Genomic DNA, 72,089 nt, shown 5'->3' on the forward strand with positions numbered 1-72,089 from the left:
TCAAGGTTGGTTGATTCACTCGAATGAAGAGTGAAGAACAAGAAGAGTAATCAATCAGAAAGATTGATTCTTGTTCATTAAGATTTGGTTCATAATTTTCCACAGGTTTCGTGAAAATCCACATTGAGAATTTGGTGTAATTCCAACATCTGGTATGTAAAGCACTGGTTGTGTGATTCTTAGGAAGCATATCACAATGAATCATCCAAACGGGAATTTTCTGTTGAGTCTCCCAATTCTGAAGAATAAGAATTAGAAGAATTGATGCAAGCAGATAAATGTTATTTTTTGCTATCAAGATCTTTGGGATCTTGGGAAGGAGGGAGTGACGCCGCTTGCATAAAACACGACGAATAAAGAAAAAGCTGCACACAAAGAATTGAAGAAAAAAAATTATAAAGCTCTCTTTATGATTCATCAATGCGTTGATCCAGATAATTTTGAAAATCTGAGTGATGTTGAATCGGAGAAAGAATCATGAGAAATTTTGGAGAAATCATTTGGAGGTGTTGAGAAGGTAAAAGATGTGAGGTTACAAACTCACAAAAGAGCGAATGAATTGCTTCAAATGGAAGAAAGTGAAAGCATAACTTAATTTTTCACTAGGGTTACAAAACTAGTGAATCAAATCAAGGTATTTGAAGAAGTTTTGACATCAAGATTAGTTGTTGTAAAGATCTTGAGGTCATTGTATCCAAAGTTTGACCACGTGGTAGTAGCCATAGAAGAGTCGAAAGATTTGTCAACATTGACAAAGGAGGAGCTTTAAGGGATGTTTGAATCTTAAGAATAAATGATGAGTGAAAGAGCTCCAAGCAAGTCGAAAAGTGATGTGGCTTTGCAGGCGCAAACAGCAAGAGAAAAGAAAGACAAAGGAAAATAGTTTGACAAGAAAGGTAGAAGAGGCTACAATAATTTGACTGGTAAAGGAGACTAGCAGGAAGGAGAATATGTCGAATCAGAGAAGACCCTCATACCAAAGTAACCAAAGTGGTGTTGTTGTTGGTAGAGGAATAGTAGGTGGCCGAAAACCTAACAAAAGTCACATTCAATATTTCAATTGTCAGAAGTATGGTCACTACTCCAATGATTGTCCTGAAAAATAAAAGAATCAAGATAATGATGCAAAGTTGGCAAAGCATTAAGAAGAAGAGATGGTGTTGATGGTCACAACAAGAGATGAAGAAAGATTCAAAGATTAATGGTACTTAGACTCAGGATGCTCACCACACATGACTGGTAGAAAACATTGGTTTGTAAAGTATAAAAGCCTAGATGAAGAACATGGTGAAATTTGCTCAGCATAAGGCTGTTGGTCGAAAAGAACTACAAAGTGTCGATCAAAGACAAGATTATGAGAGTTATCGACACAGGTCGAAGGTTAATCTTGAAGGCTCCCATGTCTTATAATATAACCTTAAAGATTCAACTTAATTTGATGGAGCATAAGTGCCTTGCAACTACAACTAGCAGGGATGAATGGATATGGAAGTACAGACTTGGCCATCTCAATTTCAAAGACATCATAGATCTGAAAAGAATAAATATGGTTTCAGGGTTACCAGAAATCGATATTCCAAATGAAGTGTGTGAAGAATGTGTGCAGGCAAAGCAGCACAGGAACAACTTTAGCAAGGATGCATGAAGCAAGTCGAAGGCAATTCTTGAAAGCATATACTATGATGTATGTGGTCATATCCAGGTGGATTAGATTGGAGGTAACAAATATTTTGTCGCATTCATAGTTGATCTTAGTCGAAAATTATGAACTTATCTAATCAAGAACAAAAGTGAAGTGATCGAGGTATTTTCCAAGTTTAAATCTATGGCCGAAATCAAAGTGGTCGAAAGCTCAAGATTTTGAGGACTGATGATGGTGAAGAATATGAGTCAAAATGTAAGAAATAAAGGATTGTGCATGAGGTGGTTCCACCCTACACTTCATAGAAGAATGGAACTGCAGAAAGGAAGAACAAAATCATCATGAATATGGTGAGAAATATGTTGAAAGGCAAGCATCTATCTAAAGAATTATGAGGAGAAGTTATGTCGACTGCAACATACATATTGAATAGGTGTCTGATGAAAAGGATAAAAGGAATCACGCCATAAGAATGTTGTTATTGTAAGAACAAAATTAGTTCTACAATAGAATTCCAGGATTTTGATGATAACAAAGGATGAAACCAAAAATGGCACCTAACGAAATTTTTCTAAGTGTGCAGGACTCTGAACAGCAATAAAAGACTCTGATCATTTTATCAGATACAAGCACTGATCAGATACAAAGTACTAGAAGATCAGACGCATCTGAGGAAGAAGCGCACCCAAGAAGTTCTGACTCTGAGCAAAGCAAGACAATAAAAAGAACCAGAAGCTCTAACATCTACTGGTCTTAGTTCTGATGATTTTAGAAGACTAGTACTCTGAGAAGCTCTGATGAATTCAGACATGATCTTCTTCTGAAGAATGACTCCGATACAACAAGACTCTGATGAAGATTCAACAAATCCAGAAAGAGTAACGGAAAGAATCTCTCAATATGGAAAGAAAGTATTTTAAGAAAGAATTTATTCAGGGAGACAAAATGGTTATGGCAAGAAACACAGAAGTAATGACATTGAATACTCATCAAAGACCAATATTCTGTCATCACTCCAACGGTCCTTCTCACTATTATATAAAGGACAACCTACCTCATTGAGAGACACAACAACAACACACAGAAAAAGTCATTCATATTCTCTCTCAACTTTCACGAGCTGTTGCTCATACGTGAAAACTCTTGCTCAAATACTTTGCTGTAATACTTGCTTACTCTTAGAAGCACTTTCTATTACAATTTTATTTTGCTAAAATCGCTTTTGTTCCTCAAGTGACTCTGCGTAGTCTGTATACTTGAGAGGACTAAGAGATCATTCTCTTAGACGTTTGGTTGTGTAATCTTTCAAGATTAATGGATTAAGTCCTTTTTGAAGGCGAAATCACCTTGGCCGGGTGGACTGGAGTAACTTTCTTTTCTAAGCGAACCAGTATAAAATTCGGTGTGTTCTTATTTTTTGAAAAAGCTTTTATTTTCTAAAACACTTCAAACCCCCCTTTCTTGTTTTTCTCACCTTCAGTTGGTATCAGAGCCAGATCTGCAAGTTTCTCAACTAGCTTTGACTTTTCAGGGTCAAGCTTATCATCAAATCTGACATGAATTGATTCTTCCACAATTTTGGTTTCTGTATTGTATACTCTGTAGCCTTTAGAGCGTTCTGAGTATCCTAACATATACCTTTTTGTGCTTTTGAATCAAACTTGTTTACTTTGTTCTTTTCTTTTGCTTGTCGTTCTTCTGATTTGCTTGTTGCTCTGATCTAATTTGCTTGTTGATTTCTGCACTCTTGTTTGTCTGTGTTTTTGGCATCTGTACCTGCTATGTGCATATATATATCGTTTTGATCATTCTTTTTCACTAAGTCTTTTTTATTCTGACGAAAAGGGGGAGAACTAAAAACAGCTCTGATGAAAACATATCTAACTCCTGACAGAACTCTGCAAACATTGTTTCTAATTTTTGACTTAGAAATTTGCAGGAAACAACATATCATGGAAGGTCCGGTAAGAACTTTTGAACTCCCAGACTTATCTCAGGGGGAGCTCACTTCCATCTGATCTAAAACTCTTATCTAAAAAATGTTTCATCTATGAATTAAATTTGTTTTGTCATCATCAAAAAGGGGGAGATTGTAAGAACAAAATTAGTTCTATAATAGAATTCCAGGATTTTGATGATAACAAAGGATGAAACCAAAAATGGCACCCTAACGAAATTTTTCTAAGTGTGCAGGACTCTGAACAACAACAAAAGACTCTGATCATTTTATCAGATACAAACACTGATCAGATACAAACACTAATCAGATACAAAGTACTAGAAGATCAGACGTATCTGAGGAAGAAGCGCGCCCAAGAAGTTCTGACTATGAGCAAAGTAAGACAGTAAAAATAACCAGAAGCTCTAACATCTACTTGTCTTAGTTCTGATGATTTTAGAAGACTAGTACTCTGAGAAGCTCTGATGAATTCAGACATGATCTCCTTCTGAAGAATGACTCCGATACAACAAGACTCTGATGAAGATTCAACAAATCCAGAAAGAGTAACGGAAAAAATCTCTCAATATGGAAAGAAAGTATTTTAAGAAAGAAGTTATTCAGGGAGACAAAATGGTTATGGCAAGAAACACAGAAGTAATGACATTGAATGCTCATCAAAGACCAATAGTCTGTCATCACTCCAACGGTCCTTCTCACTACTATATAAAGGACAACCTACCTCATTGAGAGACACAACAACAACGCACAGAAAAAGTCATTCATATTCTCTCTCAACTTTCACGAGTTGTTGCTCATACGTGAAAACTCTTGCTCAAATACTTTGCTGTAATACTTGCTTACTCTTATAAGCACTTTCTATTACAATTTTATTTTGCTAAAATTGCTTTTGTTCCTCAAGTGACTCTGCGTAGTCTGTATACTTGAGAGGACTAAGAGATCATTCTCTTAGACGTTTGGTTGTGTAATCTTTCAAGATTAGTGGATTAAGTCCTTTTTGAAGGTGAAATCACCTTGGCCGGGTGGACTGGAGTAGCTTTGTTTTCTAAGTGAACCAGTATAAAATTCTGTGTGTTCTTATTTTTTGAAAAAGCTTTTATTTTCTAAAACAATTCAAACCCCCCTTTCTTGTTTTTCTCACCTTCAGTTATGGTGTCAAGCCTTGCTTGAGTCATTTGAAGGTATTTGGATCTATAACACATAGACATGTGCATGATCAGTTGAAAAGAAAACTTGATGACAAGTTGATTCAAATGATTCTAATATAATATCATTCGACTAGAGGATACAAGTTATTCGACCCAGTGAACAAGAAAGTAGTGATCAGCAGGGACGTGATCATAGACGAGCTTAAGGAATGGGATTGTACTGAAAATGTAAAGAAGGATTCAGTGAGAATCTTATGTGAAGAACCAACAAATGAAGTCAAAAGAGAAATTTGACAAAAAGAAGTTAGAGGTCAAGCAAGCACAAGCAGACCTCAAAGAACAAGTCAATGCAACTGATGCATTGAAGAATTTGAAGTGGATGAAAGTAATGAATAAGGAACTAAACTCCATCGAAGTCAACAACACTTAGTCACTTGTCGAATTGCCTCAAGGAAAGAAGAAAATTGATGTGAAGTAGATATAAAAGGTGAAGTTGAATCCCAAAGGACAAGTAACTCGACACAAGGTAAGACTTGTGGATAAAGGGTTTCTTCATAAAGAAGGAATCGACTTTCATAAAGTTTTTGCACATGTTTTTAGGATCGAAACAATCAGGTTGGTTGTTGGTCTAACAAATATGAAAATCTGGCATATGTGTCAGATGGATGTGAAATATGCATTCCTGAATGGCCCCTTAGATGAAGACATTTATGTCGCACAACCAGTTAGGTTTGTGAAACATGGCAAACAAAGCAAGGTATACAAGCTGCAGAAAGCCCTATATGGACTTAAGTAAGCTCCAAAAGCTTGGAATAAGAAGATAGATAGATTTCTAAGGGAGAAGGAACTTTTAAAGTGCACAATTGAGAATAGAGTATATATAAGAAGAAGCAATAGTAAATTGCTTATACTATGTCTATATGTCGAAGACTTGTTTATAACAGGTAGCTGCAAGAAAGAGATCAAAGACTTCAAAGGCGATCTTAGCAATGAGTTCAAAATGTATGATATGGGAAACATTTCACACTTTCTTGGCATCAAATTCTATAAGAGCAGTATAGGCTTGATGATGCATAAAAAAGATATGCAAGCGAGATACTCAAGAGATTTGTGATGGAATACTAAAATTCGACTTCAACACCTGCTAAACCAAGACTGCAACTGTCGAAAGACACAAATGAAGATGATGTCGGCCTAAAACAATACATAATACTTATTGTGTCATTAAAATAACTTTGTTACACAAGGCCTGATCTTGAATACAATATAGGTATGATGAGTAGTTATATGCAGAAGCCAAAGGTATCACATCTAGCAACGATGAAAAGGATACTGAGGTATCTGAAAGGAACTATCGACTATGGAATTTTGTTTCCTGCAGCCGATGAAGGAAAAGAATACAAACTAGTGGGTTACACTAACTCAAGTTGGTGTAGTAATGTGGAAGACAGAAAATCCACAACTGGATATGTCTTTATGCTAGGTCGTGCACCAGTTGCTTGAAGTTCAAGAAAAAACCAATAATAACATTGTTGTCTTGTGAAGCAGAGTACATAGTTGCTTCTCTTTGTGCATGTCAAGAAATGTGGATGGTGAATTTGGTCAATGAAATTACAGGGAAGAATAATGGAGAAATTACCATGAAGATCGACAACATGTCTGCTATCAATCTGGCGAAAAATATGATAGCACATGGAATAAGAAAGCACATCGAAATAAGGTTTCATTATCTTCGAGGGCAAGTATCAGAAGCGAAACTGAACTTGGAACACTGCAGAACTGAGAATCATATTGCAAACATCATGACGAAAAGAGTGCAGGTCGAAGTGTTTAAGAAATTAAGACCTATGATGAATGCAAATAGCTTAGATATAATGAATTAAGGGGTGTGTTGAGATTGTGATTCCTTGTGTCGAAGCATGTTGCTCGACAGAAATAAGGAGATGTCAAAATTTCGAAAGAAGTATGTCTTTTATAGAAACTTTAGACTTAGATTTATTTGTTATTGTTTAGCTGGGTTAGTTAGGTTAGTTGGAAATTGCTTGGGTGTGCAAGCAATCTTAGCCTATAAATAGGGAGGTACCCTGTCATTGTTTATAAAACAGTTGTGTGAAGAAAAGTTGAATATAATTTCCAGTGCCAAAAGTAGAGAAGTTTCTCTGCAGAAATACTTCTTCTTCTTCCTTTTCTTTAAAGCCCTAATTTTGCTTTCTTACCTAATTCATCTTTTCTTCTTCAATAATCATTGTGTAGTAGAATAACCTTGCAACCAAGGTTGGTTGATTCACTCAAGTTAAGAGTGAAGAACAAGAAGAGTAATCAATCAGAAAGATTGATTCTCGTTCATCAAGATTTTATTCAAAATTCTCCATAGGTTTGACAAAATTCCACATCAGGAATTTGAAGTATTTCCAACAACTTGTGGTCCCTCCTCAACATGGACTTCTTACACCTTAGATCTCTTCACTTGAGGAAAAAAGAAAATATGTAACATGTCAAATATATTAAGGATCATAACCTACATATTGCGTAATGGTCAGTTAGAATTCTCATTATTCTAGAATGAGTCATCTTAACATCCATTCAAATTAAACTCATATCAATTAATTATTAATTTTTTTTAAAAAGTTACATGTTTTAGTTATTTTTATTAAGTTTTCTACAATAAAAATGTATACTTTTTTATTCACACAAATTAGATAAATTCATTCAAATTTAATTTTTATTATGTGTTTGTTTTCACACTAAGGTCTGTCCAAGTTTTTTTAATTATCAAATAGCTTCATAAATTAATATGACTTACATTTTTCAGTAGTTCCATGTAAGTTTAAGACGCTCCCCTATTTAATTTATTAAATTATCTTATTATTGTAATTGAATTGGTTAAACAATATGGTGCCGAAGTAATCTCTGTTGCATATATTCGATTTAGTTGAACTTAAATAAAATGTAATATAAAATAATTCATGTGAGTTGTTGTCAGCATAAAGGAAGGCACAAACTGGCCGAATAAATACATATTTGTGATGATAAATGTGTGGTCATTATAATGTTACTCCTCATGCTGGTAATAAGACGCACAAATTTGTTGGGTGCAAGTGTGAGTGGCTAAAGCCCCTCATTGGCTATGAATGGGTGGAATATTGGATTTATAAGAGAGATGACTAATTTACCCAACACCTTAAGGTTTGGATTGAGATGTGGCGTCTCACTCTATTGTGGTCCTGGAGAATTAGTCCTATTAGTGCTTTTGACTCTCCCGGACTCCCCAACAGTGGCATCAGAGTCATGGTTCGGCTTTGTGGGGAGTGGGAGCTGGATCCGATATTGGATTTTGTTATAAGATATGGGGACTCACACTTGTGGGGAGAATGTTGGGTGCAAGTCTGAGTAGTTAAAGTCTCATATTGCATATGAATGGATGGAACGTTAGATTTATAAGAGAGATGATCCATTTACCTAACACCTAAAGATTTTTGTTAAGATGTGTTATTTCACTCTCATTAGTCTCATTGGTGTTCCCGGCTCTCTCGGACTATCTAACGAAATTGACTATCATTTGACATGACTTATCACCCATGTTTGTTCATTGTATTGAGAGTATCATTTGTTGTTAATTCTTACAATCCAAATATCGAGTATTAGTGGTAATTTTGATATCTTGTTTGAGTATTTTAATTTACAAATAAATATGAATGTCTATATAATAATTTTAGATCTTGAAAGTTCTCAACATATCGGGGGCGGAGAGATGTTGAATTTGAAAAATTCTTCAATGCACAATGACAGAGGTCTTAAAGTTTGAATGCGTGGAGTTGATTTTAGTTGACTTGTTAATTGCAAAGTGTTATGGTTGATTTGATTTAAAAATTAAATTAGATGTCATATGTACATAATTATTTTTAAAATTGAGAAAATGTTAATCATAACCAATTAGTAAAAAAAAGATTAATATTTTTTTCTCAATTAAACCCTAATTGTCATTATCTTAACCCTAATTATATCTAAATATTAGTCCTAATATTAATCATAAAAATTATCCTAGTAAAAAGCCTAATTATAATAAAATATGTTTTTTTAAATTTTTATTGATTATAATAAAATAAACCTTAATTAATAAAAATTTGTTATTTTTTAATTAACTTAACTAATCCAATCACTAATATTGACCCCTAATAAAAATTAACACAATAATAATTTTATTAAGAAAACAAAAATAAAGATCTTAAATAAAACAATTAAATAAATAAAAATACAGGGGGTGTATATATACCTATACTAGCAATAGGCTGCTCACTAGGGGGTGATAATAGTAAAGGGATCCATACCCATTTGCTGCTAGAGCACAATGCATATGAGTGGTTCACAAAAGGAGAGAGTCAACGATTGACTCTCTCTGAACCTCTTGATCAAGATCAAACATATCTGATGGAATGAGATCGGGGCGTTTGATGTTGATTACTGGTCAAAGTACACCAGAGGGATGACTACGATGTGAAGTCAACCTTGGCCTAGGGTGAACGTGTGCATATGGAACGAAGTTAGAGTTAACCAGTCGCGTGGCCATCAGGGGGCCACATGTTGGTGACGTAAGCGCTGAGGGGGGGGGGGGGTATAAGACCCCGATCCCTTCAGAAATGGATCATTTTTTATCCTTGTTTCTCTCTCTCTTCTATCTTCTCTCTCTCTCTCTCTCTCTCTCTCTCTCTCTATATATATATATATATATATATATATATATATATATATATATATATATATATATATATATATATATATATATATATATATATATATATATATATATATATATATATATATATATATATATATATATATATTCTCTTTACCTCTAACTCTGGCCACCCTACAACCACCATGAAAAACCCAGCTCCGGTTGAACTTCAACCGGAGTTCATCCTATTTCCAGGAACCTTCATCCAACCTTCAACTTTTGGGTTTCCTAGATGAAACTTAAGCCCAAACCTTAGGAACCCTAACCCCTTCATGTTACCCAGATAAACTCTAGGATTCATCAAATGAACCCTAACCCTAATGGTGAAGAACCGTAACCCTGAAGAAGATGAATATTCATCTTTTTCCTTTTGCCAAACCCAAACTTAACCCATATTATACCAAAAATTACCCAGTTTTAAGTCAAACACACATCAAATCGTAAATCCCAATCCCCTAAACCTTAATCAACCATCAAACAAACAAATCAAACAAAAAACATCATAAACCCTAAATCTTTTTATTTCGAACCCTAATCCTATTCAGCAACACAAACCAAATATTAGGGTCAAACATCAAGCATAAACATTAATCAATTGTCAAGACAAAGTTTAAAGGTACAAACCCTTAGAGACGAGAATTTCTCTGGTAAAGGTAACAACCTCGATTTAAACTCTTTTCATTTTGCAATCCCTATGGTTCACTCTTCTTCTTCTGACCCTTTTTCTTTTTTCTCTTTTGTGTAAGGTACTAATGGTATGGTGGATGAGGCTGAGCTCAGAGGAATTAGGGTTTCAATGTGAAACCCTAATTACTTATTGGACAGAGCTTTAAGTGAAGCTTTCATGGTTTTGCAAAAGCAATTAACACTTAGGTTTTTTCCCTTCATAATCTTGTTTTAGGCTTAGCTATTTATAGAATTAGGATTAGGTTTAGGTAATTAATCTGATTTGTTGTAATAGGAAATGTTCAATTTGATTGATTATTAGATATTTTAGGGGTTTCAATTTGTAAATGTAATAGTTTGGTGTAATGTACTAGGTCCGAATTCCTTTGCAAAATTGTTCTTTGATGTATCTGTTATTTAAAAATGGAAAGATTTGATTTGAGTTTCAAATTGATTGCTTTGATCCGAATTCAGATGCTCTGTAGTGTGTTTAGGGTTTCTGAGGCGAATTGGGGAATTGGGAATGGACACAGGTCATGAGCTTGACCCGGTTCGGTGGTGGACTTTGGGTCTTACCTGACCCAGTTGGGTTATGGACTTGGGTTGGGTTCGGTAAATACTTTGACCAGCCTTAAACAAATAATATTATCACCATTTTGACGATTTTTTTTAAATAACAAGTTTTTAAATAAAAAATCAAAAATAACCAATAATTCAAAAAAATACCAAAATAACCAGTTTTACAAGAGGGTGCGCCAGATGAATTGGCGCACCCCCAAACCATGAAGAGGAGGCACCAATAGCATTGACACTCCTCATGAGGAGGCGCCAATGCTATTGGCACATGCATTGACCCTCATGAGGAGGCGCCAATGCTCCTGGAACCTAAGTGCAATTTGCAGTGTGGGCGTCAATCCCTCTGGCGCCTGCATGTCCTGTCATGTGGGCGCCAATCCCTCTAGCGCCTGCATGTCATGTACATTTGATGTTCATTCTCCATAAATACCACGCCTTGGATCCAATATATTTCACTTGAAATCATCTCCTAATACCATAATTTCTCTAATTCCACCACCATCACCTTCAAGTTTCTCTGTTTTAACAATGTCTGCATACATTCAGAAACAAAATGCTGATGTAATATTTTCCTCCGTTGCGGCTCCGGTACAGATTCGACTTTGGAACACAGATACGTTTGGACATCTTAATCGGATGTTGTACAGTTGGTTAGAGGGAGAAATTGGAGAGGGTGAAAGGATTAGAAGAATACAATGGCTTGTGTCCACGTTCAACCAAAACGGAGATGTGCGTGAATTGGTGGATATTAAGACCGACCAAGACGCCCGTAGGATGATGCATTACATGTTCAAAATTGTTTTAATTGTTGTAATCTCTTAGTTCTTGTATTGTATTTTATTTGTTATAATTATTTGTGTTACTGTTTATGTAATGGTACTTTCGTCAGAGACGTCTAATATGAAATAAATTTAGTTTTTCATATATTGCAATAAAGGTACATATCAATTTATCTGGTTGTGCTCGTTCCAACACCAGGACAATTATTACAATTGTGACCTGGCCGCCGGCATGAACTACATAGTGTAACCATTTTGTTCGACGTATCCATTTCGGTTCGAAACCGGGTGCTGTTTGGGCGTCCTTTTTTCTTCCTTCGCATAACTTCGTTGTGCGAGACGATGTCCCCTTGATATTCTGGCCAATAATCCTCTTTTGCCACCACAGAAAAACTAATTTTGTAAACATTTAAAAGGCTGGCGACTTTGAAAACTTCAGATAGCAAGTAGGATGGATCTCTTCGAATCTTTGAGCATGCCACAATTACAGGGGAGCAGGGGATACGAAAGGCTTTGAACTTTCCGTAGTCGCACCAACCTCTATCTAGTTCGACTCTATATTGTCCCATCAGCATGCCCTCATTGTGATCCATGGACTCGGCAACACTATACCAACCTTTAGTGCGGTCAAAGACCGTAACCACGTGTGTGTTTGCTTTGGCAGCTTCATGTCTAATGAATTTCATTGAAGCATCTCTGAACAACTGTCCATATTGCAACACTGAACTCCATTTTGAGCGTCTGGTTTCAAATAACGCCCCTAGCCTAAAATATGTTGCCTGCACCAAAGCGGTTATAGGTAGGTTACAAATGCCTTTGAAGACAGAGTTCATAGATTCCACAAGATTTATTGTCATGTGGCCCCAACGCTGACCGTTGTCGTATGCCCTAGTCCACTTCTCCAATGGAATACTATCGATCCACCATACTGCATCTTCATTTGACAATCTTATTTCCTCTTGGTAATGTTTGAAAGAAGGTTCTGATAATGTGTAACCTGCATTGACAACCTTCTTCCGCAACGTCTTATCTTTGATTTCCCGCATGAAATTCTGAGCAATATGTCTAATACAGAACACATGCGTCGATGGAGGATTTTTCCAGCCGTTATCAATGTTATTATACGCATTGATGATTGAAGGGTGTCTGTCGGAGATCAAACATAAGTTAGGCTGAGGTGCAACATGCAATCAGAGATTTCTTAGGAAAAAACTCCATCCCTCAGCAGTCTCCCCTTCAACTAGGGCAAATGCGATTGGAAAAATGTTGTTGTTCCCATGTTGTGCCACTACCATTAGTAACGTTCCTTTGTATTTCCTATACAACCATGTAAAATCAATTTGTATAATTGGTTTACAGAAAGAAAAACCTATGATGCATGGTTGATACGCCCAGAAGAGACGGTGAAATATTCCATTTCCAACAGCACACGTACCGTCTGGTGTATACGCGGGCAATGTTTCCAACTTGACAATAGTTTCGGGAGCATATTATTTTAGCGCCAACAGGTATTTTGGAAGTTGTTTGTAAGACTCCTCCCAATTGCCAAACACTTTTTCAACAACCTTTGTCCTAGCTATCCATGCCTTCCTATATGATGGAGTGTACTCGTACTCTGCCCTAATATGCGAGATTATTGTACTCACCTTTAATGACGGATTGTCGCCAATGACAGATGATATTCCATCGGCATATTAGCTGAGAGCTTAATTTACGATGATCCTGCATTGGGTTTGTCAGCATGCATGTGTGATCTGGACCCATTGATCCAATCTCCTAAGACTCGCTCCTCTTCCGGTACGAAGCTGACAACCTAAACATGCATTGCTCATTCGGACAATAAACTTTATACCTTAATGCGTCAGTTCTGTCAACTCTGAAATCAGTTGATAGTTGCATGTGGAATTTCTTAATGGCTTTTACACATTCCTCTTTTGTGTGAAATATGTCTCCTTGTTTCAAAGATCCTTGCATTTGCACATAAGGATTGTACCATACATCTGATGAAGGTTCATCGGAACCCAAATTCAACCTTGTCATGTGTTGGGGTGGACAGTATACATGACTTGCTGGTATTGTCTCCTCTTCCTTATCAACGTTCACCATTGAATCAATCATGATCTCAACTTTTTCTTCTTCGCCATCTGGAACATTCACCTCAGCTTGTTTGTCATCAGTCTCACAAAACACTTGTGACTGATCAATGAACTGAGACACCTGTTGTTGATGTGGTAATATATACAACTCTATATCGTTGTAACCGGATTGTGTGGAAGACATTTTATTCAAATATTAAAAATCTAAGTTTCTTTACTGGAATTGAATGCATTGCTAAGTTGTTCATCTGCACAGCATAAATAGCGTAAACATTAAATGCATTGATCACTTGGTTTGTCTGTACAGACTTGACCATGCATGCAGTGAAAAGAATCCACATGTAGTGACAAGAATGACAAGAACACACATGCGCACAAGGAATCTCTGAAGCAAGGAATCTCTGAGCCCTAATATTCCTAGCAGGCGCCATAAAGCAACTTGGGCGCCACGAGGAAGGGCGCCCCTTCACTTCAAATACACTAAGGGGCCATTAGGAAGGGCGCCCCTTCCCATTCCATACACTTAGGCGCCAAGAGGAAAGGCGTCTCTTCCTTGCATGTGAAGAATCACATGCAGGCGCCAAGAGGAAGGGCGCCTCTTTCTTGCATGTGATGCTTCACATGCATGCGCCTAGGACAAAGACAAAGGTTAAGGGTAGTCTGCATTTTGTCATTAAATTGTCTACTTTTGCCATTACATGCAACCAATACCATTCTTCTTAGGTTTCAAACCTACTAACTCATTCATCTATAAATAGCCTTTCATATTAACAATATCAAATCATCTCCAACATGACTCATCTATAATCTTTCTTTGCCATACTATTTCTCTACCACACTCAAGCTCTGCAACATCAAATCATGTCTTTGTTAACTATGAGTGATAAAAACAGAGGAACACTCGAGAATATCTCGGCTTTTGTATGTTATCTCTCTCTTTTTACTTATTCCGTTTTTAAGTCGTATACCTTTGTTATCTATGTTTTTCTTACTTCTTATAGAATTGTCTTTGTTAATTATGTATTTCTTCTTCTTATTGCATTTCTTACTTTTTTGTTATTAGGATCCAAAGCGTTTTAGATGTCGTGTATATGAATATGTACCTCACGATCCTTTAATAGAACCATATATTAGAGGATGTGGATTTGAAAATCCACTCAACATTATTTCGTACTCGGTGGACTACAAGTTCATTCTTGCATTGTTGGAACGGTGGAGACCCGAGACCCACATATTTCACCTTCCGATTGGTGAGTGTACCGTCACACTTGAGGACGTGTACATGTTGTTGAGTCTCCGTATAGATGGAAAGGCCGTGAATGGTAGAGTTAACCAAGATAACTCTATCTGCAATGAATTATTGTGTGCCCCTTTGTTAGACGACGAAACTGAGGGAGAGACATCTGGTTAAACAAGGAGGCAAGGTATAAATTTAAAATACCTTAAACAATATTATGCCAGTATAGTATTGTCCGAAGATTCAACCGAGTACGAGAAAATAATTAAAGCTCGGTGTTATATTATGATTTTATTTGGTAATTTTTTGTTTCCAGAAAGTACAGTTAATTATGTAAATATAATGTATTTACCTTTGTTACGCAACATTAATAAGGTAAACACATATAGTTGGGGTTCAACTGTGTTGACCCATCTATATAGTGCAATGTGTAAAACTGCAAAAAAGAATACCTGTACTTTTTTTTTCATGTGCGTATTTGCTACAAGCTTGGGGTTGGTCAAGAATGTCGTCGCTCGCCCCGATAAACGAGCGCTCATTCGTGTTCCCGTTTGCAACCAAGTAAGTTTAACACTTTACCATTTAGTTAATTATATTTTATACTATAATTAACAGTAAATAATATTTTTCACTTTTTATTTATCTAAGGTGGTCAGTAAGGGGGATGAACTATAACAGGTGTCTGAAACACGCTATTGTAGTCTATCGCAATCTATTGGACCACATTGGACATGACGATGTAATACTCCTACACAACTATATTTTAATATAAAAATACTTATCAAATTATTTTTCATCTAATCGCTTCGTCTTGTTTTACAGTTTATCTGGAGGCCATATATGGGTCTTGATCATGATGTGAACCACGACGATGCTGCAGTTTGGACAGCGAAGACACCGATTATCCGATTCACTACGGTGGAAATGCATCAGAGTGACCCGGTCAAACTACAGTTCGACATGCTATAACAGATTCCAGAATCTCCCACGTGTTTGGGGAATTGACATCAAAAAAGGGTTGATGCACAATGGGATTATTCTGACTGGAGAGACTTTGCAAAAGAGATGTGTCGTCAATGGAGGTATCGACGACAACACATCTTAAGAGAACCAGTCATCCATGGTGCAAGACCGACTCAACAATATATGGCATGGTTTAGGTCGGTAACAACTCAACAATTTGTATCTGAGTCGCTGTATTTGATGGATCCACGCCAACTTGCTTCGTCATCGTACGCCCCACAATAATTCCCCGCCCAACACCAATGTGAGCCCACCCAAACCCAACAACTAACCACACAACATCAACCTACCACATACACACAACAACCAAACACCCAACCTCGCAACCCGTTCATGCCATCCACCCAACAACCAACCATCCAACGTCGCAATCCATTCATACCACCCACCCAAACACAATACCAAAAATCAAACCCCGCAACCACAACCGTCTATAGCCCAAATGATTCATATGAGTCACTTCATCGTAGCCCCCCACCATTGACCACCCAAACATCCTATCAACATAACACCCAACCATTGTTTAACTATAGTACGCCCCAGGAACCATTGCTTCGTTTCCAAAACGACTCAATGACCCAATTTGAGCAACTATACCGTCCCTAATCCACCCAACCCCAACGACCTAACTACGATGACATGGGCACCGAACTCCATTACGGAAGCGCCGTTGGCCAGAGCCCCTCCGGATATTGGGAACAAATGATGACACATCTGTCAAATACCGCTGGAACTTCCGTCGGACCTACCCACCAGTCATCGCTCGATCAGGTCAGCATACAAAGACCTCAAACACCTCAAGAAAATCGTGGGAGACCTCGGAGACAAACTAACGCATCTGGATGTGGAACAGGGGGACGTTATAGTCGGGCCGATCATTAGTTTATTGTCAGTCCAATGTAACTAATTATTACAACATCAATAAATTTTGTTTTCATTACTATTTTTTATTTATTAAATATACAAAATTAAAATTTTAAAAAAATACAAGGGGTGTATGTGGCAGATGAATTGGCGCATACACAATCATCATCCATTACACTTAGGCGCCAAGAGCATTGGCGCCTCCTCATGAGGGCCAATGCATGCGCCAATAACATTGGCGTCTCCTCATGAGGATCCCAATGCATGCGTCAATGCTATTGGCGCCCCCTCTTCATGCTTTGGGGGTGCGCCAACTCATCTGGCGCACCCTCTTGTAAAACTGGTTATTTTGTTTTTTTTTTTGAATTATTGGTTATTTTCGATTTTTTTTTGAAACAACTGGTTATTTTAAAAAAAATCCCACTTTGACTAATTAAAATAATAATAAACTTAATAATATAAACCAATTAACTCAATAATCTAATTTAACTATAAATTAATCAAAAATCTAATTAATTTATTTAATAACATAAATTAATCATTATTTCATTAATTTAATTATAAATTAATAAAAATTCAATTAATTTTATTAATAATATAAATTAATCAATATCTAATTAATTTAATAATATTACTCTACTATTAGTGAAGACCGCTTAAACAATAATCTCTTAATAAAAAACTAATTCTTACTAATTAAAATTTTTAATGGTTAATAACTATGCTCCTACAGAAAAAAAACAAATTGTTATGTTAAATCAAACCCTAGACTATCCTAAAACAACAACTAATCAAGATGGGATCAAAGACTTAAAAAGTCAAAATGATATTTCTTTGACTTTGGGGTTGACCAAATGACTTATATGGGCTCTGGATATGTCAGTGACCTAGATCCGAAGTTAGGAGAAAAAGATGGTCAAAATTCGGGGTACGATAGTGGAATACGCACGTTTTCGAGGTGGCGGTTGATGGAAATGTCATGATGACTATGACGTCAGCTCACTAGCTGAATATTGTCAAAAAGGTAAAAAAAAAACCTTATATCCTAGTACGTTGGAAAAAGCCTTTTTGGGGGGCCATTGGTCAATTGTGATTTTTGACAAAAGAAAATGCCCAACAAACAGGTCAAAGTTAAAGACATATCGACTTTTTGATAACTTGTGCATAGTTTTGGGTCCCAGACGAGTAGAAATTTGGACTTAGCGTTTGTTAGAATGTTATGGAAACATTTCAACAATAGAGTTCTCGATAGCAACAAATGCGTTGAGGAAGTGGTTATTTGGGCGCGCAAATATCACGTTCAAATATGATAACTGCTGCTTTAGTTACATTCTGAAGGACACATGGATGAAAGTCAAAATGAAAGGCATGCAGGCTTCTACGTGGCAAAAGCTAAAGACCTGAACATTGAGAGCAATTATGTCTTACTGGTATATAAAGGGATTTCATTTGTAGAATTAGGGGGTGTTCATTTTACTACAGAACCTCACTTGCACTCGAAGTATCAACGTTAAGTGAAAAGAGTCTTCATTGAGAGGACGCATAAACCATGAAACACCAATCTTTACTTTAATAGAAAAGTCTTTCAATTTAATTTACTTTTTTAGTCCAATTACTTTCATTTATACATCATTCAGTATTTTCTTTTCGCTTTTGCCTTACTGCGGCAATTTTCTTTATTTCTGTCGAAATTATATGTTCACATTGTCACTATAGCTATTTCAACTGGGTCAAAGCATCATCATTTCTTAAAAGAAAATCACAAGTTAAGAATGTTAACACAATGTCCTAAGATTCATTAGTCGATCCTACCTGTAACTTTTAATTAAGAGAATATCATTTGTTTATGAAATTTCAGCGTAAACAAAAGTATAGTTCCTAAAGTGTATGGAAAAGAGTAAGCTTGGGGCTGCTCTTGGAAGTGAGCAAATTTTTAAGTTTGGGGTTGGGGTACTAGAGAAAATTGGCCAAAATTTTAAAAATTATGAGGAAATAAGAAGTGGAAAAAGACACTTCTTAAAGAACAAAGAGGTATGATGATAGAAGTAGAATCATGCACCTAACTCCAAGGTTTAAACCTATTTTCCTAAAAATATCCTCCCCAAACATAAGCCAAGTTACAACCTGAAAAGACCTCTAATGTGTGTGTTGTGATTTCTGTGATGAACTATATTAGAACATGATCAAGCTAAGCATAATTGATTTTGCATGTTGGTTGAGAGATAACCATATCCATTGAGTGAGCAGAGAGACAAGTTGAGTACTCATCAATGTTTGAGAATGTTTTTTGAATTTTCTAGATAGAAGTTGGAAGCTAGAATGATTGTCAGGTAAAATAAAAATGTAATTTGGTAATGTTCGATCGTTATTGTGCGATTTGTTTTCTGTTGAAATCTGCAGTTGCAGGCGAGTTACTTGAGGACAAACAACTATTCAAGTTTGCGGTTGTGATGACAGTCTGTATTGCATGAATTTAGTCGAATAATCGAATTAAAATAAGTGAAAGATGAGCTAAAATGAACAAGAAAGAGCAAAGAATAAGGAAAAAATAACTAAGTGTGAAGAAATTGGACTTAGTGAAAAAATGGGTGAAAGGGGAGCAAAAGAGTGCACTTTCGGGAAAAATCACGTGCATTATCGTGCACATGATAGTGCCATAAAAGGTGCATCGCACGCACAACACAAATCATCACGCGTTCGATAGTTCCTTTTGCTGGGCTTTTTTATGATGCATTAGATCCATTCTGAGCTCTTTTTAAGGGGAAATTATGCACTTTGATAAGGGTTATGAATTTTGGAGAGCAAGGCACGATTTTTACAGAATTAAAGGTGGTTTTTAGGGCATTAGAAGCCATTAGAGACCATTACTTCAAGGGAATTCATATGCTATTTTCATCTATCGATTTTGGTATTGCAATTTGAATTATGAGTAGCTAAGATCCTCTAGGTTAAGTTGTGTTATGATGAACTTATTTCAATATTATTGGATAATAAGTTGATTTGACTTTTTATGAACCTTTTGATTTAAAATCCCATTCAATTTCTTATTGTTCTTAATGTTTTTTTTATGTGAAATACTCTTTTAAATTTATTTTGGGCACATAGGAAATACTGACTATTAATCTACGTGTTGGACCTAGAGCAATTATTGTTCTTACGCTGGCAGAATAGGAATATGAGACCCAGAGTAGTGGCATAGGGAATTAATATTACATGCATCGTCTAATCCTGCTTACGCTGGTGGACTAGGGATAGGAAGATCTGAGTAGTGATTAGTGATTTATTTCACGAGAGATCGGTTATAGTGGTTTTGTTAATTCTCCGTAGGGTTATAGTGATGAGATCATTCATACAAGGCATCAAACATCAACAATAGAGAAATAGAGGATTCTAAACATAACCTGACCGCTTTCGCAATTTTGTTTACTCTCTCCTCTAATATAGGGACCCGCCTATAATTGAGGGACTCATCTTTAATTGAATGAGTCGCTTCTAAGTGAAGGACTCACCCTTAACTGAGGGATTTGCTCCTAACTACGGGAGTCGTCTAAAAGTAATGAAGGGTTTAAAACTACATGGAGAAGGAGATTGATCACTTCTCTCTTTACAAGTCCTTCTGCATGAGGAACTATATAGGGTTATATTTGTAAAAAAAAAACCCACAATAAGGCGATACATGATCAGTCCTCACCAGGCGCCCACCCCGAAATATGTCACCTAGGCACGATCCCAACTCAGTAGAAGGGTCACCCTTATGGGAAACATGGATGATGACATGTATGTAATCAAAAACTACATGAGGAAGTGGTCAATGTCACAATTCCTTAAGAAGTAGGCAGTCAAGGCTCCTTAGTCAAGGTGGAGCAGTTACTACTTCTCATGATTCCCTAAATTCAGACCCATATGCCTATATAAATATCTCAACCTTAGGGTTGAGGGGGATCAATATGATATTCACCAAGAAATATCCCTAAATACAGAGATTCTCAACCTCGTGAGTTTGCTCTAACCTTACAGAAAACACCTCAAAAACAGAGCTTTGACCCGCGCGAGCTTGTCTTTGCAACCACAAATGCTAAAGTCTCTGGTAACCCCTACTAGCCTATCGATGCCATGTATCTGTACTTTTTTTTAACAAATACAGTCCCTGAACCGCATTTCCTCTTGGTTGCAAGACCCAATCAAGGGATGAATAATAAGAAAGAGAAAAAAGAACGACACCAATTGAAAAAAAGTAAAAGTAAAAATACAAAAGGTGGGTTTTGAGACACGGTCCATAAACCACATTTTCTCTGGTTTTGAAGTACCGATAGGGGAATATATGATATTATAAAATAAATAAATAAAATTAAAACGTTGTGCGTCTAGACATTATACCCGAATATAAGTCGGTTTAGGTGAAAAATTTATCATAAAATATAGTATTTGTAATAGTGAATTGATTAGTGATCAAATTAAATAATAAGGCTAATTAGATTTTTAATTAGATAATTGATTTTATATTTAATTAATTGATATAAGTTCAATATGATTGAATGTCAGGATGATTCATTTCTAAATAATGAGAATCTTAATTAATCGTCCATCTATATATAAGTTATGGTTCTCAATATACTAAGAAGGTTTAAGGCATAAAAAATTCACGTTGAGAATTATTGTCATTAGTGCCTAAATACATTACCTTGTAAATCCTGACATTTTTATAATTTTAATAAATTATTATTTCGTAAATCTGAATTTATATGCATGCTTATATATGTTTATTTTATTTTTATATTTAGATTAATTATTTAATTAATTTCAAAAGACGTTGTTTTTACCATGTGATTCATAACTTTTGCAAGTTGCAATCCAATTATCTTTTCTATTCTCATAATGGTTCCTTTATGAACACATTAGAAATAACTTGTATGATTCCTTTATGGACACATTGGAAATAACTTATTTTCAAGTTCCCTCTCTCATAAGTCATTCCTTCCTCAAACGTATTCTCTAAAAAATGGCCTCATAATCACAAATAAATCCATCTATATATTCAGCTTAATTCAAATTAGAAAGGAGAACCAAATCATTCATTTGAGATATTGATATATAATGGTTAAGATAACAATAGTTGGAAGGGCAAGCGATGGATTACCTCTAGCACAAGGACTAAGATATGTGAATGAAGAAAATTCCTATCTTTCATTTTACAAGCAACAAGCTGAGTTTATACTCCAAGAAATTTCAAAAGGAGCATTGTCACATTCCATGATGACCATTCTCATTGACCATTACTGCTTCAAGTATCCTTATTATTATTTTTTCTATTTTCTTTTTCTTTTAATTTCTTTAATCCCTTATTGCCAAAGTTGTTGCCATGCTTGCCAAAAAAAAGTTTATAATTCATATTCTTTAATTAAATGCCCTTTATCACAATATAGTTTGTTTAGTTTATTATGATAATGCTCTTTTATTATTAAGTTTCTTGGTAGAAAATGGAGTTGTTTACATTGTTGTGTGTGAGTTCGCATACCCAAGAAAACTAGCATTTCATTACTTACAAGACATACAAAAAGAGTTTGACAAGTTTGATAAAACCCTAATAGGAAAAATCACAAAACCATACAGCTTTGTCAAATTAGGTAATTCCCTTGAAACCATTAATAAGCTACACTAATTAGGAAATATTTCTTTGCCAAAAAAAAATCATAGTTTCATTTTCAGATGGTATAATTGCAAGGTTTAGTAGACAATACATTGATACAAGAACTCAGGCTAACTTATCAAAACTTAATCTCAAAAGGAAACAAGATTTAGAAATTGTTACAGAAGAAGTGTCTAACATTTTAGAAAGGAGGAGAAATTCAGGTAAGTTTTTTCACCCTCCTAAAAACTGATTATTTGCACTAACAAGTTTACATGAAAAAGAATATGTAAAACAAGTTCAGCAATTTTTTTAGTGCATGTACGGTAATATCTTTTATTTGCAGAAACAATAAGAAGGTTACGAGTTAGACCTGAACCTGCATCCTCAATATGGTGTTCTCCAAGACTTGAGGTAATGTGTTATACTTTTAATTATTAAACAATGATAAAAAAAATGCTAAACTTTGGTACTTTTAATTCAATTAACTAATTATGCATTATTGTTTTGGAGCATAGGTGATTGCTATGAAATGGACACCAATTATGATCTTGGTGATTACTTCTATCGCTCTAATATGGGCTAGTTTAGTCCTCACAAACGACTTTGTTATTTGAGGAATATCAGAGAAAGAGAAAGACAAAAGTTGTTGGATCCTATTAATTAAATTAGGAATAACAGAGAAAGAGAGAGACAAAAAAAAATGTTGGATCCTAGTATCAAAGTAAATTGTTTCAAAATTTTCAGATTTGTTATGGAGCTTTTATTGTCTAGCTTGAAAGTGATAGGTTTCATTGAAATGAAATAAGCATAACTTTAAAATTGATTCGTTTGGTTCTATTGGCTACTAATAAGAAAGAAAAAATATATATATATATATATATATATATATATATATATATATATATATATATATATATATATATATATAATCTTGAACAAAATAAATCAGATAGATGTAAGAAGAAAATAAATATTTTTAAAATAAATCAAATAGAATTTGGGATCGAATAACATACGATACAAATATGATTTGCTTCCAAAATATCACATAGAACTCGCAATCAAACGGAAAATTTCAAAAATAACACATTAGTGTGGATAACAAAGTCTAGATTTGTTAACAACTTATATGATATCTTACTTAATAATTTACCGATAAAAATAAGACAATTCATATGAAATAACAATAATCGTTCCCCTTTTGACAAACTTTATGATACTTTACCTAATATGGACCAGATGAACAAATTTCCATCAGTTTATCATTATGTTTCCACCTTACAAAATGACATAATTAAACTACTTATAGAGCAAGAAAATATATTTTTCTAGGATATGTTGTTGGTTTAAAAGGATTTGTTCTACTTAACTTACACTCCTAAGAAATTTTCATTTCTAAAAATGTAACTCATCGTGAACATATATTACCTTATCAATATCAAAATCCATAAAATCATCACATCTTGTATGAAGACATTCCTACACCGCCTATTTAAAATCATGAACATATTTAAAATCAAGTTTAAGGCATTGACATCACATGTGCAACATTATATATGTGATTCCTTGCATGACACGCAAAATCAATTTTTCTATAGTACTCCTTATCATATCTAATTTTCTCTCTTATTCAAATTTATCTTCCTAACATTCTCGTTTTAGTTTATCTCTTACCACACACACTTTAAATCTATATTGTAACTAGAAAATTTGATTGTTGGATTCACTTTATGCAGTTTAAGTTTATTTCACTTGTTAATAGTGGCACTTGAAAACTTATTGATCTTTTATTCAATGTAAAGACAACAGGATGTATGTGAGTATATAAAATTAAACATGGAGAAAATGAAGCCTGTTGTAATGCTTACAATGGTTAGACTTGTAATTGCTTTTCCATGTATTCATAAATGATATTTGCATCGATTATATGTAAACAATGCATTTTTTATGGTGAATTGCAAGAAATTATTGACATGATGGTTAATATCGCACCCACTAAATCTAATCATGTTTTTAAATTGGTTAAATCCATTTACAAGTAGAAAATGGTATGAAAAATTAAATCTCTTCTTACCCTCCATAATCATAAGCAAGCAGAATCTGACAATTCCCTAGTTGTTAATAAAATGGCATATGCATTCACAGTTCTCCTTATATACGGTGATGATGTGATCTTAGTAGGAGATTCATTGACATAGTTCCAATTCAAAAAGAATGTGTTCAATGATTCACTCAAAATCAAAGATCTACAATATTACGGAAAATACATATAATGACGGTTGTGAAATATATATAATGACAGTTTCACATTCGTTGTTAGGTAGTGTATGATTGTATGTATGCTAGTTTTCACAACGGATAAGTGACCGTGGTTATAAGTTAGGTAGAATACTATTTATAACAACGGGTAAAGAAGACAACCTTTGTGAAATAATGTATAGGTCATTGGTTCGAATGCCAACAACGTCATTCTCGCATTTTAACATTTCACCACGATTATTTGTTCCAACTGTGATGGTATGTGCAAGAGTTTATAATAAAATATGAGATTGCTTTTTTTTCCTGCCCCTTATTAACCATATACAACCATTCAAATAGATTTTTGAGATAATAATCAGAAAAATTTAACTATTCTTGAAAAACAACTTAAAAGGTCCAATATTTTTCAAATTGCATGCATCTTGTAATTCATTATTTCCTCATTAACTCATATAATTTGATTCAAAAATCCCAAAATTTTCAAAGTAAGGATGATGAATGGATGCCTTCAAAGTCTTCCACGCAATATTTGATTTTCTCTTCTTTTTTTCTAGTATATTTTACAAACATCAAATTTTGGATGAAAGATTCAAACTGACATTCATTTATCATCATTGTTTTGAAGAATTTGTGGCATTGAATCAAATTCTATAGGCTAAAGAGGAAATCATGAATTACAATATGCATGCAATTTGAAAAACATTTGATCGTCTAAGTTGTTTTTCAAGATAATTTAATGTTTCTGATTATTATCTCAAACATCAATTTAAATGAATGCAAGTCCAATGAGGGGTTTGTAAAACAAACAATCACATATGCTATAACAAACTCACTAACAACATTTATCAACAAAAAATTCAATTAATTAACATAGATTAGGAGAACTTAATAACTAACCATTCCTGGAAAATTAAGACAAACTTGTAAAACGAAAGGAGGATGAAACTGAGGAGAAAACTGTAAACTGTTAAATTTAAATGGATGTCATTCTAGGTCTATCACACAAACTTGCATCTTTCACTTCAGTTTCACCCTCTCTTGTATTTTTTCTTCATAGTAACACAAATCAATTATAATCCTACAACCACCATGTAAAAAAACAACATGTTAACATAAACTAGCAGTACATTGTGATCCAACAAAAATTTATCAACATACAAAAAATATGTCAACACAACCAACCAACAACGAATCATGTGAAACATAATAAGGTCTTCAATCTTCATGACTAGTTGAATTTCGTGTAATTCTCAAGGTCTTCGTACTTCTCAAGGTCTTCATCTGATTCGAAATCAGTTGGATCCAGATTCATTAGGTCCTTCATAATAGTCTTTATCTTCCTTATCTTTTTAGGGTTAAGATTCTTGAAAATAATCTTCTTATAGCACGTTCCACCAGACGGTTCAACAACACTAATGCGATCTCTAACAACTTCAACTTTCTTGACTTTGTTCAACCATAACTACGACATATCAATAACCCCATTTGTAACCTCAATTGTGTGGACAAGTTTGCTTCCACTATTCATGTTGAGAGAAAGATCTGAAATCTGAGAGAAAGATCTGAAATCCGAACAAGAAGAGAAACTCTTTTTCAAAATAACATACAACAACAAAAAAAAAACCCATAAACTCTCGAACAAGAAAAAAATCATGTGAAAAATAACAACATACACGAAAATGAGAAAATAAGGAAGAAGAAGAATACCTTTATGTATGAAGAACATGATTGAGACTATAATGTAGAATAGAAAAACTAATGGCGAAGAAGAAGAGAGAAAATGTATGCTAGGATTTTGTTGTGAGAGATACAGTGATACTGTCAAGAAACGAGAACTAATTCGCTTATATATGGGTAAACAATTTTATTACGGTCGTATTAAAAAATTATGATAAAATGTAATGACTTTCACAGCAATTGACATTAACAACCGTGATGATAAGTATTTTAATATATATATATATATATATATATATATATATATATATATATATATATATATATATATATATATATATATATATATATATATATATATATATATATGACAACACTCATTGTAATAAAAAAGTTAAAATTTGTTGGAGTTGAGATTTGAACCTTATCACACCATGAGTGCATAATCACGGTTAATTAGTTTGATCGTAATGCAATATTTTTTCATAAATATAAAAATAAATAAATAAATGCATAAAAAATGAGGTATTACCACATTTAAGAGTCATCCAGTTGTAATTTAGTGTTACAAAAAATCTATTTTGTAGTAGTGATAAGAATCCTTCTTCAAATTTTATTTCATAATCAAGTTGTCGATTTCTTTACTAAATTAATTTTTCCTTAGTCTTTCATATTTTATAAGTTAAACTTAGTTAACATCTACCAATCTTCAAATTGTACGAGGATATTACACAAGTCTACTCAAGATCTTATTGATTCAGATATAATTAATTCGGAATTAGTTTTATTACTTCTTAATTTTAAAGAGTTTGATATATTGTAGTTGAGAGTTTGTTATATTGTTAATTACTGAGTTGTTAGCTTGCTGTACAAGTTATGTGATGTAGATGCAACTCTTGGTGAGTAACAATCTTTTACTAATTCCATCATGTTTTCTCAATTTGCACAATCATAACAAAACCAAACAAAACAATTGAAAATATATTTTTTTGTTTCATTTTCACACAAACCTTTATGATTAACAACAAAAACATATGAAGACCACATGATTGTTAACTTCTTAACCTAAAAACCAAATTACACGTGTGTGCATAAACAATTCTAGAAATCATTGACTTTGTTATGAGAAGTATAGTAAATACATATTACAATGGAAGCATAACTTTAAACTTCTAAACTTTTGGTCCTTTTCATTATCCATAATTTAAATCCCTTAAACATACATTGCATCATTACTTAAATTGAAATTGTTACTCAAATCAACCTCAGGTAAGCAATGAACAAACCCATTTCCCATCATTTGGTTAGCAAATTTAACTTGTGAGTTGAACATCACACTATTATGATACTCCGACACATCATGATGCATTGCAGCTTCTTGAAAACCTGAATTTGAATCAAATCCATTTCTCATGACCAAAGACTCAACTGAATTTGAAGAGTTGCTACCATTTACATGATCAAGTGAAAGCCATTCGGCGAATAAAAGCTTTGGTAATGAGCTTTGTTGAGTCTCTTTGGTGATGATGTTGTTGTAATTGTGTGGATCTTGAGTTGCAAGTTTTTGAAGAGAGTGCGAAGAGTTGATTGTGTCTGAGCTTGAGCTAGCATATTGAAATTGTTTTTGAGATTCCATTTCATTAGCTTTGGCCACTCTTTTTTTCAAATATGAATGCCAATAGTTTTTTATCTCATTGTCTGTCCTTCCTGATAAATGTTGTGCTATTTGTGACCACCTAAACAATAACAATGTAGTTTAAGGTTTTCTTAGTAATCTTTATTTATAGATAGGGAAATAAAAGAGTATATGATTAACAGTTTGAATTTTTTTTACCATAAATCAATACTAATTTGAAAAAAAAATGAATATACACGCTTTAATATTTAATTTATTAGTATAGAATATTATCGGATCATCGTCTCAACTTTACTGACAACAGAGAAAATCGTAAGAGATTATATTTAAAAAAGATTTAATTATAAAATAATTGTACTAAATATTTGATGATAACATATTATAACCATGAAATAGTTTTAATTTGAATATATAGAATTAAGGAATAGTATAATCAATTTTTATTTTTAAATGTTCATCCATTATTATAGAGAAAAGCATGTCATCCATGCCAATTCATGGTTTGACTTACCTATCAATTTTTTTATTTTATTTTCCCTTTAAATTGGAACCACTTTATTCTATAAAATAAAATAAAATTATATATAAAACTATCCACCAACCAAATACATTAAATTAACAACATTGTTTTTATCTTTCCTTACAAGTTTGTATCAATATTTTAGACCAAAAATTTGAAATTATTAAAAATTGAAAGAAAAAAAAATGTAAAACCAAAAGTAGATCAAATATAAATTAATACTAGCTTACTTGTTGCCTAACATATGATGAAGGGTCAAGATTGTCTCCTCCTCTTGCTTGCTAAACTTTCCTCTCTTTAATCCTGGCCTTAGATAATTAATCCACCTTAATCTGCAGCTTTTCCCATTCCTTTGCAAGCCTAAAAAATTTAGTAAAAAAATTTTAAATTTTAAATTGCGAAAAAATACCGACGAACATTTTAAAATCGTCTCTGAAAAAATTTAACTTTTTTTTGTTTAAGATAATAAGATCAAACTCTTATCAAAAAACTGACAAGACATGTTGGGTAGAAAGATTTTAAATTAAATTACAATGGTATAATTAAAAATATGATTAGGGAATATTGCACATTTACCATGTACATATGAAAAATCACAAACAAGAATAATAAAAACAAACCTGACTTAATAGGGACAGAACTCCAACAGCCATGACCATGTTTAAGGATGTAGTTTCTGAGTTTATGATCTTCTTCAGGTGACCACAAACCCTTCCTATGTTTTGGTTTTGTCTTTTCTAGTGTCTGCAACACCATTTTGTTTTTTCTTGTAAAAATTCACTTTAAAATGTAAATGTTGAGTTTGAAATTTGGATCCACTACAAGAGAATAATATAGAGCAGAGTCAGAGAGAAAAATGAGAATATTTATTTGGTATGGAAACTATGCAGAAGCATAGTAATATATATAAAGGAAGAAATGGTTATGTTTGTTCATTTTTCAACTATCTTTTCACTAATCACGTTGAAATAATTAACAAAATAAATGTATATATAGATAATATTGTGTTAAAAATAAATAAATAATTATGTAGTCTGTCTCATAAGTTGAAAACGTGTTCCCTTACTGATATTCACCTTTTTCTAAATTAGTAGATTTCATGTTCAAAGTACTCCAAAAGTTATATGATTTTTTTCCTACATTATAAATGGAGTTTGTCTTTATTCTCAAACGGCAACTATAAATTTTTTTATGATAATACCACAAAAAATAAATCATATTGTAATAAATTTTTAATAGTGTTTTTATTTGTAGACGGAATATCAGTGTTTTTATTCACATACAACATAAATTAATGTACAATTGATTCATCTTTTTATTCTCTAGACAGGAAATGAAAAATGAGATTATACAAGTCAACCTTTGTCTAGTGCCAACACATTCTCTGCCGCCCAAGACCAATTAACAAACATTTTATTTTTTCTTCTTTTTATTTATTTTTAATAATTTTTTTACAAATTTAATGCAGTTAAGAAACAAGTTTGTATCCTTTGTTAGAGGTTGATGAAATAAAGAGCAGCAATAGAAAATTAGGATATAGGAGAAAAATTGTCCTTACTAGAAACATTACATTGATAGGTGAAAGAAACATTTGTACAATTTGGCAGAAAGAACATGAGTTCATTAATGGAAGATAAAAGTACTAGTAAATTTTGATCCATTTTATAATCATTACAGTAAGTTTTTATCAACTGTTCATCAAAATTGACAAGTTTGGATGTTCTTCAAGTATCATTTTTAACCTATGTCATTAATCATAAGGCCTTCACAAAAAATATGTCCCTGCATATTATACATAATGGATACAATATGCGATTATATTGTTTTTTTTAAGTTAGTCTTTAATATCATGTAATCGTTTTACCATGCATGTGATTAAGGGAATGACCAGGCTCACTACGCCAAATAAGGGAAAAAAGGGCGCTTTTTTTGGCCTATAACAGCCCTTTAAAGCGCCCTCTAATCTGGCGCTGGCATAGGTAAAGACAGCGTTTTTTTTGCTGGTGAAAGCGCTCTCTAAAGTGGCTCTTTAAGCCCTTTAAGGGCCACTTTAGAGGGCGCTTTTTAAAGAAAGTGTCCTTTAAAGTGGAAACTTTTAAGGGTTTAGATGGCGCTTTTACTGGAAAGCGCCCTCTAAAGTGGAAACCTTTAAGGGTTTAGAGGGCGCTTTTACTGGAAAGCGCCCTCTAAAGTGGAAATTTAAAGGGTTTAGAGGGCGCTTATTTTGGAAAGCGCCCTCTAAAGTGGGTGGTTATTTAACATTTACATGCATCACATGTTTTTGTGACCATATTCTCATTTCAGGTTATGTTGCAGCCACAAGAGGTAACCAGAAGAAAATGACATACAGCTGCTTGTTATAATTCACAAGAGAAACTAAAGGTTCTTTTTATGCTTTTATAATATTAAAATACAAATACTGATATATGCTTATTGTTTATATGATCCTCTTGCTATTTGAAATGTCATGAACCGAAACCACTGCTACTCTAATTGAAATGTATAATAACCACTCTCTTTCATTTATTTGTTTATAATCAATCAATTACAACAAAAATGCAAGTATGCTGCTAGATTAGAAAATCACACTGTTTTGGTATTTTTCATATTTAACAAGACCAAAGAGCACAAAAATGAATTGAGTTGATTCAGAAAAAAAAATATGAATGTGAATACATGAGTGAACACTAGCTGAAGTGCTACTCGAAAGGAAACTTCATCTGAAAAACTGTTGTATTTCTTCAAGAGTTTTTCCCTTTGTCTCGGGGACCCAAATGGCAACAAATCCTACTGTGAAAACACACACTGCAGTATATATTGTGAAGGTTCCTGATAAAAACATAGGAAGCTTCTGGTTAGAAATAATAGATATTTATAGAAAATTAACATAGGCAATGCACACAAACCTCCCGAACTCCAATCCAAGAGCAAATTTGTTGTTAATGTAACCAACCAGGAAAAGAACCAATTGGCAAGTGTTGCAAAACTTCCAGCTAGGCCTTTGATGTTAATCGGAAGAATCTATTATCTAAAATATATTCAACACATCAACTATCACATTATATTACAACAAAGGTTTGTTCATATAGGGTTGTCATGCATATTATTATTGAAGAAAATTGTACCTCAGACATTATAATCCATGACATTGCTCCTAATCCCAGAGAGAATGCAATAACCATGACCTGAAAGAAATTGAAAGTTTATAATAATGAAGTTAGGGAAACAAACAATAGAAACCATCATTTGTGTAATAAAGTTGTATTTACACACCACAACTCCAGCCACCGATACGAGGCTCAATGTCGCATATAAATCAGAATCTGGTGATATATATTCCTGAGAGCAAATTCAACATAAAATATATTATCCATATAAAAAACCAAAAATATAAAGAAGAATTTACTGATATATAATCCTGTGAATCTGTGTTACAAATTTCTGAACATTTATGCATGAATGCATCTGTAATATCTAGTTAATGTATTATGTATATATAAAAATAAACAAAAAATATAACAAACAAAAAAATTATTATTACCTTCAAGTAGAATGATATTGAAACAACCAATTAAAAGACTCAAAGCCATTGCAGATGAAGAAACCTGCAATAGGAGATTTTGATTAATCTCTTATTACCCTCCAAACAAATAGTAATGTGAATGCAAAAATTATCGAAAAAGCTCAGACTCACAATAAGTAAAAGTCGGCGACCAGATTTGTCTGCTAACCACAAAGTTAAAATCGTAGCAAGAACCTAAATGACATGTAAATATTGTTCAGATTATGGTCTGATAAATTTGGAACGTTACAAATTTAGTTTCCTTTCGGTCGAACCTGAACAGCACCGACTCCAAATGTTGCTACATCACTCGAAACATGCGTCTAAATCTCGGGATGAGACAAAACAATTTCGCTTTATTGAGTTAGTCTCTGTGCAGGGCATTCATGTCTCCAACAACAACCCAAAACCAAAACAATTTTGGTTTATTGAGTTAGTTTCTCAATATTTTCAGATATCTCTGACTTCAATAGCATGAGAATGTATGAACCATGCATTAAGCATTAGTGGTATGCACTAATTTGTAGCATAGTTATATATCATCATATAGTTTTTACAAAAGATAAACATTGACTAGAAAATATATATGTAGAATTGTATAATGGTCTAACTGAAAGCTAACAGAAGAATAGTCGACTCTAATTTACTCTATCAAATAACATCCATACCTAAACTTCTTAAGTTACTAGCTACGCTATGTATGCTAGAATAAATACACTCATAAGCTGCATAGTGTACCTTTGATTGGTAGAAGGTGTTTTAGATATTGCTGCCTCCTTTTTCTACATCGAGAAACAAATGGAACAGTTGGTGAAATTTAACCCATAATGCCTAGTCTCCATTGCTAGCATTGCAACACAATAATTATTGTTGAGAATACTCAATAAATGTATGAACCAAGAAAAATGAAACCAAAAATGAACAATAGCGAACGTCAGAAGAGAAACCAAGTAATATGAAGATTAGAAAAATACCTATGGTGTCAAAATCGAACAGCTAACAACGGATTAATAGAAGGAGGAAACGTCGTAGATCTAACAGAGGTGGAAGGAGAACGCCTTAGAAGTAGCGAAAATCGTAGCAGTGAGAACCCTAACGTGAAAAAGAACGAAAATAACAGAGAGTGAAATAACAAAATGCGCAGTATGTTATAATTTTAATGTTTACTAAAGGGGACCTTAGAGGGCGCTTGTGGAAAAAAAGCGCCCTCTAAAGGGGCCCTAAGAGGGCGCTTATGAAAGCACTCTCTAAGGCTTTCCAAAAGCGCTTTATAAACTGGAAATGCACATGGACTTATAGAGCGCTTTTTTAAAAGCGCCCTCTAAGGGTAACCTTAGAGGGCGCTTTCTAAAAAGATGTATTGTTGTCCCTCTATCTCCTCCTTATTTTTTCGCTTCACCTTAGAGGGCGCTTTATTACAAAAACTCCCTCTAAAGTGCGCTGTCTATTCCAGTTGTTCGCTCCTTATTTTTTCGCTTCACTTTAGAGTGCGCTTTTGTAATAAAGCGCCCTCTAAGGTGCGCTGTCTATTCCAGTTTTTGGCGTAGTGGCTCATGTAAAACAAGAATGTTATCAATAGTACATCTAGTAGAATAAAACTCTTTTTTTGTCACCCTCTGATTCCCAGGAAAATGGGGCTCTAGTAACCTAGTGTTCGGCCTGAAAGTTCATAGGTATGACTAAACATTGTTCCCATCAAGAATCATATTAGGTATTATCAGATCCCTTGTTCTTTGGATATTATAAACTACATAAGAAATTATATACTTAAATCTTAATTTAATGCATATTTTTGTCTTTTAATTTAACTTAAAGTTATGTGATCCCTAATCTAATAAATACTACATATTAGTCTCTTAAAAATAGTTTCGTTAGCCAACATAATCTTTTATTTTAAATATTGAGAAAAACGTCAACTTTTACATATGTGACAGTCTAGGTGGTATTGTGTTATCAGACATGGCTTTTTTTTGAATATTTTGACTTTAATAGTTTTTGAGATGAAACGTTTGATACACCCAAGCAATGTTTGAGTGTCATTTCATTTGGTTAAGCAAAGGTTGAAACACGGGGAGGAGAAGAAAAGAATACGAAGACAAATCTTAGTTTCCCATAATGCGGAGAAGAGACAAAGACGAAGACGAACGCACTTGAAGAGCAACTAATACTAACCTCCATTATTCATCTCCATTCTTGAAAAAAATTAGGTTACAATGGATTAGAGTGTGTTTGGCAATGCGATCCTAATTTCTAAAGTTATTTTGAAGTTTTGAGTGGCGTACAGGATTTAGGGTACCCAATTATAGAAAGTATTTGGTATTATTATGCAATGGACAATAGAGAGTTTGTTCTTTTGGAAGATAGGGACGAAAAGGATGAAAAACATTGCACTGATGACTAGGAATGTGCATTTATACGTTCTACATCCATTGTAACAACCTAATATCATTGAAGAGTCAATCCTTTCCCTTGAATATGATTTTGTAGGGCCTAATGATAAAAATGGAGAAGTAACTTGTGTAGAAGAAGGGAATATTGAATTAGGAAAGAACAGTGTATAAAAAGAGGATTTGTATGAAGGTAACACTGTTTTAGAAGAAGTTAGTGTGGATGGAAAAGAGAATTTCGAATAGGGGATCATTGTGTTGGAAGAAGTTGTTGATGTTGAAAAAAGAATTTGGATGAATGGACCACTGTGTTGGAAGAAGTTGTTGATGCTGAAAAAGAGAATTTGGATGAATGGACCATTGTGTTGGTACAAGGACTAAGTGATGGAGGAACCACTAAGTTAATGGATTACTTACCTAGGGGATGGACCACTGGTGTTGAAGGAGACCTTACTGAGGAAGGGGTTACTGATTTCAATCAGGAAGAATACGGGGGACTAGAATGTAACCAGGTAGAAGATGGGGTGCTAAAATGTAACCATGACAAAGATGAAGGATTAGATTGTGGTAGTAAAGGTAATGCTTAAGATGTTAACTTTGAAGATTATGAGGATAATGTGGGTATTAATGAAGACCTACCAATTGCAAAAGAGTATGTTGTTGGACATGTGACTTCCCACACAAGAGGGGATGAATTGTGTAGTTTCGGAAAACATGGTTTTGAAAAATATTCTGAATCAAAATCAGAGTTTAAAATTATTTTCAATATTTAAGTAGCGGAAAGTAAATTAGCATAATATAAAGTCCGAAAATTATAGAGTTTAGGGAAAAGAGAGAACACTAAAAATTATAGAGTTACGGTCAAACAACGAAAAAGACCTACTCTTCTCCCCAAGAATTGATGTTATCAAATAAATTTGGCAGCTTTTAGAAGGTTATACTCATGAACCCTCCTTATACGAGGAAAAATAAAGCTTAAGGTTGACTTCCAACCAAACAATAAACATCGGAGTGAAGCGGTGAGTCTTTCTTCCAAACGGAATATTAAAGCGGATAGTCTCTTTTCCATTAAAATCTTGGAGTAGTTAGTCTTCAAGCTTCTAAGCAAACTTTTATGGATCAAAGCAGATAGTCTCCTTTCCACGAGAATCTTCGAGGGGTTAGTCTTCAAGCTTCTAAACAAATTTTATGAGCTTTTAACAACGGGCTAAGTTCATGAACCTTAAACCTTGGTTTTACCATGGGCTAACCAAGAACCTGGAAGATTTTAATACAAAGATAATCTCAAACCTTATACTTTGGTTTTATCATGGGATAACCAAGAACCTAAACAAGCTTTTATCACAGGTTAAGGTTTATACTTGAATTACCAAGGTTTAACCAAGAACCTATGAAACATTTTATCACAGACTAAGCCTTCAAACCTAAATAAGGGTTTGGTCACACAATCCCCAAACAAAAGCTTTTATGAGTTTTGCTTATAACCCAAACAAACAAAGTCTAATTTGATAAAAATGTCCAACCAAGGTATAAATAAAAGTCCCTTGGGGAACTTACAAATCTACCATTCTAGAATTAAAACTTCTCACTCACAAAAAGGATTTTCTATAAAAGCACTTCAACTAAAACTTAGTGAGATAAAGTAAAAGAAAAGTTTAGAGAGAGAAGTATTAAATGAAACTCGATTCTAGATGTTTTGAAATGCCGGAAAGGGACTTTTATATATAGGCTAGAGGTTAGATCAAAAAGGAAATAGTTTTAAAGGCATTTTAAGACTTGTCAATCGATTGGAAACATGTCCCAGTCGAATTGTTGGTTCCTTTACAATTGATTACCAAGTTAAAAATGGAAAGAAAAGATATCTAGCCGTTACCATAATTAAGATGTTGTCCTAATCAATTATGGTGCATTTTTGAAATCTCCCAATTGATTGGGTAAAGTGACAATCGATTGGCAAAGACACAATTTTGCCAAAATATTTTCGAACAACTTCCAGCTCATATGGCACGGCTCCAACACATTTTTGAAATTATTTATTTGAGAAAAAATGTTTTCGTGTGTGTCTGTGTGATTTAGCCAAACACTCTTACGAAAATGCCCTTTATGCATTACATAGTTTTCACTCAGACTAATTAAGGAAGGGCTTTCTTGTACTTCAAGACTTTGTCAGATACTTTCCTTCTTGTAGACACTTGCTTGAGCTTACTTAAGGTGAGGCTTGAGTTAACTTCTATTTGGTTGCCATCATCGGATAGTCAAGTCCAACAAACCCTAATTTTATGGTTTGCATCTTTAACCGTTTAACTACTTATGCTTGACTTGTCATCGTCGGTTTTTATCATTAGACAAAGATTGTCATCCTCAAAAGTAAAATAGTTATTCTTGTTAAAAAGCATACCACCTGCAAAATAAGTTTTCATATTCTCCCATTTTTTATGATGACAACTCATCTCTCAAGGGATGTGATAAAGGAAAAAAAAACACATATGTGTTTGGAGTAATTAAACTCCCCTGATTTAAATAGAGAGCATACTCCACTTCCCTGAGATTACCCTTCTCCACCTTTGTCAAAATCAAAAAGGCGGATAAATATGCATTGAAAAAAATGTAAATATGCACACATAAACATTTAAGAAAGGGAAAAATATTTGTTACTTAAACTTAAGAGTGCATAAGGAAAAATTTACATAATTAAAAATACAAAAATGAAAAATTTGCAAAATAAAAAACAGGATTGTTAAACTAAACATATAAGTAAGATCACTCGATGCCATAAGCATCATTATTCCTTGCCATAATTTTCTTCATATTCTTGGCTAGACTTTGGAAGATTTTCAACACCTTAGCTATTTTACTGTCTTCTTCCTCAGTTGGTTCTTCTTCTCATTCTTCCTTAAAACATGATTCTTTCTTAAAACATGATTCTTCCTCTATCTCTCCATGTTTGATACAAAATCTAATCTCTTTCAAGTAAGTATAGGTGATTTTATGGTTTGTTGAATCTTCTAGCTCTTCCATGGTGTCAGTGTTAAAGGTGGCTAGAAGTCTCGTGATGATTGGTTCATAGGGGAGCCATGTACATGGGATTTCTCTGCATCAAATCATGTGGTTGGATATACCTTTTACCTAATTGGTTGAGATTTCATGGGTTATGAGCCATAAGGTACTACATATTCCCTAACTATATATCCATGGCTTATGGTCCTTGGGAACAGGATCCTGGTGAGGAGATATTGGAGAATCCTAACCTTTGGCTTTATGTGAAAGGTTTTGAATGAAAACTTCTTCTTTTCCACGAGGTTGATTAAAAGGGCAATGATGGCAGTGGAGTGTTTGAAGTTCTTAAATCCTATTAGTTTATCTATGGTGTAGGTTATCCCTTCAGTATGCATCTCAAAAATTCTACCAAATTGGTCCTTATGAATTACAATTTCCACTCCTCTCACTGATGTTCTCAAGGAGGTTCCTACGAGTTTCAACTTTAGGTAGAACTCATTTACTAAGTTTGGAAAGAATCTATTTGGTATTTGGGTGAAGATTTATTTGAGATAAGCTTGACAAATTTGGTGATAAGGTGTGTGTATTTTCAAAAGATTATGTTCCAAGTACCACGATTGAAATACTTTATTGGCCAGAATTCATTTTTTCTTCTTGTTTGCAGTTTATTAATCAGGTAGTAAATACATTTGTTCTGGGTGTTTCGCTGGGTTTTTGGATTTAGAAGGCCATGATGATACTTATGGTAGAGGAACTTACACAAGAAAAGATGCAAGAAGGTATGAAATTGATATGTAAATGATAATGAATGAACCATAGATATGTATAGTGTGCCTTCTGGATCTTTGGTCGTATATTTTAGGCTGGTATTCGTTGAAAATTATGCTGATTGAAAAGCAAATCATAATCTTTCCAAATTAAGTGTGTGAATCTATTGGCTAACGCCTCTAATCGATTGGTGAATCAATTATCTTCAAGCTTGTGTTTGTTTATCATTAATTCTGAAATCTTCTTCACTTGGAGGGAATTTTTAGCTCAGGTATGATTTTAAATTAGTTGCGCCGAGTTTATCCAATTGATTGTTATAATGCCAGTTGATGGGCTTTCATTGATCAACCTCATTTGCGCATCTTTAGGCCTTGTGTTGGTTTTAATTACTTTTATGCACTTCATTTTAGGATTATTTGAACCTCCTTTCTAAAACACTTGAAACAACTCATCTTTTAGATTAGAAGATAATTTTATTTAGATGAGTAAAATAATAAATATACTATTTAAACTGTTTAGTCAGAGTTTCCCGATTATTTAAACCTTAAAATAATGTATACCTCTTTAAAGGGAAACACAATCATAATATGTTGTGTCCTTCTCTATAAATCGTTGGATGCGAGAGTTGGTATAAACAAAAAAATGAACAAGTCCATTATAGACATATCAATTCAATTGATCACCGAGGATCATAAACCTTGAGATATTCTCAAGAACACTTGCTTTGATCATAATGGTTAATATTTTCCATCCTCATACGTTCTTGAATTAGAGACTTCATATATAGTATGCTTAAAAGTATATTCTTGCTTTGCGCAACTTCATTAATAATCGTCAAAGCTTTAAGCTGCAAAACATGTCTACAAAACATTAAGGTTTCACCTTTGGTGTCCATATCTTCTTGGGCCTGGGTGCTTTAGTTCTAGAAGATCTAAGGGTTTTACCTTTAGATCCTTTCAATGTGTCAAAACAAAATGGTTCTAAATGATCTATCATTTTATAGTGTGTACATTTATAAATGAAATGCTTCTTTTCCTTGTGATATATACCTTTCCTAGGGTTTTTGTCCTACTTAAGTCCTAGTCCATTTCTATTTAAGAAAGGCCTTTGACTTGATAAGATCAAGGCAAGATTTTCTTTACCTTGGGTAAACTTTCCTAGGATTTCACGTAAATCGAGTACTTATATATGAAGGAGACACATCATTTAAAATTTTCTCTTGAGTTCATAATCTTAGTTATTGATATCTTGAATGGTTCATTGATTTGCTTAAGATATCTTAATGATTCCTTACAACAAGGTTCCACATATGTTACTGAATAGGAAGTTGCTAAAAATCAAGGGAAGAGTAAAGGTAAAGGGAAATATAAAGGTAAGAAAAATGGGGAGGGGAAAGGTAAAGGAAAGATTGTAAGACCAACAAAACAATCAAAGCAGGGTGAATGTAGTGGTGAAGGGAGTGTTCTGTTTGATGGTATGGAAGAAAATGAAGAGACAAATGTAAAGTTGAGAGGATTGAGAGACATTAAAGAGTATAACGATGATGACTTACTTGAAAAATATAATAGTGAATATGGAAGTAATGCATAGGCATATTTTCAAACATTCAAGCTTCCAAAAATAATGGAGGATTATAAGGTAGATATTGTGGACGACTTATTTAGGGACCAATATACAAGAACTTATGATTATGGCCATGAACTGTTAAGTCAAATTTAGGGTCAACTGTGAAAATTACAACTCAAGCATTTCAAGGTGGGGAACATCTTGAGAGTCAATTGAGTGCACACTTTCAGAGGATGTATATATGTTTTGAAGCTTGCAGAGATAGTTTTTTCAAGTGCAGACCCATTATAGGATTAATGGTGTTTCTTAAAGTATTATAATGGTGGTCAAATACTAGCAGAAATTGGAAAGGACCAAATGATCAAATTCTACAAATAACATTTCTTGTTATAGAGGGTAAAACCAAGGATTCATGGACTTGGTTTTTAGAATTGTTGATAAGTGACTTAGGATGTGTAAGGTTATGCAAGACTTAGACATACATCAATGATCAACAAAAAGTAATATTATATGTTTTATGTAAGTCTTACACATTCATCTACTGCATTTTTTCTTTGTGTTAATATGATTTTATGTTTTAACTGTAGGGTTTGTTGCCAACACTTGAGGAATTGCTCCATGGAGTGGACAAAAGATTATGTGTCAGGTAACTACAATTTAATTACTAAATTTTGACAACCATTATGGTACTAAATGTTGTCTGATTACATTACTAAGCATTTATACAACAATTTCAAGAAGAAGTATCCAAGCATTAAGCTGAGTGAACTGATATGGAAGGTTGCCACTGCTAGTAATGTTAATGCATGGGAAAAGACAATGCTTGAAATAAATTAAGTAAATGATGATGCATTCAAGCACTTGATGAATCTTCCACCAAGGTTTTGGAGAAAACCTTGATTTAGAACAACTACATGATGTGATACTGTGTGAAACAATATGTCATAGGAATTAGTTTTTGTAACTGCTAGGGTAGAGTCAATTGTCACTATAACTGAAGAAATCAAAGTTTATTCTATGTTGAGATTGACGTCAAATAGGAAGAATATTTCCAAATATGATGGTTAAATTCTACCAAATACCATAAATAGAATAGCAAAGGAAGCCTAAAAAATATGGGTGGAAATGGGCATGCCCGCCCCGCAAAAGCCTGTAAAAAACGAGGTGGGACGAAGTGGGAATTGTTGAGGATGTGAGCCTAAAACCTATGTCTGCCCCACAAAAAATTAAGGGCAGGGTGGGGAAAGCCAGCATGCACTGCACCTATTAAGCCTAAAAACGTAAAAAAAATTATGTAAATGCACGCGCCCGCAAAAGTTCGCGAAGAAAATGGGGTGGGGTAGGGCAGACGTAGTAGAGGGTGAAGGCCTAAACCCTTTGCCCATCCCACACTAAAGTGTAGGAAAAACGGGCATGCCCAACGGGTCGGGTCCGTTTTAACACCCCTACCAAGAAACAAACAATTGGATTATGAGGTAATTGGTGATTTCATGTTGGTGTGAATTTTTATTTTATGCTTTACATTTAGAGTGTTATGTAATTTGTGGTTTCTACATTTATAATTTGTGATTTCTAATTGGTGAAACAAACAATTGGATTATGAGGTAATTGGTGATTTCATGTTGGTGTGAATTTTTATTTTATGCTTTACATTTAGAGTGTTATGTAATTTGTGGTTTCTACATTTATAATTTGTGATTTCTAATTGGTGATTTCTATATTTGTAATTTGTAATTTGTAAATTTTTATTTTATGCTTTACATTTAGGCGTGATGGTGAATAAGATTATAAGGTTAAGCATATCACATATAATGGAGAAAAGTATGTGAGTCTGTCAAAAAAATAATGCTCTTGCAGGTGACGGATGTTGACAGGGCTGCCATGTGGTCAGGCAATTTCATGCGTGAAAGATCGGCACTTGAAATTAGATGATTTTGTGTTTGATTGCTACAAAAGGGACATTTATGAAGCTTGTTATGCAACGATTATTTATCCAGTCAATTGAGAAACTCTGTGGACTAAAACAAAGTATGTTGATTTGCAGCCACCACCAATCAAAAGACAACTTGGGAATCCCACTAAGAAAAGGATCAGGGAAGTTGGAGATATGTTGAAAGATGAGACACAATTGAACCAGGAAAATTTTGAAATCAAGTGCAATTGATGCCACATGAATGGACACAACAAGACTACTTGTAAAATGCCAGTGTTAGTTACACAAAAAATAACTCAACCTACTCAGGGAGGAGCAAGTTAGCCAATACCAAGTCAATGAGCATCAATTCAGCCAACACCAAATCAGGGAGCATCAAATCAACCAACACCAAATCAGGGAGCATCAACTCAAGCAACCCCAACTGGACCCTGTAATTTTATCTCCATCCTTTGTAGTGGTGTCTGCAAATGATTTTTATATTAGTGTATCTGTACAATGCCAATATGGTTTAATTCCACCTTTTGTTGCAGTTATAACATTCTGATTTAGCAGTAATACGGATCAATGCCACCTTATGTAGCAAGATATATATCTAGATTATGTTAATGCATTGAAGTTTCTTAACTACAATACTCTGATGATATATAGTTTAGTTCTAATTGTTTGAAATTATTCATTTATGTATCATATCTAGTCCCTTTATTTCATTTAAGGTTCCAATTAAGTCTCTTAATTATTAAAATTTACTTTTCGAGTCCCTTAATTATCTGAACAAGGTTTGTAACACAGTATGCAGGGCTGTTGTATACCAGATGAAAGCATCAACATAATTTGTTTTGATCATTCAATTTCATTAAGCAAACACAATTATTATAGAATAATGTCAATAAAAAAACACAACTTTTACATAATTATGTCATGGCATTAAACCAACACAACCAATCAACTAACCCTATTCGAAATACATTGTTAAAATAACTAGATTCAACCCTAAACTAAAAATGCAAAACACCATTGGCATTTCCAAAAACTCTTTTGTGTGGACAACCTCATTCTTCAATTTGAAAATTTTATTCTTTTGCCTTTAAATATTCAAATCTCTTCCATCAACAATTTTATTACATAATCACATGAAGAAATTACGATCCTTTTCCATTTGATTTCTGTAATTTCTACAACCCCAAAACTTTTTCCCAACGTTCACAATGTTTATGTATGCCAATGTACAAAGAATACATTCCTCTTGGAAAAAAACACTATCTCCTCTTGTTTCTTTTGAGTACATATCCAAATGTCCCACAACTTTAGTTGTTTGACTTTCAAGAGGTGTTCAATATCTTTGACATTGAACATAAATATATAAGAAGATGAGTGTTGAAGAAGACTAATGTTGAAGAAGATGAAGAATAACCCTTAGAAACTCAAGGATGTAGTTGCACTTTCGTGAATGAAGCTTAGAATACTGATATAAGACCCTTGTTGAATCAATATTTTTACTTATGACAAGTTTTCATGTCACATATGCAAAAGATAATGTTTTTTCACAACATTTAACAGAAAGGATTTAGTTGGCTAACGAAACTGTTTTTAAGAGACTAAAATGTAACGTTTATTAAATCAAGGACTAAAGTAAAACTTTAAATTAAATTAAGGGACCTCATAAGCCTTAAATCTTCGTGTCACTACTTTCATTATAATATTATAGATGATATTACAAAGGACGATAAGTTGCAATTGAGTAACCTAGGATAACTCATTGCATTTTAGAATTAGAGCGATGAGAGTATGACTCATATTTTAAATCTTACTATGTTTAGTAGACATTTCAGAGTTATCATGAATCATTGGAATCATTCATGTTAAATGTAATTTTAATAAAAACAAAATATTGACTCGGCTTGCGCAATGGATTTTTCTTTTTGCATTTGCAACCATAGTTTTAAATTATATTCAACAACTTACATTGCGGTTGCGATATTATTGATATGGTAGTTTTCGTAACAACATTAGACTACAATTACGTATATGATTCCATCCAAAAATCATGTTATACGATTTCAGCCTTGTAAGTTCACTTCTTCTTACCATAAATGAAAATATTATAAGAATAAATCTCAATTTTTTTTAAATCTAATGAAAAGTCTTAACTTTAAATATTTTTAACCGTGTATTTCAAATAACTCTTAATAAATATCCACGCTAAAATATGCATCGTAGCAACTGAAATGGCCACAAATATACGGTGACCACAATAGCAATTTAAACTCATGTTTGTAAAATCTAATATTATAATATATGAGGTAGAATTAGTGTACAAAGCTTATGAAAAAACAAACTAAAATTCCAAGATTATAGTATTAATAGGTTAATATTTTCCATGAACTTTTCGATTTGGAGGAGAATTAAAGAAATTGAAATTTTGAGTTGTAGAGCGGGGGAGTTTCGACCATCATAAAGGAGATGAAGAAGTATCCGAATTTTAATCTAAATGAAAAAGTGTTTCTCATGTTTAATGTGTTTTTACATTCTTAAGAATCACTATTAAATTTTTATTTATTTATCAAATTAATATCGTCTAATTTCCACTTCTTTAAGATTAATCTCTAAATTTTTCATAAATCCCAAATTAAATAATTTTATTAACAATCTTTTTAATTAAATTATTGGAATGTCACACTAATAATAAAATGATTTTTGAAAAAAAAAACAATGGGATTAAAAACTAGTTGGCACATGCACATGTTATATATATATATATATGTTATATGATGTATATAGTTAACTTATTCTAAAGAATCACACAAGTTAGGTAGGATGATCAAGTTTGATACTAAAATTGTAAAAGAAATCTCAGAAGTCCACATGTATATCTTTGGGGTTGGTAATGTCCCTTCAATTAATGGCATATACCAAAGCAAAACAAGTCATTGACTAACACAATGATCCTCGATAAGTTTGTCAAGGAACACACGAATCCTAAGAGTAGGATGTTTGTACTTGTACTAGTACATTATTCCCAATTTCATCGATTAATGAGTTACTGATATTTTATAATTTTAAAAAATACAGAATCACAACTATTGTTAAGAGTTGAATAACGTGGTTGTTCGATAAATAAACTAACAGATGTTTTGTTTTCATATTTAACTAATTTTTTTAATAAAATATACTCATTTTTTTAACTAAAATATACTCATTCAAATTGGTAGAATATTCAAATTGGTAGAATATACCTCAAAAATACTACAATTTCAACATGGAAAAATTGAGATGACAAATTTGTTGAAATGATAAATTAGTAATCAAACTCACATTATCTATAAAATTTGGTATAGTTTTTTTTTTCTTTCAAATATATCCCTTTTCAATTTTATTTTAAATCTTAATTTCTGTTTCTCACAAACGACAGTTATACAACGGTTTATTATTATTTTTAAATATTTTATAAATAATTAAAAATAAAAATAAAATTAAATAAATATATAATACAATTTATATTTTATTCGTATCAATATTTGAGAAAGCGGACTAGACGGCCATTCACGTGCCCGTCTGGATGTTAGTTTAAATTAATAGCAAAAGAATAATTAAATGTTATAAATATGACAAAATTAAAATGATGAAAATAACTATGTTTTTTAATATATAGTTTGACATTTAAGTCATTAATTAAATTTATAATTATTCTTATGTGAATATGAATCAAACAAACTACGTGACAATACAAAAAAAAAAATTCAACAATATTGTTGCATCAACGCAAATATAGAAGAAGCCGCACAAAAATCATAGAAAAATACAAAAGAAACCAATGCAAATAGTCATTATAGAGCAAAAATAACTCTAAATCACTTCTATAGTTAATGAGAAAGAACAAATTAGGGTTACAAGAGAGGAGACATACTACTTTTATAGGTGAGTAATTCCTCCAATAATAGAGAAAAGAAAAATAAGCGAAGAGGAGATAAATAAGAAATGCACACAATAATGAAAAAATGAATAAGAAACAAGGGGGATTATTGGCTTTTGTAAGAGAATATATTTAAACATTTTATATTTTGTGTACAAGTCATTATAAAATAACCGTAATATAATTCAAAAAATATCACCATAGCAAGTTACAATAATATAATTCAAAATATATTATTATTTTTAGTTATATTTGTATATTTATCTTCCTGGTTATTTGTTTGATCTCAAAATATATGCAATACATAATTGTTATTATACATGTGTTGTGAAACATTTATTTTATATTATCTATTCGAAACTAATTTTTTGCTGCAAGTTCCAATAATTGATATGAGAGCCAATTGTTAAATTTTGGGTGGTAGAACTTATTTCATGAAAATAATAGTTTATATTAATGGAATGAGAAATATCAAATAGAAAATTTTAATGAAAAATTATTTTTGTTTTTCTATAGGATGTTGTGAATGAAAATTTTGGTTATTCCATAAAAGTTGCATAAATCCTTGTAAGAGAAAGAAGAAAAATCGAGGGATATGGAGGATGGGGATTGGGAAGAGTTAGATCCTGAAGCACAAACATTCATAATGTTATGCTTTGAGAAGGATGTTACATTCTTGGTCAATGAAGAAGCAACAACTCGTGGTGTGTGGGAAAAGTTAAAGACTAACTCTAACGAATTGGATCTATTTGAAATTCAAAATGTATACGTGAAGGATGGAAGAAGGCACTGTAATCCATTATTATATCAATAAGTTTGATAGGATCATATAATATTAAATGATATAGATGTGAAGGTAGATGAGGAAGAACGTCTATTGATGCCACGACTTTCATTGCCAAATTCTTGTGAAAACTTAGTTCAAAGTTTGATGCTTATAGTTGATACTTTAACCATAGATGAGACTAAATGTCACTTTTAGTATATGACTTTTGAAAGGTTGATACAAGTGAAATGTTATCTATTAATAGAAGAGAACAAGCTCAAGGATTTTTTGCAACCAGAGGAAATACAAATGAAAGAAAAAAAGACAATGGAAGAAAGTTTAAATAATCTAGACCTCTTGTGAAAAGGTCATGTTTCAAATACGGTGAGCTTGGACATTTTTAAGTGAATTACCCAAAAAGGGGTATTACTCAAGAAGAACAACAACGACATCTTCAAAGGGAAACAATAAGAGAAATAAGAGTCAACTTATTGTTGGACATGTGACTTCATACACGAGAGTGGTGAATTGTGGATGTTTGAAAAACTTTGGTTAAAAACAAAATGATTTGTAAAATCATAGATTGCAAACATTTTATAAAATAGATGAGTAAATAGGCAGCAGAAAATCATAGAAAAGATAATTAGTGGAAAGTAAAAGAGATAAGTCAAGAGAAGAACACCAAAGAATTATACACATTCAGCCTTAAAGTTGACTTACTTTTGTCCCAAAGAATTATTCTTGAAAGTATTCAATAAACTTGAGAGCTTTTAGAAGGATGTACCCACGAACCTCCTTATACAAGAAAATAAATTTTCCAGGCTAACTGTTAACTAAAGAACAAACAAGGCTTATAATGGTTAGTCTCCAAATCAAACCGAGATTTTGCACGGGATAATCTCGAACCAAGATGGAGTTTTGAGTTGGCTATCCTTTGAATCGAAACGTGGTTTTACACGGGATGACCATGAACGGAACCGGAATTTTTACCAGGATGGTCTAGAACCTACTAAGCTTTCACACCATGTTGAACTCAGTAACCAAGAGAAATTTTAATCGGGATGATCTCGAACCTATAGATATTTTAACTGGGATGATCTCAATAATATTTGTGAATATTTTCGCTGGATGATTTTCACAAACCAAAAGAGATTTTTTCTCCAAGGCAAAGCTCACAAACCAAATGGAGAATTCCTAAGACAATCCCCCAAAGATATAAGATTTTTTAACTGGTTTATCTTGTAACCAAAATATCATCTTCCTACGGAAGAATTATTTACTCAAGAGAAAAAATACTCTAGGTAAATTTACAATTTTCATCTCATCGAGAACAATTATCCTCACTTAAACTCAAGAACACTATCAAATTAATCTGGATAAAATATCTGAGAAAAAATGAGAGATTAGAGATATGATGAGAGAAATGAAAAGTGAGTTTTTTATTCGTTTTCTGGATATGAAAAGTGATGGAGAAGCTCTCTATTTATAGGCCAAGGCGCTGGACAAATTTGGAAATAATCAATGGGCATATTCAATGTCATAATCAATTAGGCTAATCGATTAGACAAGCTAAATAATGGATTGTTAAGTCCGTAAATGGAAGGTTTTGATATATAATCATTACCAATCATTAAGAGATTGTCTCAATCGATTTTAGACTTAACTAATCATGATCTAGTCGATTAGACAAAAGATCTAATAGATTATTCAGTTAGAAAATGTATTTCAATTAAGCATACATTCTCCTAATCAACTGACTAAGCCTCAAAAACATTTTTGGTCATTTAAATAAAATACGATATGCTTCTCAAATGCTTTTAGTGTGTTTATGTTTGAACCATAGTATTTCTAGAAATACCTTTGTGTCTTTACAAGACACTAGACACTTGGACGGACACGACCTGGCGAGCTATCACACTTCCTCTTTTCACAACTCTGAAGCTTCAAATATTTGCATCATTATATTTTTGTTTATCATCACATAAGAGATTTGAATCTTCTTAATGAGACTTGAGATATCTTCAATTTGATTAGTGTCATCTGAGAGTTTGAGAGATTAAACCTCTGATGATCCTTGAAACATAAGTCTTCACTTGAAAGTCTTTAGACTGCAGTGTTGACTTAAAAACATTTCTTGATCTTCAAGAGCATAGCTTGATCGGGAGGATAACTTAATCAACTATCTTGTGCATAACAAATTATTGAATTTAAGTGTTGTCATAATCAAAGCTAAAAAGCTATTAAGTTGTCTTGCAGCTTTGCTATCCATAAGCTTCACCATCTTGGATCATTTTGACTATACCTGTAAGCACATAGATTCATATTTATGTCTCAAATTATTAAGATGATTATTGTTACTCCATTTCAGAACAATGCGGTGAAATATATTGTAAGTGGACGCATAATTTAGGAGGATCTAACCATATGTGTCCAAATAGGATATGGTATACAACTTACCAAAGTTTGGATGGTGGCATAATTTTTATGGTAAATGATTATGCTTGTAAGACTGTCGGGTTATGTATTATTCGAGTCAAGATGCATGATGGAGCAATTATAACCTTGAAGGATTTGAGATAGAACCTAGATTTAAGGACAACCTTATTTCTCTTTAGTTCTTAGAGAAAAATGGTTGCAACAGAGTCATGGAGAATATAGTTTTAAAAGATATTCATGGTTCTTTGGTAATGAAGGGAATTCATCACTGAAATCTTTATTTTCTTTTGGGGACAACTGTTACATGTGATTTGCTAGTGGAATTTAGTGTAAGTAAATATCAAACAAGAGAATGCACTAGGATATGGCCCATGAGCTTTGGGAATATGTCAAAAAAGTTATATCATTGCTTAGTGGACAAGGCTTGTTGAAGAACGTGAAGAAATTGCAAATGGAATTTTTTAAATACTGTATGAATGGAAAATGACACGATAAATTTCTCTACAAGCACGAACAAAAATAAAGAGTTATTAGATTATATCCATACGGATGTTTGGGATCCAAGTAAAGAGTTATTAGATTATATCCATACGGATGTTTGGGATCCAAGTAAATATACTTCTAATGGTGGTTCCAAGTACTTTATTACATTTTTTAGGATCATTTTATATATGTTTAGATTTACTTCCCTAAGCATAAGAATCATGTATTTGACATTTTCAAGCAGTGGAAAGCAATGGTTGAGAATGGAATAAGTAAAAAGCTAAAAATGGTGAGGTCAAATAATGGTATAGAATACATTGAAGGAGATTTCAAAGAGTTTTGCAATCATGAAGGTATTGTAAGACACTGGACATTCAAAGAAACACCTCAATAGAATGGAGCTGCATAAATACTTAATCTTATACTACTTAAAGGCAGTGTGTATGCATCTAATTCTAGGTTAGGTCGAGAATGATGGGTATAATCGATTGCTACAACTTGTTACATAGTTAATTGATATCCAAATTCTTATTTAGATGGAGACACACCCTCAAAAGGACAATAAACTAATCTGGTGCACAACTTATTATCATGTCAAGAACAACAAACTTGATGAAAGAACCAACAAAGCAATATTCTTGAGGTATCCAAAAGGAGTTAAGGGATATTGTCTTTAGTGTGTAGAAAACTATAAGTTTATAATCATTTGGGATGTTCCTTTGATGAAAGATCTATGTTGGCTTTGTCAAAAGCTATGGTACCTAATAACATTGGTGTTAGGAATTCAAATACTCAAGTGGTTGAGATAGAATCTAGAGATTATCCAGATTATATCCATGTTCGAGTGGAGAATTATGGTGTTACTCAAAATGAGGACAATGAGCCTGATCACGAGGAGATTCAGAATGAAAATGCACATGTATTACAACAACAATAGCATGAATATTTGGAAAACACTAGGCCAGAGAGAAATTATAAATCAGTTCAAAAGTTTGGGTTAGACGAACCTCTAAGGCATTACGTGCAAGTAAACTTGATGGAATATGCACTCTCGGTGGAGAATAATGAGATGCTCACCTTCAAACAAGTGGTCAAATACAAAGATAGAGAGAGTTGGTTGGTTTATATAGAGAAAGATATATAATCTCTTCATAAGAACATAACACAGGATGTGGTCTCATTGCCTATGAGAAATATTGTATTGGTTGTAAATTGATATATAAAAGAAAAAGGATCATACCATATATGATGGTATAAGATATAAGGTTAGGCTTGTGGCAAAAGGGATTTGCATAAAAAAAAGGATGTTGATTACAATGAGATATTTTCTCCAATTATAAAACATACTTTTAGTTGGGTGTAATAAAATTTATTAGTCACGGTGATCTTAAGACGGGACAACTTGATATGAAGACAACCTTCTTATAAGGTAATTTGGATGACAATATATATATATATATATACATATACATATATATATATATATATATATATATATATATATATATATATATATATATATATATATATATATATATATATATATATATATATATATATATATATATATATATATATATATATACCTGATGGATACATGATTAAGGGAAAAGATAGATATGTATGTTTCTTGAAGAAATCACATTATGGATTGAAGTAATTTTCTCGTCATGGTACAAGCGATTTGACTCATTTATGTTAAAGCAAAGGTTCTCACAAAATGCTTATAACTCTCATAAATTTGTAATACTTATGAAGGTGGTTGTATGCATCTCCTATTGTATGGACTACATGCTTATTACTTCAAAGAGCAAGGTAGAGATAGATATGTTAAAAACTCAACTTGCTAAGAGTTTGAGACAAAATACTTGGGTGTTGCTAAGAAATTATTTAGTAGAGAGAGAGAGAGATTAAATAGGAAGTTGTTCTTGAGCCATAATTGCTATATAAAGCAGGTTATGGAAAGGTTTGGGATGAAAGGTGTTAAGTCAGTGGTAACTCCATTGAATTCAGATTTTAGGCTCTTTATTAAACAATTTCCCACTACAACAAAAGATAAGACATACATGGAATATGCTCCTTATGTTAGTGAAGTTGGTAGTTTAAGATACCTCATGGTATGTACATATCAATATATTTCACAAGTGGTTAGTTTTGTTAGTAGATTCATTAGGAAATTGGGAAAGGCACATTGGAAAGTGATGAAATGGTTTGTAGGAACTTGAAGGGTACCATTGACCCAAGTTTGCGATTTAATGGAGATACATGTCATTTAAATGGTTTTGTTAATTTTGATTATGTTTGTAATCTAGATAGATGGCAATCTACTATTGATTATGTGTTTAAACTATATGATGCTCTGATAAGTTCGTGATCAATGTTATAGGTTATAGTGTCCATATCTATTATAGAGGTTGGGTATATGTTTATAACTAAAAGGTGAAGGAAGCATTGTGATTGTAGGGCCTTCAAGATGATTTGGATATTAAGCAAGAATGTATGGATATTAGTTGTGATAACCAGAGTAAAATTCACTTCGCCAAGAATCAGGTTCATCATGCACGTACTAAATATATTAATGTCAAGCATCATTGTATATGGGGTATCATATAAGAAGATAATATTTCTCTAATGAAGACTAACAAGAATCATGTGGACATGTTAATATTATTCCATGTCAGATATTACATGGATTAATAAATGAAACTATGATTGTTTGATCCTGGTCTGAATGTATATAAGCAATTATTGTTATAATGGTGTAAGCGAAGATCAAAATGTGTTTGTCCAATATTAAAGTTCTTTCAAATTATGAATGAAGTGGAGAATTACAAGTACAATAGTGGAGAAGAGAAAAATAAGAAGGAGAAGAAAGAAATAAGGGAATACATACATTAAGAAAGTGTAATTTAATTCAAGAAATATCATCATCGAAAGTTATATAATTCTAGAATAATTTTTTTTTATTTATATAAATATTTTCGTGGTTATTTGTTTGATCCCAAAAATATAGTCAATATATAAATGTTATTAGATGTATATCATGAAACATTTATTTCATATTATTTATTATAAGTTAAATCTCTACTAAAGATGTTCATGGTGCGAGTCAACATGTGAACTCCTCGATCCAATTCAAACTAATATATTAATTATTTAAATTCGTTTATTTATGAGTATATCTGATTCAATCCGTGACAACTCAAATAGTTTTGGCTCAAGTGTTAGATTTGAGTTTCTTAACATGTGGACATGTTGCCTCCACTCTTTAATGCGAAATTACTGATTTATTATTGTTTTTAATAAAATAAAATAAAATTAATATGTGACTTCAAACTTTTTTTTCCTTAAATTTTTACTCACCCTCATAATTTCTACTAAACCAATACTCAATCAATCTTTAATACTAAATGTCAATTTGTACTCACCGTCAAAATTGACCCATCAATATTTCTACTAAACCAATAGTCGAAATTTTAATACTAAATGTGATTCTTTATTTGCTTTTGTATTATTTCAAGCTTATGGATTTTATAGAAATGACGTGTTTTATGAAATTTGATATTATTATTATTAAGTGTTATGACATACGAATGAATTTTATTTAAAATTATATGATGGGTTTTAGTCAATTTATGTTTTAAATTTTCTTACAATTGTATTGAATTGTGTCACAGAATTGTTAGAATTAGAAAAATAACTATCAAAAAATTATTTTTTATTTTATATACAACCCACAAACTTAATTCAACCTGTAATTGATCGGGTAAATTTTGATTGTGAAATTATGAGTTAGAAAATAAACACAACTCATTAAAATCTAAATAAATTTGATAATAAATCAAACTCGATTCAGTCCAACTCGTCTACATCCTAATTTTCACTCCATATTCCAACATTCTGTTGAATTGTAATTCTTGTGTCGAAGCATGTTGCTCGACAGGAATAAGGAAGTGTTGAACCACCTAGTGTGTTAAGTTGTGTTAGTGTGTCGAAGTGTCGAAGCATGTTTCTTCACAGAGGATTTCGACTTAGATCTATTTTAGTAGTGTTAGCTATTTTGGGCTTTTATAGTTTTGGGCTTTGGCTTGAGGTCAGAGTTAACCTAAATCTATAAATAGAGGGAGTAACCCTTATTCTTGTAATGAAGTGAATAGAGTATTCATAACATTGTAATTCACAGTAATTTGCAATTGCAAAGTGAATAAGAAGTTTTCCACAGTTTGTGGACAGAGAGAAACTCTGCAAAATTTTATTACTTTTCTCATTCATCGTTCTTTCTTTTTTTCTTTCTCCATTGTTCTTACTTTTTATTGTCATTATATGGTTGATAATAATCTTGTTCATCAAGATTGATTAAAATTCTCTATAGGTTTTGGTAGATTTCCAACATTTGGTATCAAGAGCTCCGATTTAATTGATTCGTGGGAAGAAAATCACCATGGCAACAAATCATCCAAATGGGTATTTTCTAGAAAATCTTCTGATTCTCAAGAACAACAATTATGAGAATTGGTGCAAGTAGATAAAGTTTGTGTTCTATTATCAAGATCTTTGGGATCTTGTGAAGGAATGAGTAACAACGCTTGCAGAAGTCACGACAGATCAAGAAAAGATTGCACATAAAGAATTGAAGAAGAAAGATTATAAAGCTCTCTTTATAATTCATCAATATGTTGATACAGATAACTTTGAAAAGGTTATTGATGTAGAGTCAGCGAAAGAAGCATGGGAAATTCTAGAGAAATCATTTGGAGGAGCGGAGAAGGTGAAAGAGGTGAGGTTACAAACTCACAAAAGAACATATGAATATCTTCAGATGGAAGACAATGAAAGCATGACTAATTTCTTCACCAAGATTACGAAATTGGTGAATCAAATCAAGGTATATGGAGAAGTGTTGACATAAAGATCTGTTGTTGGAAAGATCTTGAGGTTGTTGGCTCTAAAGTTCGACCACGTGGTAGCAGTCATAGAAGAGTCGAAAGATTTGTCAAAATTGACAAAGGAAGAGCTTCAAGGGACGCTTGAATATCATGAACAAAGAATGGCTGAAAGAGATACAGGAAAGTCGAAGAGTGATATGGCTTTGCAGGCTCAATCAACAAAAGAAAGAAAAGGCAAAGAAAGATGGAATGGAAACAAAGGTAGAGGAGGTTACAATAATTTGATTGGTCGAAATCAGCAAGAAGGAAACTGGTCGAATTAGAGAAAACCCTGGAACCAAGACAACCAAAGAGGTGGTGTTGCAGGTAAAGGAAGAGGTGGTGGTCAAAATCCAGACAAGAGTCACATTCAGTGTTATAATTGTCAGAAGTATGGTCACTATTCTAGTGATTGTCCAGAAAAATAGAAGAATCGAGAAACTTATGCAAAGCTGGCGAAACATGAAGAAGAAGAGACGTTGATGGTTACAACAAGAGATGAAGAGAGATTCAAGGACCAATGGTACTTGGACTCGGGATGCTCATCACACATGTATGGAAGGAAATATTGGTTTGTCAACATAAATCCCTCAATAAAGAACATGGTGAAATTTGCAAATGACAACAATCTAGCAACTGAAGGTGTTGGTGGTGTTCTGATCATGAGGAAAGATGGCAAGAGGTTTGTAATTTCAAATGTGTTGTACATACCAGGCATGAAGAGCAATTTGCGCAGCATAAGGCAGTTAGTCGAAAAGAACTACAAGGTGGCGATCAAAGACAAGATGATGAGAGTTCTCGACTCAAATGGAAGGTTGATCTTGAAGGCTCTAATGTCTCAGAATAGAACCTTCAAGATTGAACTAAATGTGATGGAGCATAAGTGACTTGCAACAGCATCCAACAGAGATGAATGGATATGGCACTATAGACTTGGCCATATTAATTTCAAAAGCATCAAATATTTGAAGAGAAGAAATATGGTTTCAGGATTACCAGAAATCAACATTCCAAACGAAGTGTGTGAAGAATGCGTGCAGGCGAAGCAGCATAAGAATAACTTCAGTAAGGATGTAGGAAGCTGGTCAAAGGAAATTCTTGAAGTCATATACTTTGATGTATGTGGTCCTCTCTAGGTGGATTCGATTGGAGGTAACAAATACTTTGTTACATTCATAGATGATTTTAGTCGAAAACTGTGGTCTTACCTAATCAAGAAGAAAAGTGAAGTGATTGAGGTATTTGCCAAGTTTAAATCTATGGTCGAAAGACAGAGCGGTCGAAAGATCAAGATTTTGGGGACTGATGGTGGTGGAGAATATTTGTCGAAAGACTTCGATTGATTATGTATGAAAGAAGGGATTGTGAATGAGGTGGTGCCACCCTACACAGCACATTAGAATGGAGTCGCAGAAAGGAAGAATATAACCATCATGAATATGGTTAGAAGTATGTTGAAAGGCAAGCAGCTACCCAAATAATTATGGGGAGAAGTTGTATCGACTGCGATATATATCCTGAATAGATGTTCGATAAAGAAGTTAGAAGGAATCACGCCAGAAGAATGTTGGTCCGGTGTCAAGCCTAGCTTGAGTCATCTGAGGGTGTTTGGATCTATAGCACATAGACATGTGCTAGATCAGTTGAGAAGAAAACTTGATGACAAATCGAGTCAGATGATCCTGATAGGATATAATTCGACTGGAGGATACAAGTTATTCGACCCAGTGAATAAGCAAGGGGTGATCAGCAGGGACGTGATCATAGATAAGCTTAAGAAGTGGGATTGAACTGAGAATATCAAGAAAGATTCAGTGAGAATATTTTGTGATGAACCAGTTAGTGAAGTTGAAAGAGAAGTTCGACAGTAAGAAGTCAAAGGTGAAGCAAGGACAAGCAAACCTCAAAGAACAAGACACATGCTTGCAAGGTTGCAAGAATGTGTGATTACATCAGATGATGTGGTCAATGAAGAAGGTGGGCTGGTACACTATGTTTTCTATGCAGATGTCGAACTTTTCAATGCAGTTAAGGCATTGAAAGATTCAAAGTGGATGAAAGTAATGGACGAAGAGATGAAGTCAATCGAAGTCAACAACACCCGGTCACTTGTCGAATTTCCCCAAGACAAGAAGGTAATTGATGTGAAGTGGGTATACAAGGTGAAGTTGAATCCAAAAGGAGAAGTGACTCGACATAAGGCGAGACTTGTGGCGAAATTATTTCTTCAGAAAGAAGGAATCGACTTTGATGAAGTTTTTGCACCTGTTGCTAGGATCGAAACAATCAGGTTGGTTGTTGGTCTAGCAAACATTAACAACTGGAAGATGTGTCAGATGGACGTGAAATATCCATTCCTGAATGGCCCCTTAGAAGAAGAAGTTTATGTTGCACAACCAGTTGGGTTTGTGAAATAAGGTGAAGAACGAAAGGTGTACAGGATGCATAAAGTCCTATATTGACATAAATAAGCTCCAAGAGCTTGGAACAAGAAGATAGATGGATTTCAAGGGAGAAGGAATCCGTGAAGTGAAAATCTGAACATGGAGTATATGTAAGAAGAAGCAAGAGTGAATTGTTTATACTATGCCTCTATGTCGATGACCTGTTGATAACAGGTAGCTGTAAGAAGGAGATCGAAGACTTCAAAGGTGATCTCAATAAGGAATTCTAAATGTCAAATTTGGATGAGATTTCATATTTCCTTGGCATCGAATTTTACAAGAGTTGTAGAGGTTTGATGATGCATCAAAGAAGGTATGTAGGAGAATTACTTAAGAGATTTGAGATGCAAGATTGCAACCCAACTTCGACTCCGGCTGAGCCTAGATTACAACTGCCGAAAGATTCAGATTCAGATGATGTCGACCTAACCCAATATAGAAGACTTATTGGGTCACTTTGATACCTTTGTCACACAAGGCCTGACTTAGCATACAGTATAGGTATGGTGAGTAAGTTCATGCAGAAGCCAAAGGTATCACATCTAACAGTGGTGAAGAGGATACTAAGGTATCTGAAAGGAACTCTCGACTATGGCATTTTGTTTTCTGCAGTTGATGAAGGAAAAGAATGAAAATTAGTGGGATACACCGACTCAAGTTATTGTAGTGATGCTAAGGATCAAAAATCCATAATTGGCTATGTGTTTATGCCAGGTGGTGCACCAATTGCTTGGAGTTAGAGAAAGGAACCGGTAGTGGCATTATCGTCGTGCGAAGCAGAATACATAGCTGCTTCTCTTTGTTCATGTTAAGCAACATGGATGGTGAATCTGGTCGAAGAGATAACAGCGAAGAGTCATGGAGCAATTACCATGAAGATCAACAACATGGAAGCTATCAATTTGGCGAAGAATCTGATAGCACATGGTTGAAGCAAGCACATCGAAATAAGGTTCCATTATCTTCAAGAGCAGGTAGCAGGCAGGAAGATGAATGTGGAACACTACAGAACTGAGAATCAGATTGTAGACATCATGACATAGGGAGTGCAGGTTGAAGTTTTCAAAAGACTAAGAGATATGATGAATGTAGATAGCTTAAACACAATGAATTAGGTGGTGTATTGAATTGTAATTCCTTGTGTCGAAGCATGTTGCTCGACGGGACCAAGGAAGTGTCGAACCACCTATTGTGTTAAGTTGTGTTAGTGTGTCGAAGTGTCGAAGCATGTTTCTTCACACAGGATTTCAATTTAGGCCTATTTTAGTAGTGTTAGCTATTTTAGGCTTATATAGTTTTGGGCTTTACCTTGAGGTCCAAGTTAACCTAAATCTCTTAATAGAGGGAGTAACCCTTATTATTGTAATAAAGTGAATAGAGTATTCATAACATTGTAATTCACAGTATTTTGCAGTTGCAAAGTGAATAAGAAGTTTTCCACAATTTGTGGGCAGAGAGAAACTCTGCAGAATTTTATTACTTTTCTCCTTCATTGTTCTTTCTTTCTTTCTTTCTCCATTGTTCTTCTTTTTTTATTGTCATTGAGTGGGTGATAAAAATCTTGTTCATTAAGATTGATTGAAATTTTCGATAGGTTTTGGTGGATTTCCAACACATTCCCTTAAAATAATACTCCTAAACCGTTAAACGTTGATGGTTAAAAAAAACTATATAGTACTATTTGGTAATGGTTTTTTTGGGTAAAAATCATTTATTTATTTTTCATTGAGATAAAAATATTTCATATGTCAACGAGTTTACTTTTCTTGATTCCATTTGTCCTTTTAGTAAAACAAAATAGATTTTTTTTTATAATAACCACATTTTTTAAATAAAATTCCTAAATTAACCTATTTTTAAAAATAATTACGGAAGTCAATTGCATTGACGCATGCATACACTATATCATATGTATGTGTCAATGCATGTGGCGCATACACTATGCAATTTTTTTTAATTTTATATTTTATATTTATAAATAATTAAATTAAATACGTAAATGAAAAATAATTATTTAATATTATAATATAAAATTAAAATACATAACAATTGACAAGAAAATTAATGACTCGTCCGATTGAAACACACTCATGTTCCACATTCAGGTGCGTTAGCTTGTCTTCGAGGTCTCCCATGATTTTCATGAGGTATTTGGTGTCTTTGAGTGCTGACATGATGCAATGGTGGCTGGTGTGAAGGTCTGGTGGAATGTCCAGCGGTATTTGATAGATTTGAAATCATTTCTCCCCAATAGCTAGGGGGTTGTCGCCAACGACACTTCCGTAATTGAGTTCGATGCTCATGTTATCGTAGTTGGGTCATTGTAGTTGGGTGGTTTGTGGACGATATGGTTGCTCAAATTGGGACATTGAATCGTTTTGGAAACGAAGCAATGATTCTTGTAGTGTACTAAAGTCAGACAATGGTTGGGTGTTATGGTGATGGGATGTTTGGGTGTTCATTAGTGGGGGGCTACGATGGAATGATGTTGAATTGTATGAATCATTTGAGCTATAGATTATTGCGATGGCTGTGTATGGTTGTTGGTGGTTAGGATTTGATTCCTGGTTTTAAGTTTGGGTGTGTGGCGTAAATTGGTTGCGAGGTTGGATGTTTGGTGGTTAGGTGTATATGGTAGGGTGATGGTGTGAGGTTGGTTGTTGGGTTTGGGTGGATTGACATTGTTCTTGGGCGGGGATTTGTTATTGGGCGTTTGATGACGAAGCTCGTTGGCGTGGATCAATCAAATACATTGGCTCAGACACAAACTGTGGCGTTGTAATCGACCTAAACCATGCCATATAATTTTGAGTTGGTCTAGCACCATGAATGACTGGTTCGTTTAAGATATGTTGTCGTCGATTCCTACAATGACGACACATCTTTTGCAAAGTCTCTCCAATTGGAATAATTCCATTGACCATCGACTCTTTGTTGATGCCAATCTCCCAAACACGTTGGAGGTTCTAGAGTTTTTTGTTGCATGTCGAACTGAAATTTCACACGACCACTCTGGTGCATCTCCACGGTAGTGAATCAGATAGTTTGTGTTTTTATTGTCCAAACTGCATCATCAACATGGTTAACCTTATGATCAAGACCCAGATACGGCCTCCAGATAAACTGTATAAGAATTTGACATGATTAGAGGATATGTAATTGGATAATTTTTTTAAAATTAAATGTAGAGTTGTTTAGTAGTAATACATCGTCTGATTCAATATGGTCTAAAAGATTATGATAGACTACTGCAGTGTGTTTGGGACACCTGTTATAGTTCATCCCTTTAACTGACCACCTAGATCGAAAAGATTGAAAATATATTAGTTACAGTTAGTTGTACTATCAAGTCTAACAAATTAGAAGATTTAATATAAACTTACTTTGTTGCATAGGGGAATATGAATGACTTCTCGTTGACTAGGGCGAGTGACGGCAGTCTTGACCAACCCTATGCTTGTAGCAAATGGCGTAAGAATAAAACGTACAAGTATTTTTTTTTGGTATTTTTACACAACGAACTATATAAATGGGACAAAACAGTTGAACCCTAATTATATGTGCCTACTTTATTTGTGTTTCGTAACAACGACAAATACATAATATTTATAGTATTACCAGTACTTTCAGGAAATAAAAAATTACCAGATAGAATCATAATATAACACCGAGCTTTAATTATATTTTCATACTCGGTAGATTCTTTGTTTAATGTTATACTTTAATAATATTGTTTAAGATATTTTTAATTAATACCTTGACCCCTAGGTTGACCCGAAGTTTGTCTCGTAGTTGTGTCTTCACACAAAGGGGCACCCAACAGTTCCTCGCATATAGAGTTATCTTGGTTAACTCTACCATTTACAGCTCTACCATTGATAGGTATACCTAACAACATATAGACGTCCTCAAGTGTGACGGTACACTCATCGAAGGGAAGGTGAAATGTGTGGGTCTTGGGTCTCATATTTCTAACAAAGGAAGAATAAATTTGTAGTCAATTGAGTATGAGACTATGTTAAGTAGATTACCAAAACCGCATCCTCGAAGATATGGTTCTATCAAAGGATCGTGTGGTACATATTCATGTACACGACATCGAAATCTCTTTGGGTCTTAATAAAACATAATTAAGAAATAAGTAAGAATAAGTGATAAGAATAAGAACAAGTAATAAAAAAATATAGATTAAGTAATAACATACAAATATCGCAATATTATCGATTGTTCCTCGATGTTCATCACCCATGGTCAATAGAGACATATTGTTGCAGATAGGTTGAGTGTTGCATGAAGGTTGAGTGTTACAGAGAGGTTGAGTGTTGCAGACAGGTTGAGTGTTATAGAGAGGTTGAGTGTTGCAGAGATGTTGAGTGATACAGTATTTATAGATGAGAAAGTAAGTTGCAAGTAAGTTAAGTGTAAGGTTGATGGTAAGTTGCATTCACGGGAAAGTGTACTTTGCATATGATGAGTGTGAAGGCGCCATTGGAAAGTGCAAATGCCTTGCTTTTATGCATGTGAGTATGTGTCGGTGGTAAGGGTGCATGCCTTATATTTTTGCATGCATGTGAGTATGCGCCATTGGAGAGGGCGCATGAGTGGCTTGATGCATGTGAACACGCGCCATTGGTAAGGGTGCATGCCTTGTCTTGTTAAGGCAGGAATCATACAGGTGCGTGCCTTGTCTTGTTAAGGCAGAAGAATCCTGTAGGTGCCATTGGTAAGGGCGTTTGCCTTGTCTTGTCTCCTGCATGCAGGAATCGTGATAGATTCTTAAAAAAGTTTATATGTGATCAGTGTATTTGCTTTGTCTTTTGCATGTGTTGCCTTCACCATATACCCTATTTAACTGCATGCTAATACGTGATCAATGCACTCACCATCAAACACTAAATTTACATCTTAAAAAAATGTCTTCATCACCACATTACATGATCAATGCCCATACGGATGGTGAAATATTTGAGTGTCAGTTATTTGGTTTTTGTTTTCACAACACAGAAGTAACTCGGTTTATAATAAATAGACGATAAAATTTTTCACATTTGAAACAAATAATAGAAAAGAAATTACAGTGTAGTCAGGTGGGACAAATCATCTACAAAAATCCTGTGTTTTTTACAGACAACCAAGTAAAGTTTTATCAATTGAAGATTCGAGATGATGAGGATGCTCACCATATGTTTCTCAGTCATGAACAATCTGGGTACAATGATATAGAGTTATATATATATATATATATATATATATATATATATATATATATATATATATATATATATATATATATTAATAAAACAAAATAAAGTGTCTCAGTTCGTTGATTCGTCATAAGTGTTTTTTGAAACTGATGACGACGAACAAGATGAAGTATATGTTGTTAACGAGGAAGAAGAAAAATTTGAGTTATTGGTTGATGAAATGGTGAATGATGAAGAAGAAGAGTCATTGCCATCTAGTCATGTATATTGTCCACCTCAGCACATGACAAGCTTGAATTTGGGTACATATAAACCTTTATTAGATATATTTTACAATCCTTATGTGCAAATTCAAGGATCGTTGAAAGAAGGAGACAAATTTTGCACAAAAGAAGAATGTGTCAGAGCCATTAAAAAGTATCACATGAAATTATCAGTTGATTATAGGGTTGATCGAACTAATGCAACGAGGTATAATATTTATTGTCAAAATGAGCTCTGATTGTTCTGGTTGTCATCATTTTACCGGAAAAGGAGTGATTCTTGGGAGATAGGTTCTATAGGTCCAATTCACACATGCTTAATCACGAACCCAATGCAAGACCATTGTAAACTTAGCTATCAGTTAATATGCGATGAAATTTTGTTTGTCATTAACGGCAATCCATCGTTAAAGGTGAGTATAATAGTCTCGCATATTGTAACATAATACAATTATACTCCATCATACAGGAAGGCATGGATAGCTAGGACTAAGACAGTTGATAAAGTGTTTGGCAATTGGGAGGAGTCATACAAAGAACTTCCAAAGTACTTGGTGGCTCTTAAACATTATGCTCTAGGGACTACTGTCAATTTGGAAACATTGAAAGTGTATACCTCAGACGGGAATTATGCTATTGGTAATGGAATATTCCATCGACTCTTCTGGGCGTATCAACCATGCATCAAAGGTTTTGCTTTCTATAAACCTATTATACAAATTGATGGTACATGGTTGTACAGGAAAGATAAAGGAATGCTACTGATGGCAGTGGCACAAGGTGGCAACAACAATATTTTTTCAATCTCCTTTGCCCAAGTTAAAGGGGATACTGCTGGGGGTGGAGTTTTTTTCTAAAAAATCTCTAATTGGACGTTACTCCTCAGCCTAACTTATGTTTGATCTCAGACCGACACCCTTCAATAGTGAGTGCCTACAAAAACATTGATAATGGCTGGCAGGATCCTCCTTCGACGCATGTCTGCTGCATTAGACATATCGCTCAAAATTTCATGCGGGAGATCAAAGACAAAATGTTGCGGAAGAAGGTCGTCAACGCAGGACAGGGTATGCATTAACAGAACCTTCTTTCAAACACTACCGCGAAGACATCAGATTGTCAACTGCATATGCAGTAAGGTGGATCGACAATATTCCATTGGAGAAGTGGACTATGACGTACAACAACGGTCAATGATGGGGCCACATGACAACAAATCTTGTGGAATCAATGAACTATGTCTTCAAAAGCATTTGAAACCTATATATAACTGCTTTAGTGCAAGAAACCTATTTCAGGTTATGGGTGTTGTTTACGACCAGACATTCCAAATGGAGTTCAACGTTACAATCTGGGCAGTTGTCTAGTGATGGTTCAATGAAATTCATTAAAGAGAAAGTTGTCAAAGCTAACACACATGTGGTCATGGTGTTTGACCGTACTAAAGGTTGGTATAGTGTTGTTGAGTCAATGGATCATAATGAAGGCTTGCCGAGGGGACACTATCGAGTGGAACTAGATAGAGGTTGGTGCAACTGCGGAAAGTTCCAGGCCTTTTGTATGCCCTGCTCCCATGTTATAGCGACATGTTTAAAGGTTCGACGAGATCCTTCCAACTTACTATCTGATCTTTACAAAGTCATAAACCTTTGCAATGTTTACAAAATTAACTTTTCGGTGGTAGCAAAAGAAATTACTGGCCTGCATATCAAGGGGACATTCTCTGGCACAATAAAATAATGAGAGGAAAGAAAAAGGGGCGTCTAAACAGCACCTGTATTCGAACTGAAATGGACACACCGAACAAAATGGTTAGATTATGTAGTTAATGTCGTCAACCTAGTCATAATCGTACTAATTGTCTCAGTGTTGGAACAAGCACAACAAGATAATTTTAATTGTAACTCTTTTGCTTTATATTAAAAACAACATTCATTTCATATGATAACTTTGTGAGGAAATACCATCACAAACAAATACAACACATACAACACATAAACAACAACACAAGAAACTACAACAAATAAAATACCATCATAAACAAATACAACACATAAACAACATAACTATGCGATTACAACCATCAAAATAATTTTTTGAGGAGCATACATTATTCTGTGAACGTCTCTGCCAATTTTAATATCCACCCAGAAACGTACTTCTCCATTTTGGTTTAATATCGTATCAAGCCATTGAAATCTTCGGATCCTTTCACCATCTGCAAAGTTTCCATCTAACCAACGGTTCAATGTCCTGTTAAGATGTTCGAATGTATCTACATTCTAAAATTGGATCTTCATCAGAGATTGCACTGTTGAAAAGATTAAATCGGTATTTCTCTTATGAATATATGGACACAAGTATGAATATGCAAATATTTTAAAGAAAATTGAAAGAGATTGAAGGAAAACGGAATGAGGGTAAGAAGTTGTGTGAAAAATTATGGGAGAGATGTTATATTTATAATAGATGAGTGGTGGAGCATTGACATGCATGCGTCATTGCTTGTGGCATACACACATGGCTACACATGCATGCGCCATTGCATGTGGCGCCTTCACATGCATGTGTCAATGCATGTGCCCAAGTCATTGGCGGCTCTGTTCAATGGAAAGTATTATTAGATTTAATTATTAGATTTAATTCATATTTAAGTTTGTTAGATATTAGATTTAAATATTAGATTTGATTCATATTTAAGTTTGTTAGATATTAGATTTAAATATTAGATTTGATTCATATTTAAGTTTGTTAGAGGCTTATAAATAGGGTGTCAATCATTGTAACTTTTAATCCTTTTTGTAGCCATCATTCTCTGAATAAGAATATTTCCATTCATCATATATTCTACCTTTGCACCAACAATTGGTATCTAGAGCTCCGGTTCAGATTCATTGGGAAACACGGGAAACACGAGTGAACGTGAGGTCTTGTGTGTTTGATTTTGATTCTTAGATTCGTGTTGAATCTTGAACAAAATCTGATCAGAATTTTAATTCTGTGGGTTGGGAAACACTGTGTGAGAAATCTGAGTGTATTGTGCAAGGTAGAAAGATGAACGGAAACGGCAACATGAACACCAAACTTCCAGTATTTGACGGTAAAAACTGGAATCGTTGGATGATCCAAATGCGTGTACTGTTCGGTGCTCAAGATGTTCTAGATCTTGTCACTGATGGTTATGTTCCGGTAGCAGCAGATGCGACGGATGAACAGAAAAACACGCAGAAGGAAGTAAGGAAGAAGGATCAGAAAGCATTGTTCTTCATTCATCAATGTGTTGATGTAAATGTGTTTGAGAAGATTGCAGATTCAACGACAGCAAAGGCTGCGTGGGACACACTGGTTAGATGTTATGGTGGTGACGCATCAGTGAAGAAGGTGAAGCTTCAGTCCTTGAGAAAGCAATATGAGAATCTCAACATGAAGAATAATGAGAAAGTTTCTGAATACATCTCCAGAGTGATTCTGATCACTAATGAGATGAAAGCGTGTGGAGAAACTCTTTCTGAAGAAACAATCATGGAGAAGGTATTGAGATCCCTTACCTCTCAATTTGATTACATTGTGGTAGCAATAGAACATTCCAAAGATCTGAGCACCATGAGAATTGAAGAGCTGCAGAGCAGTCTAGAAGCGCAAGAGTTGCGTTTGACTGAGAGAACTTCTGAAAGGGAAGTAGAGCAGCAGGCTCTGAAAGCAACTTCTGATAGGAGGTATCAGAAGCAGTCAGAAGCCAGGAGAAGATCTGATGGTGGTCAGAAGTCAGAAAGCTCAACCTCTGATAGACAAAAGAATGCTCAGAAGGGAAAAGAGAAGTATGACAAGAAGAAAATCCAATGTTACTGCTGTAAGAAGTTTGGTCACTTTGCTAGAGACTGTTGGTCAAACAAGGAGAGAAAATCAGAAGAAGCAAATATAGCCAGAAGTTCTGATGACGAATCTGTGCTATTGATGGCCTCTGAATCTGATGATATGGATCTGATAGACTGGTGGTATATGGACACTGGTTGTTCAAATCATCTTACTGGAAACAAGAAATGGCTGGTTGACTTTGACTCTGAAAAGAGGACAAAGATCAGATGTGCTGATGACAAATATCTTAATGCAGAAGGTATGGGAAATGTCAGAGTGACTCTGAACAATGGGAAAACAGCATTGATTCAGAACGTGTGGTATGTACCTGGCATCAGAAGCAATCTGATGAGTGTGGGACAATTAATTGAGAAAGGTTTCTCAGTTACCATGAAGGACAATCTTCTGAAGCTGTACGACTGTAATCAGAAGTTGATTATGGAGTCAGAACAGGGAAGGAATAGAACATTCAAGGTGAATGTCAGAACTGCAGACTCAGAATGTCTTAGTGCAACAAGTGCTGAGAAGGAGAGTGAGCTGTGGCACAGAAGATTTGGTCATTTGAATTTCAGAAGCTTAAAACATCTGAATTCAAAGAAGTTGGTACATGGAATTCCTGCAATTAAGAAGCCTGAAAAGTCATGCAAAGTTTGTATGGAAGGAAAACAACCACGATTGCCATTTGCGTCAGAAACTGCTCCAAGAGCAAAACATGCCTTGGGAGTTGTACATTCTGATGTGTGTGGTCCATTTCCAGTAGCATCGATGGGAGGGAATAAATACTTTGTGTTATTTGTTGATGAATTCACAAGAATGACATGGGTATCCCTTATTAAGTTCAAACACGAGGTGTTTGATGAATTCAAGAAGTTCAGAATGAAGGCTGAGAATCAGAGTGGTCAAAAGCTGAAGATTCTTAGAACTGACGGTGGAGGTGAGTATAACTCCAAAGAGTTCCAGAAGTTCTGTGAGGAGAATGGAATTGAGCATGAGGTTACTGCTCCTTATACCCCTCAACACAATGGTCTTGCTGAAAGAAGAAACCGAACTTTGCTTGATATGGTGAGAAGCATGCTAAAGGAGAAGAAGCTTCCTCAGAAGCTCTGGGGAGAAGCTGTTGCCACCGCAACGTATGTACTCAACCGATGTCCTACGAAGAAGTTGAAGGAAATAGTTCCAATACAGAAGTGGACTGGAGATAAGCAAAGTGTTAGTCATCTGAAGGTGTTTGGTTCTATTTGCTATAAACATGTTCCAGAAGCCAGAAGACAGAAGCTGGATGATAGAAGCAAAGTGATGATTCTGATAGGGTACCACAGTACAGGTGCATACAAGCTCTATTGTCCAGAAACCAATAAAATTGAATTCAGCAGAGATGTGATTGTGAAGGAATCAAAAGTTTAGAATTGGGATAAGTCTCAATCTGATTCTGATGTTAGAACTTCTGAAGAAAGGTCAGAGTTCAGAATTTCTGAGGTTGGAGTAAACTCTGACGTTGATTCTGACTCTGATAGTGATCCAGAATCTGATGTTCCAGACTCTGATGTTTCAGACTCTGATGATCCAGACTCTGATGATCCAGACTCTGATGACCCAGACTCTGATGGTAATCCAGATTCTGGTGGCAATTCAGACTTTGGAAATATGCCAGAACCTTCAGATGGTCAAAGCTCTGGAGGAAGTCAACCATCTGAAGGTAGAAACTCTGAAGTTGAAGACTCTGAACAAGTTCAGAGACCACAAAGAATCAGAAACATCCCCAGAAGATATGCAGAATTTGATATGCTGCAAGACACTGAAGTAGACTCTGAAGGAGAAGTTATTCAGTGTGCCATGTTAGTAGACTCTGAACCCATAAGTACAGAAGAGGCTCTTAAGCAGAAGCTCTGGCTGAAGGCCATGAAAGAAGAACTTGATGCTATAGAGAGAAACAAGACTTGGAAGCTGACAGAACTTCCAAAAGACAAGAAAGCCATCAGCGTCAGATGGGTTTTCAAGCAGAAGTTAAAGCCAGATGGTTCAATTGGCAAACATAAAGCAAGGTTGGTAGCCAGAGGATTTCTACAGAAACCTGGGTTGGATTACTCTGAAGTGTTTGCACCTGTAGCAAGACATGAAACAATCAGAATGGTGATTGCAATAGCTGCTAACAGGAATTGGCCTCTGATGCATTTAGATGTAAAATCTGCATTTCTGAACGGTCCATTAGAAGAAGAAGTTTACGTATCACAACCTCCTGGATTTGTGAAAAAGAATCAGGAAGGGATGGTGTACAGATTATACAAAGCTCTATATGGATTGAAACAAGCGCCCAGAGCTTGGAATCAGAAGATTGATTCGGTTTTCAAGAAGCAAGGTTTTCAGAAATGTGAGATGGAGTACGGTGTCTATGTTCAGCATACTTCTGAAGGAAATATGACTCTGGTATGTTTATATGTTGATGATATACTGCTAACTGGAAGTTCTGAATATGAGATAGCCAAGTTCAAGAAAGTTCTGATGAATGAATTCGAAATGACTGATCTAGGCAAAATGACATACTTTCTAGGGATGGAATTCAGATACTCTGAGAAAGGTATTATTTTGCATCAGCTCAAGTATGAATTAGAACTTCTGAAGAGATTTGAATTAGAGAATTGTAAGATTGCTGTCACACCTTCTGATACAAATCAGAAGCTGGATTCTGACTCTGATGGAAAGGATGTGGACGCTACAACCTTCAAACAGTTAGTTGGTTCTCTGAGGTATTTGTGCAATACCAGACCTGATATTTGCTATTCAGTTGGGATGGTTAGTAGGTTCATGAGTAAACCTAAGTGGTCCCATTACCAAGCTGCAGTCAGGATTCTGAGGTATATCAAGGGAACTCTGAAGTATGGAGTATTATTTCCTTCTGGAAGAAAGGATGAGTCAGAACTTCTGAGTTATTCAGATTCTGATTGGTGTGGAGACAGAGTTGACAGAAGAAGTACGTCTGGGTACTTATTCAAATTTCTGGGAGGTCCCATTTCTTGGTGTTCCAAGAAGCAACCTGTTGTGGCGTTGTCAACTTGTGAAGCTGAATATATTGCAGGTGCTGTTACTGCATGCCAAGCTGTGTGGATTCTGAATCTATTGCAGGATCTGAAGATTAAAGTAAACAAACCTCTGAAGCTGATGATTGACAACAAGTCTGCAATCAATCTTGCCAGAAACCCAGTGTTGCATGGGAGAAGCAAGCACATTGAGACCAAGTATCATTTTCTGAGACATCAAGTTCAGAGGGGAGTGTTAGAAGTTGTACACTGCAGCACTCAGAAGCAGTTGGCAGATGTTCTGACGAAAGCTATCAAGACTGATCAATTTCTCAGATTAAGGGATGGAATTGGTGTTACAAGTTTTGATGGAATATGAATTAAGGGATGGTATTAGATTTAATTATTAGATTTAATTCATATTTAAGTTTGTTAGATATTAGATTTAAATATTAGATTTGATTCATATTTAAGTTTGTTAGATATTAGATTTAAATATTAGATTTGATTCATATTTAAGTTTGTTAGAGGCTTATAAATAGGGTGTCAATCATTGTAACTTTTAATCCTTTTTGTAGCCATCATTCTCTGAATAAGAATATTTCCATTCATCATATATTCTACCTTTGCACCAACAAATATATGCGTCAGTCTAACTGACATATGCTTTCCGAAATGTGATTATTTTCGCAATTTTTTTGAAAAATAGGTTATTTTAAAATTTTATTTAAAAAATACGATTATTTTAAATAAAAAAATTCACAAAAATACCTTATATTATACTATAGTTTTCCTATGTTTAAATATAACAAATATAACAAAATTTGCACTAAATTTTGACCCTAGGTATTTTAGTTTTGTTTAATATTTTATTGATACCTTGAAATATGAGCAGGTATATACAACACTCACATGATATCCTATGGTGTAGGATACATATGTAAGTTTTAGTGTCATTATGTTATTCCTATACTATTTTTTACACTTACTCACTTTTCATAAATATTATGAATAGTAAATGAACATGACATGCATATAAATAGTGACATACACCTAGACGTGAACGCGAACAAGGTAAATAAAATTAAAAAGTTAGGTATTTTAATGTAAAAAATTAGTTAATATAATTAATAATTTGGTTAATAAACTCTCATATATTAAAATAACTTTTAATAATAAAATGTAAAACATTAATTAATGAAATGATAATATTGACTAATTACATAATTTTTATATCGATTTTCTTTAGTTACAAATATAAATTTTAAAAATATTTGTTAATAAAATATTGTTCACCATATTAAAAAGAATATAATGAACATTGAATAAGGTGTAGCAAATGGTTTGGCATCATTTTTCTTATAGTATTGTTCATTAATTTAACATTGTATTCCATGTCATCAAAATACGCTACTAAATAATTCCAAGTCTCTCTTTATATAGTTTACTTTTGTATATAAAAAGTGCTGAACAGACACAGCTAGAGTATAAAACAATATTATCACGCATGGTTGACATGAATATTAATTGGCCTTCCCTAAAGAGCAAAAATCATTTATTTTGTCAAATAAAATAAAAATTGTGAGAATCGAGAAACAAAGACTTCTTTATTTGCCTTTTAAATAGACCAACATGATAAATATTCATAAATTTGGTTTGAAACATGTCCAAAATAAAATAAGTCTAAAGTCTAAGCCTGTAATCTTAATACTATTAAAACAGTCTAAATTTACATGAAAAATAAAAGTCTAAGGCTGTAATTAATTTCGGAGACTTGTATCGAAATTACCCAACAAAAATGTAGGCGTGCAAGAAGAACAAAAGGACATATATGCGAAATTTGAAGCACGCTGTGCACGTATAATTTAAAAAATAATAATAATAATAATAAATCATGCCTAAACTTATGTTATTGTTATCTTAATCTATCTAAACTCATGGAAAGAATGAAGAATCATTATTTGCCGTCTATTATCTTTGTATAGAAAAGGATAAAATTGGAAACTAAATAGAATATGTTTGGAATATAGTGTCTCATGTAAAATCAGAGTCCTCAAGGTAAGTTACACCATAAAGTCTCATGAAATTTTTACAAAGAATTAAAAAAAAAACTTTAAAAAAAATTAGTTTAAATAGTTATTTTTAAAATATTATTTTAAATATTCGTTTATTTGGTTTTTTTTTTAATTTTAAAAAAAATATTTAAATTTAAAGTTATTTTAATTATTTATTTATAAAAATCATTTTTAAGATATATCTTTTTGTAAAAATTATGATTTTAACTGTGTTTTGATCTTCAATAATATATATTTATGTTATAAATTGACAAAATTAGTATTTTAATTTATAAAAAATTAAGTTTTTTTTAAAAAACTTGTAATATTTAAAAAACAAATTTATAAAAATCATTTTTAAAAATAAAAATATCTATTTTTTAAAGATAAAACAAGCAGACCCTTAATTTATAACTTCTTAAGCATGTATAATTTTAATAACTCTTGAATAGAATAGTTTCTCTACTAAATTAAAATGTCAAGACTTCATGTAACATCCTTCCTTAAATTTGACTTCATCATTCCTAGCATATTCTTCATCTTCGATAACAAGTTGGTTTTGAGTGACTTTGTAAAAATATCGATAATTTAATCTTCTGAAGTGCAATACTACACCATAATTTCTTTATCTTTGATTAAGTCGTGGTTGTAGTGTTGTTTTATGTCAATATGTTTGATGCGATCATGAAACATTATTAGAGAAATTGTTGCATAACTTGTTGTTGCTATGTATTATGCATCTGCTATTGAGAGAGCAACTACTTATTGTTTCTTTGAGGACAAAAAAACACACTCGTTCCAAGATGAAACCCGAAGTGCTTTTTTGAGTTTCAGTTTCATCTTCACAATCATTGTCTGTATATCCAATCAACTTTGGTTAGTTAGAACTTAAGTAAAAGATTTCTTCATCGATTGTTTCTTTTATATACCTCAAAATTCTCTTTGTAGCTTGTCAATGTGATTCTCTTGGTGAATCTATGAATCTACTTATAATTTCAACTTCATAAACTATATCATGTCTTGTTATTGTCAAGTAACTGAGGCTTCCAACTAGTCTTCTAAAATTTGTTGA

The 72,089-nt window shown here is 33.6% G+C and overlaps 2 protein-coding genes across 2 annotated transcripts; one reads left to right on the forward strand and one right to left on the reverse strand.

Annotated features, from left to right (window-relative positions):
• Positions 1 to 21,770: 21,770 nt before the first annotated feature.
• LOC127091114 (25.3 kDa vesicle transport protein) lies at positions 21,771 to 23,176 on the forward strand. The gene is made up of 5 exons (XM_051029666.1): positions 21,771 to 22,011; positions 22,190 to 22,350; positions 22,433 to 22,576; positions 22,699 to 22,766; positions 22,871 to 23,176. Exons 1-5 carry the CDS (start codon positions 21,821 to 21,823, stop codon positions 22,967 to 22,969), a joined length of 663 nt encoding a protein of 220 aa, XP_050885623.1. The 5' UTR covers positions 21,771 to 21,820; the 3' UTR covers positions 22,970 to 23,176.
• Positions 23,177 to 27,504: 4,328 nt separating this feature from the next.
• Positions 27,505 to 29,324, reverse strand: LOC127091115 (transcription factor LAF1). The gene is made up of 3 exons (XM_051029667.1): positions 29,068 to 29,324; positions 28,678 to 28,807; positions 27,505 to 28,027 (listed from the first exon to the last, which is right to left on the reverse strand). Exons 1-3 carry the CDS (start codon positions 29,201 to 29,203, stop codon positions 27,505 to 27,507), a joined length of 789 nt encoding a protein of 262 aa, XP_050885624.1. The 5' UTR covers positions 29,204 to 29,324.
• Positions 29,325 to 72,089: the final 42,765 nt, after the last annotated feature.

The sequence above is a fragment of the Lathyrus oleraceus genome, chromosome 6 (assembly GCF_024323335.1).
Source record: "Lathyrus oleraceus cultivar Zhongwan6 chromosome 6, CAAS_Psat_ZW6_1.0, whole genome shotgun sequence".
NCBI lineage: Eukaryota > Viridiplantae > Streptophyta > Magnoliopsida > Fabales > Fabaceae > Lathyrus > Lathyrus oleraceus.

Excerpts from the sequence above, each read along its gene's own strand:
- LOC127091114 (XM_051029666.1), top strand. The coding sequence starts at position 21,821 with ATGGTTAAGATAACAATAGTTGGAAGGGCAAGCGATGGATTACCTCTA. Across the intron at positions 22,012-22,189 it reads ATTGACCATTACTGCTTCAA|TTTCTTGGTAGAAAATGGAG; the intron begins GTATCCTTATTA and ends TTTATTATTAAG. Across the intron at positions 22,577-22,698 it reads AGAAAGGAGGAGAAATTCAG|AAACAATAAGAAGGTTACGA; the intron begins GTAAGTTTTTTC and ends TTTTATTTGCAG.
- LOC127091115 (XM_051029667.1), bottom strand. The coding sequence starts at position 29,203 with ATGGTGTTGCAGACACTAGAAAAGACAAAACCAAAACATAGGAAGGGT. Across the intron at positions 28,808-29,067 it reads TTCTGTCCCTATTAAGTCAG|GCTTGCAAAGGAATGGGAAA; the intron begins GTTTGTTTTTAT and ends TAAATTTTTTAG. Across the intron at positions 28,028-28,677 it reads CATCATATGTTAGGCAACAA|GTGGTCACAAATAGCACAAC; the intron begins GTAAGCTAGTAT and ends GTTATTGTTTAG.